Source organism: Chiloscyllium plagiosum, unplaced genomic scaffold (genome assembly GCF_037043375.1).
Source record: "Chiloscyllium plagiosum isolate Xiang-an unplaced genomic scaffold, Cpla_swu_hap1 HiC_scaffold_1, whole genome shotgun sequence".
Taxonomy (NCBI): Eukaryota; Metazoa; Chordata; class Chondrichthyes; order Orectolobiformes; family Hemiscylliidae; genus Chiloscyllium; species Chiloscyllium plagiosum.
Window position 1 is genome coordinate 95,894,601 of NW_028270139.1, and position 72,089 is coordinate 95,966,689.

At 41.7% G+C, this 72,089-nt stretch overlaps 1 protein-coding gene across 2 annotated transcripts; it reads right to left on the reverse strand.

Moving 5' to 3' along the window:
* Nucleotides 1–647: 647 nt before the first annotated feature.
* On the reverse strand, nt 648–56,423 carry LOC122549154 (sorting nexin-18). Of its 2 annotated transcripts, XM_043688520.2 has the most exons (3): nt 54,875–56,423; nt 46,229–46,262; nt 45,188–45,272 (listed from the first exon to the last, which is right to left on the reverse strand). In XM_043688520.2, the coding sequence occupies exons 1-3, from the start codon at nt 56,421–56,423 to the stop codon at nt 45,209–45,211; spliced, it is 1,647 nt and encodes a 548-aa protein (XP_043544455.2). In that variant the 3' UTR covers nt 45,188–45,208. The 2 variants fall into 2 exon arrangements, with proteins under 2 accessions (XP_043544436.2, XP_043544455.2); XM_043688501.2 differs by lacking the exons at nt 45,188–45,272; nt 46,229–46,262 and adding an exon at nt 648–2,813.
* Nucleotides 56,424–72,089: the final 15,666 nt, after the last annotated feature.

A 72,089-nucleotide genomic window follows, 5' to 3' on the forward strand; every position in this document is an offset into this window, starting at 1 on the left:
CTTGCACACTGAAATGCTCTCCCAATGAGAAACCTGTCAGTGTCCAAATAAGCAAAACAGGCAAAATTGCTGACAGGACTGAAGGGACTGCACATGTGCAATTTACATGTGTACTGAGCAAGTTTTGGGTGTCAAATATTTGCATAATCAGAGTACTATGTTGAGGTGGGTTGGAACTGCAGGTATACCATACCTCCATCTGTCCAAATCATTTACATAAATTATGAACAGTTGAGGTCCCAGCACTGATCACTGTGGCATACCATTTGTTAAATTGGAAAAGATCCATTCACACCTACTGAGCTTCCTATCAGCCAGCCAGTCTTCCATCCACGCCAGTATGCCACATCATGAGTTTTTATTTTCCATAACATGGCATCTTATCAAAGATGGCACGTTTTCTGCAAACTACAGTATATCCACATTCTGGATTCGTGGTGCTGGAAAGGCACAGTTTTGGCAGCATGCAAGGAGCTGTAAAATCAACGTTTCGGGCAAAAGTCCTTCATACAGTATATCCACATTTCACTTAATATCTAAAACTTAAGGCATAGAACACAAATTGCATTTGCCACTTTTTAGACAAAAAAAGTAGTCACACCCACACAATTACAAAAGGAATTAAAAAAAGACGAAACAACCAAACATTATGGTCTTTTCTTTTTAATCTAAATATCGCGTACAATAACATTCAAATGAAATAACTATTTACTCTGAGCTGATGCTTTCAATAAGGAGCACTTTCACAGAAAGTCTGACATTTTGGTACAAGTCTTGTGGATGTGCATTCATTTATGTTATTTTATATAGCTAACAAACTGCTACAGTGAGGAAACATAATTTCAGGTAAATAGAAAAGCTGTAAACATCTTTATATCATTGTGATCTACACAGTATCTCCCATAAAGACACTTTAAATGGCTAGTTAGGTGACTTTTACTGACAAGATTATTAGTGACATTTTAAACCACTGGCAAAATATCTTCAATTGCTTTGCCTTGAGTCAATAGCACTTCCATTATGGTATATTGATCAGTAATGCCAGACCAACTTCAGTGCAGCGAACTGCCAAATTAAGTTTACAATTTTAGTTGCATAATCAAACGCCTTTATGGGTTGTACAACTTAAAATGTACAATGTCAAGATGAAAAATCTCCACTTCCAGATGGAAGAAAATCTCAAAAAGCCACCATTTCTTTGGTTGGTTTGCTCAGAATAGCTCTTTTTAATCAGCTGCTGCATTCAAACAGTTCTCACACAAACTATACAACCCTCACCAAGCAACACTTTGCTCTCTAGCACATTTCAGTTAACGTCAGAATGCAGTAGCTAAGTACTCTTGAAGGACAAGGCCTTGTAGCACACCACAAGGTAGTAAAGAGCAGCAGGCAAGACAGGGTGACCTGACCAATGATTTGTCAAATGCACTCAATTTCAGCAGACAACTTTAAGTCCAAATTTAAACTTCTTTTTCCAATTATCTTATCTATTTTCTTAGAAATTAATTTCCATCATGAAAGATGGGAAACAATTCAGTCAAGTGATTGCCACATTTACCAGTCACTGATTGTAATTCATGGTTTAAAAAGTTTCCTCAAATAATAGTTCTAGGTCAGACGTCAGGTATTCTAGTAACCTAAAATCTGCACAAAATCAAGTTGCTGGGAACTTGAAAGAAAGTCGTCTTATTCCTTCATTAAGCTTTCAGAATTTTTAAAATAAATCTTCCCAGTCCTTACATTGGGAAGTCAGCCAGAGATTTGCACCTAGTGTCGATAAGTTACTCAAACTTATACATGGTTCCTGCCTGCATAACGGTTGTGTTCAGAAATAAATAGCATCTCCAACTTTCCTGAGAAGATCGTAAGTTTCATTAGAATTTTGTGCGATTGCTACCAGCACAGGGGCACAAAGGACATTTTTTTAAAAATATAATCCACCGGTCCAAATCATTTTCCCCCACTTGCTGCTGCAATTTCAACATGAGAAATGTATGAGATTCCCCCCCCCCCCCCCTCATTAATAAGATTCTATTATAAACTACAGAAGAAACAGTGACTCAAAAGGCACGAGTAACGTAGCTGCTCCAGCTGGAATCTGTAAACAGGTTTTAGTCTTTGCATTTCATTTATCACAGAAGAGATTAAAGTCTAATAGTTTCATCAGTTAGAATAGGCCGTATAGAGAACAGTCAACCCAACCATCCTGCTTTAGGATTTGGGGCCCCAATGGTATATCCTAGATAACTTTGTTAAATAAAGCAAAGTTAGATAGTACACACATACAAATTAGTATGGTAGTGTAAGCATATAGTACATAACATACTTAAATGACCTTCCTCCCAATCCCTCACCCACATAACTTGGAATAATTTGCCAAGTAACTGACTCCATTTTGAAGATTGTTCAACAGATTTTGATTCTGAAACCAGATCACCAAGTCTGGGTCCCAACATTATCTGTAAATGCCATGGGTGATTCCAGAGTGTTTTGACAGTCTGCTGACCATCTGTATCAGATGTGAAAAGGCAACAAAAACAAAAATGTCAAACTGACAAATTAAACAGCATCATATTTCTGCAATGCTTCTTCTAACTTCTGAGTCACCTTCTGGTAAAAATGGATCTGCTGCTGAAGAAAATGCTGCATTTGTGCCTTGAAGTCTGACACACGAATCGTGTGAAAGTGGTGAATCTCTGCCAGTGTAGCAAAAGAAATAGTGTCACAACGCTCACGGACTCCATCTGCCTGCTGCACCTCCATCTTCCCTTCTTCCACATGCCGTTTACTCTCCTTTACTTTGGTTAGAGCACCTGTTAGAAACAAACTGCAGTCAGTCACCTAGACAAGTACAAAGGACAGACTTCACAAATAAGATGCTGGAAATTCCAGAAATCCTGAACAAAACATCCATCAATACATTATGGAAGTAAGCCCAGTACAAGACATTTCATTTTGTTTCTTTTAAAAACAAAACTAGAAAGACAAACTTAGCAGATACAAAAATAGAAAAACAGATTTTCTAGAATCTTCAACTGACTAAAATGTGAAAAGACCAGCTGTTCTGAGAAAGTAGTTACTTTCAAGGAAACCAGTTTGATTAGACCCTATAACCCTGTGGGGACTTTAACTGCAAAAATATATTTACTGAGGAATCAACCAAGGCACTGAGCTGCTGAGAACAATTACATTAACAGATTTTTATGCAAACGCAAATGATTTGGTTTAAAAATCAAATTGTACATGATATCCAAGTGCTATTCACCAAATTCAGATCACTATAATTAAACATAACAGGAGATTATGGGTTTATTCAGCGAATATTGCTCATATAATCAAAGATATTCAGCAGACTATCAAACGTTACAACTAAAACCTCTCTGGATATCTAATTCATATAGAGCTTTAAATGATTTGGGTTACTCATCGATTAAAATGAAAACATGAAAAGAATGTTTTTGTAAGCTGGTTTCCATTTCAAAAAAAAAAAGCTGTTTGTCCAAAAAGAAAATCTGCTCCCAGACGGAGGCCCCACAGAGAAATGATGACATAATGCAGGAAACATTGGTCGCAAAATCCCCAAACTACAGCAAAACCTTAGAGATACAAGATGATAAGTCTACAAATGCAAGCATCTTTACAGTTAGGCTTAATGTTGCATTCTCCTGGGGTCATCCTTTACTGCAGTGGCAAAGCAATTTGCTGAATGCAAGTTGTTAAAAAATCATGATCAAATGTGAGCCCAATTACAAATGTATACAGCGTATAACTGAGCACAGTATGATCATGTCGAAGTGTGGTGCTGGGAAAGCAGTCGGTGAGGCAGCATCCGAGGAGCAGGAGAGTCGATGTTTAGATGAGCTCATCAGGAATGAGGGGGTGGCCCAAGGGGGCTGACAGATAAATGGGAGGGGGAGGGGATTGGTGGGCAAAGAGGTAGCCGGGGATGTGATTTGGGATGTTGGGGGGGGGGGGGGGGGGGGGGGGAGGGGGGGGGGGGGTTGATGGTGATAGGTCAGAAAAAAGGAGTGGAGCACAAAGGTGGGAAGGAAGATGGACAGGTAGGACAGTGCCAAGTTGAAAGGTTGGATCGGTCATAAGATTAGGTCCGGGGGGGGGGGGGGGGGGTGGAGAAAAGAAGATATTAGTAACATCTACATTGATCCCATGCCAAGTAGGTCAAACTGTTCATTGCCACGAGGATGGTCAGAGCCCCACCGGTGCTCCCCTTTCCACCCCACCTACCTCCATATATCACATCAATCTCTGCCAATTCCGCCACCTACAAAACAGACGCCACCACCAGGAGTTATATTTCCCTCCCCACACCCATCTGCATTCCACAGAGGCAATTCCCTCCACAACTGCCTTGTTAGGTCCATGCTCCCCTCCCAACCCACCCTCCACTGCCGGCACTGTCCCTTGCCACTGCAAGTAGTGCAAAACCTGTGCTGACACCTCCTCCCTCACTTCCATCCAAGGTCCCAAAGGATTCTTCCACATCCGACAGATTTTCTAGTACTGCTACACGTCATCTACTGTGTCCGTTGCTCTCGGTGTGGTCTTGGGGAGGCAAGCTGCCAACTTGCGGAACATTTCAGAGAACATCTGAGGCACACACCAAACAACCCCACTGTCATGTGGTTGACCACTTCAACTCTCCTCACTCTGCCATGGACATGCAAGTCCTGGGCCACCTCCACCACCAAACTCTAGCCACTTGATGACTGGAGGAAGAAGATCTCAGCTTCTGCCTTGGGACTCTCCAGCCACAGGGGAATCAATGTAGATTTCACCAGTTCTTTATTTCCTCCCCCACCCCCAACCTGATCTCAGCTCCAATCTTCCAACTTGGCACCACCTCTTGAACTGCCCTGCCTGTATATTTTCCTTCCAACCTATCCGCTCTACCCTATCTTCCACCCAGCCCCAACCCCGTCCAGGCCACCCCCTCATTCCTGATGAAGAGCTTCTGCTCAAAAATGTCGACTCTCCTGCTCCTCAGATGCTGCCTGACCGGCTGTGCTTTTCCAGCAACACTCCAACTCCAATATCCAGCATCTGCAGTCCTCACTCTCATATATACACACACGTGTATTTCACTTCCCTATAAAACACTTAGATGGATGCTGTTTCTAAGTGTGCCTTTTAGGCAGAGAGTCTTGTTATATTTTGGTAGGTTACATCAAAGTAAGAACATTCATAATAATGAAAATTTAGTGCAATGTTCACAAACAACAAGCTGATCTTCTACATTTCAAAAAAAGTATTGTTTGGGTTCTCCGTTGTTCATCTGACCATTCCTCAAAAGTAACTTGTGACCCTATTACTCTAGTGATTGAAATATTCGATATAGATCTGATGCACTGGGATGGAAACCTCACCATATTTCTCCCACTAATGGTGTTACCTTTCACTTTCACCTTCTCAAACTTGGCTTCATGTTTAAATGAGCTACTTGGAACCTGAGATAAAGTGCAGACTGGAAAACTTACCAAAGGAAACAAAACAAATTGGAGATTCAGTTGTCCCAGACTGTACTTTGCAGAAACAATTTAGAGAACAGCATCCATGGCCACAGTTGATAATCTCCACCCTAGCCACAGGAGGCATCCAAGATACTGTGGACTAGATTTTCATTATGACAAAAGTAGTCTGTGGCTTGGCCAACAGGATACTGGAAGCTCGAATCTGAAAATCCCAACATGGAACTTGACATACCTGCCATTTTCAGTTTCTGGTCAATGTTAACCTATCAATATCCTGGGGATTACCACGGATCACAAACTGAACTGAATTAGCCAAAATACAGCAGCGATTGACTCACTTCCTGACTCTCCAAGGCCTGTTCACCATCTACAAGACACAAGCCAGGAGTGTGATGAAATATTCCCCAGTTGTCTGGATGGGTCTAGCTCCAATAACACAAGTAACTTGACACCATCCAGGACGAAGCAGCCCGTTGGATTGGAACCACATCCACAAAAATATTCATTCCCTCTAACACCAGCACTCAGAGGAGATGTATGCCATCAACCAAGACGCAATGCAGAAACTCACCATGGTTCCTTGGATAGTACCTTCCAAACCTATGATCACTACCAAATAGAAGGACAAAGGACAGTAGATACACAGGAAAATCACCAAGTTTCCCTCCAAGACCATCACCATCTGATCTGGACATACACCACAGTTCCTTCAGTGTCACTGGGTTAAAATCCTGGAATTTACTCCCTAATTACATTGTGGGTATATCTGTATCAAATGGACTGCAGCAATTCAAACTCACCACCATTTTCTCAAGGGCAACTGGAAACAGGCAATAAAATGTTGACATGCTGGCCCAGCCATTCTCATGATTTAAATTTTTTTTAAAAATCACATCAAATGGATAGAGAAAATTGGACTTGGGGTTGGGGAAGGAAAACTGCTGAGCAAGAATTTAGAAAGGAGAAGTAGAAAATGAGAGAGAAACCAAAAAAGGGAAAAGTAGAAGTCTAAAACAAAGCAAATATAGATTTTATATGTATCAAAACCAGCTTTAAAACAGCAAGGAAACAAGTAATCAGATAATTTTCATGGTGTTAGTTGAGGATTAAATGGTGGCCACGTCATTGGGAAAGCTCCTCTGCTCTTCTTTACAAGTACCATGATATCTTTCACAACCAAGGGGACATATAAGGTACATCGTATGCATCGACAATGCCACACTCCATCTGGAGGAGGACAAGAATAGTTTTATCAAAATCTTCAGCCTTAAAAATAGCTTCTTTCATTCACTTCTGAATCATCAGATGACCGTTCAGGCTATAGCTTCCCTCCCTCTCACTGCTCTCAGTGATATACGCAGCTCAGCACAATCATGCTTTGAGAGTTTGGAAACACAATATTATCCAAGTTCAGAAAACCCTATGATAAAGCCTGGGATGCATAGCTCTATTCTACAAAGCCCTTATTTTCTCTTGCAAAGCCCTTATTTTCTCCTTTGCTTTGAATAAAAATCAAACTTTCTTGCCTTTAACCAGAAAATAAAGCTTGGGTAAACAGAATGAGGGAATTAAAGTGCTTCATAATTCAACAGTCTTGCTTATTAGGCTTGGCTCAATAGTAGAATTGGTGCTTCAGAATGTCATAGGTTCAAGCCCCCACTTCAGTATAGTGAATCAGATAGATTATTGGAGCATGCGGTCTCTCACATGAGACACTACACTGAAAGATAGATATTGAAGTTCCATGGCACTATCCAAAAACAGCAGTCCTGGTAACATAACCAACAACAATCTCTTAGCCACCACATCAAATTATCTGGTCACATGGCTATTTGTGGGACCATGTCACATGCAGGTGAACATTAATCTCCCCATATTTCAACATTACTACAGTTCAAGACACAGCACTGGCTGCGAGACACTCTATTGGAAACATAAATATCTACTTGGTCCCCAAATACTTTCTTTTTATTCATTCACAGGATGAGGGTGTCACAAGCTAGGCCAGCATTTATTGTCCATCCTTAATTGCCCAGAGGGCAGTTAAGAGTCAGTCAATCGCATTGCCATGGATCTGGAGTCACATGCAGGCCAAAGTGTAAAGTGTTATAAGTTAAAAGTGGAGTTGAGGCAGAGTATCAGTCACGATTATATGGAATGGTGGAGTAAGTGCAAGAGGCCGTAGGGTGTACCATTTTTATTTCTTCTGCTGTGGTCCAAACTATGTCTGTGACTTGTGTACCTGGATTGGGGGGGGGGGTGAAGGCATTAAAAAAAAAAAATCTCAACTGTGACACTTTCCATCTGATCACTTTAAAATTTTACTGGCACTGAAGAGGAGACAGTGGTATATTTTGCAAAACATACCAGTGCTCCCAGTTGTAGAATGTATTGCTGTTACAGCAATTGTGAACATCTGGCTTATTTTTGCAAGCTTACAATTGTCAATGGTTATAAAATGAATCATGTTGTGTGTCACTTGCAAAAATAGTTCTAGTAGAAATCCAGATTGAGGCTACAAAATGTGATCTATTACATACATTTCAACAACTGAACAGGAACAGCACTAATACAAGTCAATTAAACCAAATATGGTACTTTGTACAAAATTAAAGAATTTCTGGAAAAAAAAAAGATTTGTTTGAACGTTTGAATTCCACATCAGGAACTTCACAAGAATGAAAATTTAAGGGGAACAGCATCATCATTTATACTGCATGAGAATAGTACACCAAATGGGCTAACTGGTAAAAGCAGTCATGGAGAATGCACTAATTAATGATGATTGACAGTCAACTGATAATTGTTGCAAATCAACCTGATGAGAGCAAGACAAAACGCTTCAACGTGCCTTTTTCTCCCCAGCAAAACTAAAATGTGCCTGTGCTTCATAAGTTAAAACATTGCACAATATAGAAACACACTAGCATTACTGAATCTCAAGAAGCTATTAGTACATGGATAAGCTTGTTATTTGTCCGCACAAATTCCAAATTAAAAATAAAACCTCAAGAAAGGTTTTAGATATTATGCTTCCAGACTTGGATCGTCCAGACAGGGTTGAGTGTATCCTACTCTGTTTACATTCTGTGGTACAAATATAGAACATTGCAGCTCAGTACAGGCCCTTCGGCCCTTAATGTTGCGCTACCTGTGAAACCGATGCGAAGCCGATCTAACCTACACTATTCCATTCTCGCCATATGCCTATCCAATGACCATTTAAGTGCCCTTAAAGCTGGTGAGTCTACTACTGTTGCAGGCAGTGCATTTCACACCCCCAAGTAAAGAAGCTACCTCTGACATCAGTCTTATATCGATCATCCCTCAATTTAAAGCTATGTCCCCTCATACAAGCCTTCACATCAGAGGAAAAAGGCTCTCATTGTCCACCCTATCTAACCTTCTGATTATCTTCGATGTCTCAATTAAGTCACCCCTCAACCTCCTCTCTATTGAAAACAGCCTCAAGTCCCTCAGCCTTTCCTCATAAGACCTTCCCTCCACACCATGCAACATCCTAATAAATCCCCTCTGAACTATTTCCAAAGCTTTCACATCCTTCCTGTAATGCAGTGACCAGAACTGTACACAATACTCTAAGTGCAGCCGCACCAGAGAGTTTTGTACAACTGCAGGACGACCTTGTGGCTCCAACACTCAAACCCTCTATCAATAAAAGCGACATACCATATGCCTTCTTAACAACCCTATCAATCTAGGTGGCAACTTTCAGGGATGTACCTGGACACAGAGATCCCTCGCTCATCTACACTACCAAGAATCTTACCATTAGCTCAGTACTCTACATTCCTGTTACTCCTTCCAAAAGTGAATCACCTCACACTTTCCTGCATTAAACTCCATTTGCCACAGTTCAGCCCAGCTCTGCAGCTTATCCATGTCCCCCTATAACCTATTTCCTTTGTCACTATCCCCAACTCTACAGATCTTAGTGTCATCTGCAAATTTACCAACCCATCCTTCTATGCCCTCATCCAGGTCATCTATAAAAATGACAAACAGTGGGCCCAAAATAGATCCTTGTAGTATTCCACCAGGAACACCAGGATGAATATTTCCCAACCAACACCACCCTGGTCTTCTTTCAGAGAGCCAATTTCTGATCTAAACCACTAAATCACATGCCTCGTGCCTCTAAATTTTGTACAATAGCCTACCGTAGGGAACCTTATCAAATGCCTTACTGAAATCCATACACACCACATCCCCCTCATCCACCTGCTTGGTCACCTTCACAAAGAACTCAACAAGGTTTGTGAGGCACTACCCTTCACAAAACAGTGTTGACTATCCCCGATTATTCTTTTCCAGATGATTATAAATATCTTCTCTCAAAGCTTTCCAACATTTACCCACAACTGAAATAAGGCTCACTGGTCTATAAATTTCCAGGGTTGTCTCTACTCCCCTTGTTGAAAAAGGGAATATTTGCTATCTGGCACTATTCCTGAAAACAAAATTATGACAAAGATCAAAGGCAAAAGGCTCAGCAATCTCCTCCCTGGCTTCCCAAAGAATCCCAAGATAAATCCTATCCAGCCAAGGGGACCTAGCAGTTTTGGAAAGTGTGAAAATAGATAACACCTCATGAACTTCTATCCCATCCAGTCTAGTAGCCTATATCTCAGTATTCTCCTTGACAACATGGTCTTCTTCTATTGGGAATACTGACGAAAAGTAAAGTATTCATTTAGTGCCTTCCCTACCTCCTGACTCCACACACAACTTCCCATTACTATCTTTGACAATCTTGAAACCGATTGAGAAAGAAAATAAAGTGCATACACAACATACTTAGCCTAGTTGCTGGGTGGCCTCAAAAGGTTTAAAGAATCTGTCTTGTAATTTGAATTTAGGATCTCCAACTTACCAGCAGTGCCTCTCCATTTGCAGACTTGTGGCACAGTGGTAGCCATGGTCATATCCAACTGCACATCAGATCAAAACATGCCTTGTGAAAATGTGTCAAGTACTCTTTACACAAAAAATAAATTATCCAAAATTAAAACTTGGGTGACATGGTAGCTCAGTGGTTAACACTGCTGCCTCAGCACCAGGGTCCCTGGTTCAATTCCAGCCTTGGGCGACTGTGTAGTTTGCATATTCTCCCTGTGTCTGCCTGGGTTTCCTCTGGGTGCTCTGGCTTCCTCCCACAATCCAAAGAGGTGCAGGTTAGGTAAATCGGCCATGCTAAATTGTCCATAAAGTTAGGTGCATTAGTCAGACGCGGGGTGGGTTACTCTTCAGAGGGTCAGTATGGATATGTTAGGCTGAAGGGCCGATTTCCACACTGTAGGGAATCTAATCTTGTGGGCAGAATCTCAGCACCAAGAGGATGAAACAAACCAAAGCAGAGGCACTCAATCCTACAGGTAGCCAAAAGTTGGTTTCCCAGCAGGCCAAAATCATGGAATTGGGTTGGCTGTGTATTGGTAGCAGGACAATCTTTCCAATGCTAAGCATTGGAAACTCCTTCCAATACTTTAGCATGTCATGCATGCTCATTAAAAATGAATGAATCTTGCCAGATTTAGGTATATTGATCCAAACAGTAAATCGGCAAGGGCGATGATCAAGAATAGCCTGATGGAACAGTAATATTAGGATGGGATTTGTTATGCTTTTTCGATACAGGATAAACCTTGGCAGTTTTCCACATTGCCGGGTAGATGCAGATGTTGTAGTTGTATTGGGACAGTTTGGCTAGGAATGTAGCAAGTCCTGGAGTACTGCTTCCAGAATGTTATCATGGCTTATAGCTTTCTCAGTATCTCGTGTCTCCAACAATTTCCCGATATCACACAAAGTGAATCAAATTGACTGAAAACTTATGCCAGATGCTGGGGAGCTCCAGGGGAGGCCTTGGTGGATCATCCACTTGGTACTTCAGGCTGAAGATTGTAAATATTTCAGCCTTATCTTTTCCACTTAACATGCTGGGCACCCCCATCACGGATGATGGAGAAACAGGGGAACCTCGATTATCTGAACAAGGTGGGCGGGCACCATTTCATTCAGATAATGGATTATTCGGTTAAATCGATTAAATGCCTTTCCTCTGGGGCTCGGAGGTTTTAAAGTCTGCTCCCTGCTCAGGGGACTGCAGCAGCACGCGAGCCCCCATTGCCAACACTGCCCATAGCCAACACCTCCACCGCCCCTGCCCGCAAACCGTCCAACACTGGCCCCACCCTCCACACGCCCCTCCGGCCCCATCCCCAAAATCTCCCGGTCCCCAACATCACCCCCACCTGTCCAGCACTGACCCCACCCACTCACCCCCATCCAGCACGGACTCTGCCCTCTCTCTGGGGCAGCCGGACTGGACACCAACAATAAGACTGCTGATGCTGCTGCTGCTGCCTTTGTGGGGCAAGTCTCCAAATAGCATGTGCACGCACACACTTTTTATGTAACTTTGACAGGTTCCAACTCTGCCCTGTACACGACAACGTTGGAGAGATTATCTGGGGAGGAGGAGAAGAAGGCGGCAGTTAGGGTACACTCTGTAGAACTCCAGGGAAAGTGTGGGGAGAGACCGGGAGAGAAGACGGTGCCTGTCTAAAAATCACTGTAAACAAACGACACGATCGCTGTTGGAAACAAAGTCTTTGGTGTAACCTAGAGATCTCCTTCGGATAAAAATCGGCATTCAGATAATCAAGGTTCCACTGTATATGTAAAGCTTCCACCAGAGAGTTGCTTAATCACCCATTACCATTCAAAACAAAAATGTGGCAGGATTGCAGAACTTAAAACTTAGCTGTCAATTGCTTGCTGTTTTTATGTTGTTTGGCACACAAGTCATTTTCACTTAAGTTTTTCTCTAATTCTCAAAACAAATCAAATAATCTAATTGAATTTACCAGAAAAAAAAAAGATGAAATACGCAAGGAACTTTGATCGGGTAATGTCCTGTATAGGGATTTGACCCAAGAATGATTTGGAGGCAAACCGGATAGACAGATAAGATATTATCTTTAAAGTAAAACTAAGGTTAAGATAGTCCAACCACTGACTATCTCAAAAATTTGATTCAAATCAAAATCCTGGTAATTGTGCACAGAAATGAACAGTCATAAACACATCATAGCAGTTCAGAAGGAGTGCAAAATGTTTTTGAAGGAACATTGATTAATCTTTTGGTCATTCAAATTTAAATAAAACCTTTTAGTTACATCTGATTAATAAAATCCTCAAAGCTTCAAATTTTGAATTCCCACATCGTAAACTTTCCTCAAAATATAGAGTATGTTGTGGTCAGCCAGGCTGCCTCCAAAAGGGATTTGGATATCGGTTACATATGCTTTTGGCAACTACTGACAAAAACAAGGCTTCATTTACTATACAAAACTGATTCAATCCAAATCATTTATCACAAATTCTCTGTACAACAGCTTCTAAAAGGATTAAATGAGAATACAATGGTATTGTTAATTAGATCCCAGTCCAGATGGTGATGCGTGAAACTAGACAAATCCTTTTCTTGATAATTGGTTTATTTATTGAATATTGCATTACATATGTCTGCCTTCTGCCATTACCCCAGCCATCCTTCTTTATACTTGTTTAGGCAAGTCAACCGATCTAGTAAATTGGAATCAAACAAAGAGTACCAACACGGATGAAAATCAGCAGAGTCTTAAAAAAACATGCTGTAATTGTTAATGGATTTTTGTCAGACAGAGGGAAGTTTTGCAGTGAAGTTTCCCCGAGGGTCAGTATTGGAACTCTTGCTTTTTTTCCATACATAACAATCTAATCTTTGGTGTGCGGTGAGACAAGATGTGCCGTTAAGAGGGATTTCTTCTGTCCTGTTTCTCTTATGAGGCATGGTAGTTCAGTGATGAGCACTGCTACCTCAAAGCACCAAGGACCCATGTTCAATTCTATCCTCAGGCAACCATCTATGTGGATTACCAATTTCCTTCCAGTCCCAAGATGTGAAGGTTAGGTGGATTGGCCATGCCAAATTGCCCCTTAGTATCCACGGATTGCAGGCTAGGTGAATTAGCCATGGGACATGCGGGGTACGGTGTGGGTCTGGATGGGATGAACTTCAAAAGGATTAATGTGAACTTGAATGGACAACTTTCACAGTGTAGGGATGCTTGAAAACAAGGGCTTTAAAAACCTGATGGCAAGGCATCTACTCCATAAAAAAAGCAAATTTTTCTACTTTCTTTGGAAAAAAAAAGTAGACAGAAGAAGCATGACAGAGTGGAGCCTGGTTTATACAGACCTGGAGTTTTAGTTTTTGCTTTTTAATAGTTAAAGCGGTGTGTTTTGGATCAAGCTGTTGGATGTAGCTCTTTGCTACTACAAAAGCTTTAGTTCTCTTTGCTACTGGATTCATGCCTTTGGGGTTTTTCCTTTTGTCTGGTCTGTAGATATCTGTAGAGGGAGATCTGTTTTGCTGAACTTGCCTTTGCCAAGGGTGTTCATGAATATTGTGATGTTGGAACAGTTGAGGAGTAGTAGTTAAATAATATATTATGCTACACTTGTATTTTAAGTGAAGAAAATTGGTATAACTGTAGCACTGTCAAAATACTTGAAGTATAGCATAAGAATAACATGTGTTTTGCTTAAAGCCTAGTCATTTGACCAATTGAATCACATCTGGAATGCAGTGCCTTTAAACAAGGAAATCTTAGGATGGAGGCTGCCTTCATGGTGCATTTTGAAAGGGTTTAGTTTGGTCCATAACAGCAGGGTAAAACTTTAAAATTTATACATTATGCAAAAAACTTGACAGCATTATAAACGGAGGATAATATAAAACTTCACAACGACATAGACAAGTTGGACTTGACAAATGGTTGGCAGATTGTATCCCCTGGTACCCTCTGAACTAAACATTTTGGTCTGAAGAACATGGATAGACCACTCAAGACATAGGTAAATTCAGGAAGATGCATGAGTTGGGGATACTTGGTGCACATGTACACAAGTCATTAAAAAATTGCAGAACAAATTGAGAGCGCAGATAATAAAGCAAGCAGTATTCTTAGCTTTGTTAATAAGGGTGAAGAATACAACAGCAAGGAGCTTGGGTTGAACTTGAATGATCAGTAGATCAGCCTCAGCTGGAGACTATTATATCCCATCCTAGGTGCTACAATTCAGGAAGTGCATGGAGTATAGGAGTTGGTAGGTCACGTTGTGGCTGTACAGGACATGGTCAATAGCGGCTTAACTATACTGCATGCAGTTCTGGTCTCCCTGTTAATAGGAAGGATGTTGCGAAACTTGAAAAGGGTTCAGAGAAGATTCACAAAGATGTTGCCAGGGTTGGAGGATTTGAGCTATAGGGAGATGCTGAATAGGCTGGGGCTGTTTTCCCTGAAGCATCGGAGGCTGAGGGGTGACCTCAGAAGGTTTATATAATCATGAAAAGCATGGATAGGGTAAATAGACAAGGTCTTTTCCCTGGGGTGAGGGTGTCCAAAACTAGAGGGCATAGGTTTAGGGTGAGAGGGGAATGATTTATAAAACAGCCTAAGAGGCAACCTTTTCATGCTAAAGGTGGCAAGTGTATGAAAGGAGCTGCCAGAAGAAGTGGTGGATGCTGGTACAAATTACAACATTTAAAAGGCAGCTGGATAGGTACACGAATAGGAAGGGTTGAGGGGGATGTGGGCCAAGTCCTAGTATATAGGGACTTGATTAGGTTAGGATATCTGGTCGGCGTGGACGAAATCGGATGGCAGAGTCTGTTTTTCCATGCTGTACATCTCTAGGACTCTATGACTAAGTATAAGAGCACACTGGATTGTGTGCAAGAGGAGCTGGAGGAGAATGGCTCCATGTACGAGGAATTAATGTTCTGAGATAGATCTCCCCACCTTCTCACAGGAGAACAAATTGAAATATTCAAACTCACAAGAGGTCTGGGAAGAGTAAATTGTAATAATTATAGTCAAAGATCACAAACAAAAAAGAGCAGAGATTTATAACAACAGGTAAAGCGGTAAAATGCAACACGAAGAAGAAAACATTTTCCACATAAATCAGTGGCGAGGTTCTAGAATGCACTGCCTGAGAGAGTGTGGTAATTGCACTATCAATCGAGGTATTCAAAAGGGAATTAGATGGTTATTTGGAAAGGAACAATAGGATTACAGTAAGATAGCAAGAGTATGGCACAAAGTGAGATGTTCACTGGCTAGCCACCACAGACACAATAGGCCTAAAATGGTCTTTTTCTGTGCTGGGTGCAATTCACTAAAAAAAAAAATTCTTAAAAGGGCATTGTAACTAAAATAAAACCCTAAAAAAAACTACTAGGAATTAAACAATATTAAAAGCAAACCTATTCTTGGAGACTGATGTACACTTCACCTGCCCCTGCTATGCCCACCAGTTGTGGAACCCATCCCTCTTTAGAGGATCTTTAATAACCTGTTCAGTTAGTTTATGCCACCTCTGGAGTAGGTGGGAATTGAAACTGGGGCTTCTGGCTCAAAGGTCAGGGCACTGCTACTGCACAACACTGTCCTCCCGTCCCACACTCAGTTTTTGAGAGTCCATTACATCAAGTTAACCAATTAACTTAATAACTAGACCTTAAAAAGGGCCACTGCAACTAAGGTTAAATCAAAATAACATTTTAAATTAAAAGCATCATTCCTGGGGCTGATAATGCACTCCAGCCTCCGTGATGCCCTACTCTCTTGATGATCTTTTGTCAGAGTCCGCTTTTGTACTATTTTGATTAAACCAAATCAAATCAAAAACAATAATTAGGAGTCAATCCCTTAAAAAGAACTGTAACAAAAGAAAATCCCCAGAAGAAAAGTTACATATTTAAATTAAAATTTGGATGCAGAGACGGATTACGCAGTCCAGCCTGAAGCGCTCAATATCAGGTATATTTGAGTGGTAGGTGGTACTTGAACTGCACCTTCTGACCAAGATGTAGGGATATTATCTTTGAGGAACTTTTATAACACATCATTGATGCTCCAGGTCTACTTTCCAAGAATGGCAAAAAAAAGCAAATCTGTTTGGACCGGTTATGACATCTCCAGGTTAGATGGGACTTGAACCCAGGCCTTGGTGGCTGCAGAAACTGACACTACCACGGCGCACAAAAATCCCTGCCAAAAAACAAAATCCTCTCAGACTTTGCTACAAATCCATTCTTTAGTACAGACACTGGTTTCCACCTCTGTTCAAAGAGTTAGTCCCACCTCCCTGGTTCACAAAAACTGTTCTTCAGTGGGGTTTTCACCTACGCCTTCTAGGCCCGAGGCAGTGACATGTCCACAAGACCCACTTCTGCATCTGTGTTGCTGATTTATAATTAACACATTTTCCAGATTAGCAGTTACCTTTAGGAGTGGAGAAAGTCATAGATTCTCAAATTTACAATGTATACAAAGTGTAGTAATGATTATGCTCCCAAACCCTTGAACATCCACCACTCACGATATGCCCAGTTATGCAAAAGTTTGACCGTAAGATATTTTAAAGGCAAAGTAACACCCAGCCTAGATTTGTATATAAATTTGAATTTGTGTTGCATGTACAAGTATTTGTAGCAAAAAAGGTCATTATTAGCTGCAGTAAACACAAGACGTGACCACTACATGCTGTCATTGAGTCCCTTGATTCGCAGAACTGAACATCTAGTACTAAGAACAAACCAGACAAAAAAAAAAACAAGAATCATTCATAAGGTTGGCATTTTGAGTTGCTCAACGGAAACAAAACCAGTTTAATTTTAATCCAGCTCTGCAAAAAGCTTGTGATACCTAACTGAAGGAGAAGAAAGGTCCAAATATAGGTGGAGAGCTGCTGCTACCAGGAGGAGAAGAACATGGCAAATTTTTTAGTTCAAAATGATCCATGGATCAGCAAGTGTAAGATTAAATGCTACATTTTTAATATCACTATCAATGGTACAGAACAGTTTTATCTTGTGTTAAACTTCCAGATGTAAAATTAAATTTTTTAATCATGAATAAATTGACCAATATTTTTTAATTTCTGCAAAAAAGAATCTCAGATTGCATCTTATGGCTATTTGGAACATGGAAGGTTTATTTCTCTTTAAAATCATGTGTCAGGTACGAACAAGGTTTGCCAGCATACATATGAACCTTTGGATCTCCAGCAGTTTTAGTATGACGAATCCAGTACACTCACCATATAGGAGTGTGACTCACCACTAAATAAAAAGAGGAATCTTGGAGTGAGGAGACCAAGACTTAATACTACTTTGAGTGACTTTGTGCTGAGACTTTATAAAGCTCTGGTTAGGCCCCATTTGGAGTACTGTGACCAGTTTTGGTCCCCACACCTCAGGAAGGACATACTGGCACTGGAGCGTGTCCAGTGGAGATTCACACGGATGATTCCTGGAATGGTAGGTCTAACATACGAGGAACGGCTGAGGATCCTGGGATTGTATTCATTGGAGTTTAGAAGAATAAGGGGAGATCTAATAGAAACTTACAAGATAATACATGGCTTGGAAAGGGTGGACGCTAGGAAATTGTTTCCATTAGGAGAGGAGACTAGGACCCGTGGACACAGCCTTAGAATTAGAGGGGGTAAATTCGGAACAGAAACGCGGAGACAATTCTTCAGCCAGAGACTGATGGGCCTGTGGAATTCATTGCCGCAGAGTACAGTGGAGGCCAGGATGCTAAATGTCTTCAAGGCAGAGATTGATAAATTCTTGATGTCACAAGGAATTAAGGGCTACGGGGAGAATGCGGGTAAGTGGAGTTGAAATGCCCAGCCATGATTGAATGGCGGAGTGGACTCGATGGGCTGAATGGCCTTACTTCCACTCCTATGTCTTATGTTCATAAGATCATAAGATAATGTCATTTACCAACGTAATGCAAACTGTAATCTGATCTTTTAACGAAGGTGTATCAGTATATCAGCAGCTGAGGAAGATAGTGAACTCCCAAGGGGGCAAAAAACCCCAAAGTGCTGCAACCACAATGCAGAAGTACTTATAATATTTTCAGCTCAGTTACTGATAGTAAAAACAGTTTTTCTTTTTAGAAAAACTATAAGACTGCATCTCAAAAAAGGTCTTTGGCGATGTAAAAAGTGTACCAAAGCTTTACATCAACCCAAAATATGATAGCATCTCGGGTTCCTTGAATTGCTTGCAACTTAGAAATTAAAATTGCTCAATGCAAGTGTACTTTTCATTTTGGACCAACTTTATACATGACTGAAAATTTGCTTTCTAAGAATTTCCATTTGTTTGTTTAGACCAGTTAGGGTATGGCTGCCCATGTTAAGCCACCTCCAACCAAAGCACTTTTCCATTTTCACAATGGTGATATTATGAACAACTTTTCTCATTTCACTTGAAAATCCAAGATTGGTGAAGCAACCCACAGAAGGAAACCAGATGCATTGAAATTACCATTGTAAATCAAGGGGAACTGAAACTCATGTCAAAAAACTAAATTCTTATTTTAATTGCATGACAATGGAGAGTTAATATTACCCGTGAAGTATTTAGTTTGGTAAAGTCAATGGAGATAGACTTGGAACATTACATCACACGAACTTGACAATTTTTTTTGTAGTAACAGAGAGGATTGATGAGGGTAGGGTGGTGGATGTGATCTATGGATGCCAGTAAGGCATTCAACAAGGTTCCGCGGAGGATTGGTTAGCAAGGTTAGATCTCATGGAACACAGAGCACGCCATTTGGATACAAAACTGGCTCAAAAAAGATACAAGACAGGAGGTGGTGGCGGAGGGTTGCCTTCCAGATTGGAGGCCTGTGGTGTGCCACAAGGATTGGCGATGGGTCCACTGCTTTTCATCATTTATATAAATGATGTGGATGCGAGCACAAGAGGCATAAATAGTAAGTTTGCAGACTACACCAAAATTGGAGGTGAGTGGACAACAAAGATTACTTCAGATTACAATGGGATCTTGATCAGATCGGCCAATGGATCAAGGTGTGGCAGATGGAGTTTAATTTAGATAAATGCAAGGTGCTGCATTTTAGAAAGGCAAATCAGAGCTGGACTTGTACACTTAAATGGTAAGGTCCAGGGAAGTGTTGCTGAACAGAGACCTTGGAGTACAGGTTTATAGCTCCTTGAAAGTAGAGCTGCAGGTGGATAGGATAGTGAAGAAAGTATTTGGTATGCTTTCCTTTATTGGTCAGTACATTGAGTACAAGGGTTGGGAGGTCATATTGTGGCTGTACAGGACATTGGTTAGGCCACTATTGGAATATTCCATGCAATTCTGGTCTCCTGCCTATCGGAAGGATGTTGTGAAGCTTGAAAAGGGTTCAGAAAACATTTACAAGGATGTTGCCAGGATTGGAGGGTTGGAGGGTTTGAGCTATAGGGAGAGGTTGAATAGGCTGGGGCAGTTTGCAGTGGAGGGTCAGAGGCTGAGGGGTGACCTTAGAGGTTTATAAAATCATGAGGGGCACTGAAAAGGTAAATAGACAAGGTCTTTTCCCTAAGTGGGAGTGGGAGAGTCCAGAACTAGAGAGCATAAGTTTAGGGTGGGGGCGGGGAAACATTTAAAAAAAAGGGACAGCTTTTTCCACGCAGAGGGTGGTGCGTGTATGGAATGAGCTGCCAGAGGAAGCGGTGCAGGCTGGTACAATTACAACATTTAAGAGGCATCTAGACATGTATATGAATAAGAAGGGTTTGGAGAGATATGGGCCAAGTGCTGGAAAATGGGACTATAATAAGTTAGGATATCTGGGCCACATGGATGATTTAGACTGAAGGATCTGTTTCCATGCTGTACATCTCTGACACTATATCAATGAATGATGTTTCTGTAGCATGCTTTAGAGCAAAGAGAAAGCCTCATGTCTGATAAGAAAGAAAGAAAGAAAGAAAGAAATGACAAGCTCTTCTCCCTGTCCCCCTCAACCTCAAAACAGTAATTTGGAATAACAACTATTTACTGAGAACTCACGAGCTTTGTGACTGCTGAAGACACAAGAGAACACGTACACTGTTCTTGAGACTCAGGATTCAAATCCTAATTCAGCAAACCTAGCAGCATTGTACTTTTTGTAATCTGATGGCACCAGCTAATTGCAGTCAAAGTTCAATTCACTTGAGGAACACAATAGTAACAGATGTCCTCTTGTCAACTTGAAGTAGGTCAAAATTCTGGGAATAAAGGGTAAGCATTTTATTAGCTAAATTGTGCTAAACTATCAATAACTGCCACTAAATTTATATAAAGCAGGCTAACACCTTTTCTTTCCATCCTGTCCCTCCCTACGCTTTGCGCTCTTCCTCACTGCAACAATTATTTCAGATCCCAGGAAGTTCTCTACAAGCATCACCAGACCCCAGACTATATGAACAACTGTAAGTAGACCCAGTCTTCCTTCATAAAATGCAGAGTTTCAGTTCTCTTATCTCACTAGGGCCCACAATCTATTATGAGACAAAGAAAGCACAAGTTTCAGCATTACAAATGTAATATTAGATTGTTGAGTGTGGGGCTCAAGGGTATTCAGCAATAAACATGGACTGCTGATTGTAACAACATAAGCTGCAGAGGTAGTAATGAAAGTCAAAATGACAACAGATCTGAAATTTAAGGCACCTATCAGCACAATTTTTTTCAAAAAAACATCTCATTTTTTATTTCCTAGGTGTAGAAATCCCTCTCATGGCAACCAATTATTTGGTCATTTACGATCAAACGTCCTAAGCGCAGTCAGATACTTTTGTGTACATAGTTGAGAGTGAAGATCTAAAAGAAATTCATTAAGTCTGTCAGTCATCCTCCCCCATTGTCTCTGGAGAGAAAAGTATCTGACCTGCACCATGGTAGTGCAGTTGAGATCAGCAGAGTAACAGATCAGAAGATGCGACCCATCACAGCCACTGAGGTTAAAAGCAGAAGGTGTTGAAAATAATGCAGCGTGGTTAAAAGGTGTTAAAATGATATCACTGACATATTTGCTACCTAATGAACTGAAAGACACCATTATTACTTTCACAGAGAAGTTGCTTCATAACTTGTATTCCATCTTTAACATATTGTCAAGCTGGTTACGTCACAGTGCGCTTCTGAGGAACATTGCAAAACAAAACTCAGACAAGGAAACTTTACACCAGATGACCAAAAGCTTTGTCAAAGAGACAAGTATTTAGGAGTGTGCTAAAAGGAAGAAATAGACTTAATGCGCAAAGAGACATTGAGAGGGAATTCTAGGAATAGGCAGCCAAAAAGCATAGCAACTCGGTAAGCCTTTCCTTTAGCTTGATAGGGTCTCCTAAATTTCACTTGCCGGCCATCACTATTTAACTAGCAGATGGAATCTTTACCTTTTTAGGGACAAGAACTGATGAATACAAAATGCGGCTTGTTGATTTACCCATTGACAGTTCAGCCCACTTTCTTGCACTGAATCTCTCATCCAACTGAAGCTTGCCTAACTTAAAGTTGAAACTGGAGTTTGCAAATATCCACTCTCCTCAAAAGTTGCTTTCAAAATTCAACACTATTATAAAATATGTTCCCTCATCAGGACCATCTGCTCCCTTGTCAGTTCTAAGACAAACAATTTGGTCCCAAATGCACAAAAATCCAGTCCCATACTACTGGAGGTCATGGACCTCTATTCCTATTAAAATTGAAATCATGTTTTAATGCAAGAGCTTTTTTAAAAACAGAGTAGGGCACTCAAAGCCACAAGAATTTGCCTTTTTCTTTTCCATTTGGATGGTATAACTGCCCTCTTAAAAAGTTAAGAGGTATTACATTTTTTGTATCATTTTGAGCCCAACTGTGACATGTGGAATTCTCAAAGACTGCTCCAAAATTCTAGGAGTTTTATAACAAGAAAAACCAAAATATGAAGGTGCATTTTGCATAGTTGTTTTGCTAATCAAAATCCACCAACAACTCATTCTTCTCAATGGGCCAAATGTACAATTCCACTGCTACAATTTGTAAACTGAACTGGTGTCCAATTAGCATATCATGGGCAACAAGCTACATGGTAATTTTAATATTAAAGAACAGCTCACATCATATGGTATACCAATTATGCAACTATTAATAAAGATTACTGCCAGGGGTGTACACCCCACTTTCCTGTAGCTGTACAGCTACCAACACGCAAGCTTGAGTCAATGCAATACAAAACAATCCACACGCATCCATTCCCTCTACCACCAACCCCCAATACACACTGCTGCTGCTACTGTCTACTGCAGTAAATCACCAAGGATTCTTGGACAGCACCTTCCAAACCCACAACCACTACCATATGGAAGTGCAAGGACAGCAACGATATGGAAGCATCACCACCTGCAAGTTCCATTCCAAGCTACTCACCATCCAAGCTTGGAAATAAATAATCATTCCTTCGCTGTTGCTAGTTCAAAATCCAGAAATTCTTTCTCTAATGCCATTATGGGTCTACCCACAGCAAATGGACTGCTGCTCATTAATCACCCTCTCAAATGACAACTAGGGGCAGCCAATTAATGGTGGCCAACCAGCAACACCCACATTCCACAAGTTAACAAAAAGTTGGGCCAAAAATATATTTAATTGCTGTATCTCAATTTGAAAACCTGAAGATAACATGCCTTTTCCTAATTTTTATGAACAATCAAATGTTCATTTTATCCACTATTTTAAATATTTGAACAAAAAGGTTAAAAAGGACTCAAGCAGTGGAGATAGATGACATTTGTTTCTAACCACAGAATGTAAGTGTTGGCAGTTTTTTTTTAAAAATATAAAACATCCAGACATCAACTTCCTCACACAGTAAATTTCCAATTAGGGTGATATCATACAGGTATTGGTCAATTGGGTTTATTTTAAATTATGTAATTGGCAGAGTGAACAGAGATATTCACCACTAGCCAATGAAAGAATGTTACAAAATTACTTTTAAAAAGATAATGTACAATTGGAGCACCCTGAAACCACTGCAAACAGCTGTTTTATACCCCTGGATTTTAGCAGAGAAGGTTACAGCATTAAACAATTCTGGGTTTTTAAGTGATCAGCGAACACAGATGTCATTTGGTTATTTTGTATAGTAGGCAGACCAATGCAGTAACAAAAAGACAGATGAAATTTGGTATTGCCAGGAGACCTGCAGGAGCTCTACAAAAAAGATATCAGATCATAACCTGAAAGTCTGCAGGACTGTGTGTGGCAGTGGAAGAAAAGATGAAAAGCCATGCAATCTTTCAAATCAGAGACCGAAGTACCTTAGGTTTAATGAAAACCTTGCCTTCGCTCCTTCAGCAAGTTTTTTGTTACATTTTCTTCTCATATTTTCATTTGACAAACCTGAGGCCAAGAATCAGACAACTTCCAGCAGCTGCACATGTGCAGACAAAACAAGAAAAGCAACATGTTCCTGACTAAGATTCCTTCCCCTACAGGATTTATACAATATAAGTTTCCTTGCCGAGAGACACTGCATAGTTAAATAGCATGTCAGTAATAACCTTCCGTGACAGATATTCTCCAAACTGAATAGTTGAGACCTATAGCATATTGCATTTAAAAGGAGATAAGTATGCAAGATAGCAGGGAATCAAAGATTACACAGATGGAAATGAGGAAGAAGGCAAGCAGTATCAAGTGAATTGTAACTGCTGTCAGTACAGTGATTGGGCTGAAAGGCCTGTTGTTTCATGATATACACTACATATGACTGTAGATAAAAGTGTGCCAGAAAAATTAGGCCAGTGAACTCCAGCATAAGTTAACTTTTAAATAGTTGAAATATGAAATCCCTATGAAACTTAAGACACAAACAAACAAACCATTCTCAGTAAATCAAGACATTGTAAATCATTCTCTGTCTCTACCACACAGCCTACAAAAAAAGGAAATAAAATCACTCAATAGATGTAATTATCAAATCTCTCTGGTGAGATTTTATTTTTCATAACTTCATTTAATGATTGCATGTTTTACAAATGTCACCTGACTCAATCACCACCTTCTAATAACAGTATATTATGCAAAATATATTATTTATTTTTGCATAACAGCACAGACTTAAATGGCTTCTCATTCACATCTCAAATCATTACTACAGAAATTTAGTGCAAATAATTTTTTGGACTTATGATTTTCAAGATTTGGCAAATTGTTCTGAGTGCCTCACTTCAAAATGCCAGCTAGAGTGGAGTACAACTGGTTTATTCCACACTGCCATGTTAAACAAACAAAAAACAAGTAACGTGAAACCATAGTGGAGAAGAAAAGCTGCTATTAGAAAGTACGCATACAAACAGAAAATGCTGCAAAGACTCAGCAGATTTGGAAACCTCTGTCGAGGGGAGAAAAAAAAAGTTACAAAGGCCAGATGCTCTCTTCACAAGCAGCACCAGATTTGCTGAGCATTTCTATTATTTTCCATTTACATCGCAAAATGATGCTTGGAATTCTGAAAACATTTGAAAGCGAGATGTAGCTCTACCCAATGTACAGGCCATAAAGACAGAGGAACAGAAGTAGGCCATTCAGCCCATCAAGTTTGCTCCATCATTCATGGTTGATCTGATAGTCCTCAACTCCAATCTTCTGGCTTTTCCCTCTAACCCTCAAATCCCTTACCTGATTAAAAAAACAAAAACAGTCTCAGCATATATAATGACCCAGCCTCGACAGCTCAGTGGTAAAGAATTCCGCAACCCTCAGAAGAAATTGTTCCTCATCTGACTCAAATCTTAGAGAAAAGAGAGTTTGCAGTCCCTCAGTGCAAGACTCTTCCCACAGAGTTTATAACCTCTCCACATCTAGCCTGTCAAGTCACCGAAAAATCTGATCATTTCAATAAGGTTGCCTCTCTTTCTATATTCCAACCTGTACCACGTCTCCTCATAAGACAGTCTCTCCATTCCTGGGCTCAGCCTAACTAACCTTATCTGAAGAAACTGGTATTGGAGACAGTCAGGAGACCAAAACTGTTGACAGTATTCCAGCAGTGGCCAAACTGGGGCCATGTAGTTTCATACTCCATTCTCTTTGAAATGGAGGCCAATATCCCAATTACTTTTCTTATTACCCACTGAATGTTTTGTGATTAATGCACAAGAACTCCTAATTCACTGTTCAGTAGTTTTCTGCAGTCTTATTTATGACTTCCCATTTTCCCAGTTTAGAATTCTCCCCCAATTCCCACTGCTGACGGTTTTGATCAGATTCCTTGATGCTAAACTCAGTCAATTCAACCTTTACATCCAGAGCAGTCATTCTCAATTCTGAAATTCAGCTATTTTATTTAAAATTGAACCAAGGCTGTAATGAGGCCCAGAATAGCCTAGGCAGAACACAAATTGCATGACTGTAGCTGTTCATTGTTAAGCAAATGCTGCTTGATAGATGTCATTAATAGTGGTTCCATCATTTAATTGATGATTGAAAGTATCCAGGTGGAGTGGTAATTGACAGGGTGGATTTGTGCTCCTTTTTGTGCACAGGACATATCTGGGCAACTACAGTTGCCCTGGAAGAGCTTGGCTAGGAATGCACCACTTGCTAAATATTTCATTGAAGTACCAGCTAAGACCGTGTGTTTGATTCTTGGAGCAAGATTGGCACCCACAACCACCAGGCTTAACGAAAGAAAGGTTTACTGAACTGAACGGAAACTGCCTGCGTATAATTCAGCACTGATAGTTCAAAATGTGTACTTTCATGGCATTAACAGCTACTGGTGCAGAATGCAGAAAAAGGTGAAGAGGAGCATACAGAAGGTTGCTAAGCAGTGGGGTGAATTAGATTAGTGAAGCAGTCTGGAAAGAGAGTGTCCCACAGTCAGTCAGCAACAAATGCCCTGCAGTCACTTCTTGTGAAAAAGAACAAGAGTAACATCACAGGAAGTCAGAAGTTCATTCTCTATGTAGTGGCATCTGAGCTCACTCAAATCATTTCTACCCCAAGCTCACAAATATTCAAAACGACTGAAGAAAGTAACATCAGCCAAGGCAGAGAACAGACTTGGAGAAAATGATTCTTGCTCCACTACAGAGAATGGAGGCAGCAGCGTGAAGAGAATCTGTTGAATACATCTTGAATAAATTTTATGCTCAAACTTTAATATAGAATACACATTGGTGACAAAGCTAACATGTATAAAAAGCAACACAAGAGTGAACTAAAAAAAAGGTAACCTCAAAAGAATAGCAACACAGGTAGTGTGTCAAAGCAGTGTGTGGGAGTTCAAGAATACCACTGTGATCCAGGGTGAATGTATTAGCAATAAGCATTTGAAATTTGAGCTGCTGCAGCTGGAGACTTAACAACGGACACTGATACATCAGGGAGGGGCACGATCATGGATTCTTTGTACCAGGAGACAGTCACACCTCTTAGGATAGGATGTTCAGGTATAGTTTGTGATAAGAGGCAGGAGGATGCAGCTGCAAAGGACGCAGGTGCAGCAGCCAGACGACAGGCACACATGAGTACGAGCCTCTGCAATTGTCCACAGGTTTGATGCCCTTATGGCTTGTTTGGATGAGAGCATTAGGCTGGAGGATAGATGAGCTAATGACTAGGGGCACTGTGATACAGAAAGTCATTCAAAAAGGATGCAATGGTAGGAAGGACAGTGAAGAGAAGAAGGTCTCTGCAAAGAACGCAAGTCAAGGCAACTGTATCTGGTGCCAGGGTCATCTGCTCAGGGCTGGAGAGGAATCTGCAGTGGGAGGGGAGGATCCATTTGTCACAGCCCATGTGGACACCAAATGACTTAAGTAGAACAAGGAAAGGGGCTCTGCACAGCCAGCGAGGAGATCTGCACCAAATTAAGAACCTCAGAAGGTAATTTCTGGAAAGTAAACATTGGCTGCTTAGAACGAGTCTGTGAATTAATAATATGGCCGATGAACTGAACCTGTACTATGCATCATAGGGAAAAAAAAACAAAAGTAGGCCATTTAGCTTTCCAAATTTGCTTCACCATTTGATAAGTTGATCCAACTCAGTATCTTGTTCCCACTTTCTCCCTTATACCCTTTTATCCTGAAAATCTATATCTAACTCCTTCTTGAAAATATCCAGTATTTTGACCTCAAATCACTTTCGGCAGCAGAGAATTCCAAAGGCTCACCAGATTCTGGGTGAAGAAATTTCTCTCAGCTCAATCCTAAATGGCTAATCCTGATACGGACCTTTCATTCTGGACTTGCCAGATAGCAGGAGCATCCTTTCCATGTCTACCCTATCTAGATATTTAAGGATTTTCTCAAAAATCCACATCATTTTGTGGACTCTCGTAAATATAATCCTCCATAGCCATAATATCCTTCCTCAGATAAAGGAGACCAAAAGAATTGGACTTGTTACACTAGGTATGGTCTCAAAAGGCCCAATACAATTGCAGCAAGACATCCATGCTCCTCTTAAATTCTCTATGAAGGCCAAATCATTTTATTATCTTCAGTGCCTGTTGACTCAGTTTACTTTCAGTGACTGTTTTTCCAAGAACAAGAACGCACTGGTTTTGTTGCACCTCCCCATTCCCAATCCAAATAATAATCTGCCTTCCTGTTTTTGCTACTAAAAAGTGGGCTACCTCACATTTAACTTCACTTGTCACATCTGTCCACTCACTCAACTTGCCTAAATCACCCTGAAGCATCTTTGCATCCACTAATATGGTCACCCTCTAACTCAGCTTTGTGCCATTTGTAAACATAGATATATTACATTTAATTCCCTCATCTAAACCATTGTGAAATGCTAGGGTCCAAACGCTGATCCCTACAGTACCCCACAAGTCACTACAGGCTACTCCGAAAGAGATATTTATCCCTACTGTTTGCTACCAACAACCAGTCTCTGTGGCAGTACACTACCAAGAGAGTGCAGTGCTGGAAAAGCACAGCAGGCCAGGCAGCATCCGAGGAGCAGGAGAATCGACGGTTCGGGCATAAGCCCTTCTTCGGGAATGAGTCCTCATTCCTGATGAAGGGCTTGTGCCCGAAACGTCGATTCTCCTGCTCCTCGGATGCTGCCTGGCCTGCTGTGCTTTTCCAGCCACATGCTCTACTCTGACCTCCAGCATCTGCAGTCCACACTTTGTCCCAGTACACTAGCCCCAATCTCATGCACTTCAATTTTAGATGCTAATCTCTTATTGAAGTCCTTATTAATAGGTCTCAGTTTGCAGATACAGCAAGTAACCATGAAAACTAATAAAAATGTTACAATTTATTGGAGGGAATTGATTGCAAAAGTAGGGATGTCATGCTTCAGTTATATAGGGCACTGGTGAGACCGCATCAGGAATATTGTGTAGCACGGATCACTCTACTTTTGGAAAGATAGTAATATGCCGGAAGCAGTTCAGACAAAGTTTACTCATCAATACTTGGAATGAGCTGATTGTCTTCTGAAGACAGACTAGGCAGGCAAGTCCTGTATCCTCTGGAGTTTCAAAAGGGTCTGAGGTGACTTAGTTGAAACATAAATCTGAAGATGACTTGACCAGGTGGATGTGAAAAGGGACATTCTAGAATTAGAATTTAAAGACAGAGGAAAATAGTAAAAAAAAAAAAAACACTTCCTCAAAAGGCAGTGGATGTAGGATATTTAAACATTTTTAAAAGGGCAGAGGGGAAAGAAAAAGATTCTTGATTACCAAGGGGATGAAAGATTATTAAAGGGTTTGCAGGAATGTATTGAATGACAGAGCAGGCTTGAAGGGCTGAGTGGCCTACTATTCCTCCTTATTGACATGTTCGTATCCAGTAGCCCATCAAAAACAAAACTGGTTTAAGCCTTGAGCTGTTTAAGTGCCAAAAGGTTCAAAGATTATACGTATCTATGGTGTTTACATGCAGAGGAACATTACAGGATTTGTCTAGTTCAGCTGAGCTCATCTTAAACACAATATTGCAGGAAGGGAAAGGCCTTTCAACAGAAAGGAAATTTGTAATTGAGGTTTTCACAAGGGTACTGTTGTATAACTTCTGGCTGCTTACACAAAGCCTCATCAGGATTAACCTGTCGGAGGCAACTTTGTCATAGTACATGACCAAGAGTGTAGTGGGAAAAGATGATATATTTGGCACATTTACTAAAAAAAAACGTGGAAGCAACTGATTACATCATCTTAAAGCTCACACTGTTAGCGGTCACAAAGCTAGTTCCTTTTTTTCTCTAAAAGTTGTTCCTTGGCTCAAGGAGACTGTCCTTTACTTTTTTTTTTTAAAAAGAGGGGCAATAAACCAGGCCGGGTTCCGATCATCCTAGTTTGGTACAGACAAAAAAAGTATTTTGAGAGGCGTTTCGTTTATATGTAAATAGATGAGACTTCAGGCCAAAGCAGTCATGTTTTAGAAGTGACCTGTATAATGAAAGGGGAGTGGTCAGCTCTCTAGCTGGACAGTTTTTAGTTCAGTCTTGAACTGACAAGGAGTTCAACAGGGAGCTGTGTAGAAACTCTCTCTCTCTCTCTCTTTTCTGCCCTTAACTTCTACCTGTAAGCATGTGGTCCATTTACACTGGATTTTAAAGGGGAGTTTGCTTATTGGGAATGTTGTATATATTCTGAACAGCATAATTAAGTCTAGTTGGATAGACGGAGTTCTGTAAGGGTTCTTTCTGTTCTGTGTGTTTCAGTGTAATTTTGTGAATAAATATATCTGTTTTAAAATCTAGTCGGAGAAAGTGAGGACTGCAAATGCTAGAGATCAGAGCTGAAAAATGTGTTGCTGGAAAAGCGCAGGTCAGGCAGCATCCAAGGAGCAGGAGAATCTTCAGAAGGGCTTATGCCTGAAACGTCGATTCTCCTGCTCCTTGGATGCTGCCTGACCTGCTGCGCTTTAAAAATCTAGTCCTCAACGTAGCTAAATTAATCTGGGTAATTTTCACTGTACACTTACTGAAACAAATTGCAAAGTTAATGTTCGGAGCTGCCTGCTTAAGAATGGTTTGAGTGGTCTGGCTTAGTCCATAATACAGCAATAGATCTTTAAAAGATACAAAAGTATCTGTGTGGTATAGAAAATCAGGTATAAAAGTCTGAAGAGAGAAAAGCAAAAAAAAAAACTTTTGAGCAGGCACCGAACTGGTCTAAGTATGTCGTGCTGTTCTGATCAGCCACTTCCAACCTCAGATTACTAATGGTTTCACATTCAAGGCAGTTTTTTGATTCACAGGAAATATGTCAAGGCTGCTGTTGTGTTCAGATATCCAGTGTTACAAACTGTAAAGGATCCAGATTTAAGGAGCTGCACTCTAATCATTATGTCCAGTTTTCAAGAAAAGCAACAATCTTGCACTTTGCTCTTAATCTCCGATTACAGCAACACCCACTATTCTTTAAATGGCAGCACCACAATCTTGCAAATTAATGACAATGTAACTAGCAGGGAGGCAGTAGCCTAGTGGTAACACTGAACTAGTATGGCAAACCCCATGATAAAGGGTCTGTGCATGTGGGCTCAAATCCCACCATGGTAGATGCGAATTTTAAATTCAATAACAAATGTTGAAAACAAAAACTAGGGAAGGAGCCCAGCCACATGATTAAAGTTCCATGGGGACCATTTTGGAAAAGTGACCATAATTCCATAGGTTTTAAGTTAATTATGGATAAGGATAGAGTAGTCTTCAAGTGAAAGTACTAAATTGGGGAAGGCTAACTACCAAAATATTGGGGCATCACAGTGGCTCAGTGGTTAGCACTGCTGCCACAGCACCAAGAACCTGGGTTCAACTCCAGCCTCTGGCAACTCTGAGGAGTTTACACATTCTCCCAGTGTCTGCATGGGTTTCTTCCAGATGCTCCGGTTTCCTCCCACAATTGAAAAGATGGCAGACAGGTGAATTGGAAATGCTAAATTGCCCATAGTGTTCAGGGATATGTAGATTAGGTGCATTAGTCAGGGATAGATATACAATAATAGGGTTGGGGAATGGCTCTGGGTGGGTTGGTGTGGACTTGTTGGGCTGAAGGGCCTGTTTCCACACTGTAGGGATTCTATGAATAGGTTTTTCTTTTCCCGTAGAATCCCCACAGTGTGTAAAACAGGCCATTCAGCCCAACAAGTCCACACTGATCCTCCAAAGAGCATCCCACCCAAACCGGCCCCCTACTTTTCCCTGACATCTTACATTTCCCATAGCTCATGCACCTAACGCACACATCCCTGAACACTGAGTTCCACCTAACCTGCACATCTTGAGACGGTGGGAGGAAACTGGAGCACTGTCTGTCTGTGTGAGTTCCCACTATGTGCAAACTCCATATTCACACGAGGTCAAAATTGAACTCAGGACCCTGGTGCTGTGAGGCAGTGCTAACCACTGAGCCACCATGTAGTTAGCTGTTTGAGTGTAAATCCTCATCTGTTATGTGGGAATCTTTTGAAGGCCTGAACTGAAGAGTTCAGGACCAGCCTGTTCCTTTGAAAGTGAAGGATAATGAGGGCAAAATTCAGAAACCTTGCGTGACAACAGAAACTGTGAGCTTGGTCAGAAAGAAAAAGTGGTGGTTTAGGAAACTAAAGTCAGAGCGAGCCCTCCATAGAATATTTAAAAAAAAAGAAAAGAACTTAACAAGGAGTTAAAAACAGGGCCATGAAACTCCCTTCCAGATGGGATTCAGAAAAATCCCAAGGCACCTTGCATGTGTATAAAAGCAGCAAGAGGGTAGATAGGGAATGGGTAGGTCCACTCAAGGACAAAAGGAAGTAATTTGTGTGTAGAGACAGAGAAAGTGGAGGGAGGTCTTTAATAAATGCTTTGCATTCACCAAGTAGATGGACATGGTGGATGGCAAGTCTAAAGAAGGGGTTTAATTGATATGCTAGGGCACATCAACATTTAAAAAAAAGGTAGAAGTGTCTTGGAAAGGTGGACAAGTTCTCAGAAACCTGAGGGAATCTCAGAATACTGAGAGAGAAGGAAACTGATGGGGCCTTGTATGAAATCTTTGTATCTTCTTTAGTCAGAGCAGAGGTTCCAGAGGACTACAGAATAGCCAATATTGTTCCTTTAAAATGGGCAACTGTGGTGTAAAATTATGTCCCAATACATGTGTGAATCATTATGCAACACATGTATTGGGCCAAGCAGTGGAATGTGGTGAAAGGGTTAAAATTGTGTCCCAATACATGTGTGAATCTAACCGAAAATGGAAGGTGTCGCTTGGTCCCGTGTGAATCTTGTTATACACCTTCCCGTGTGAATAACCAGAATGGAATGTGTTTTTTAGCCTTGCTCTGCTCTAACCGAAAATGGAAGGTGTCGCTTAGTCCCGTGTGAATCTTGTTATACACCTTCCCGTGTGAATCTTCTTATCTGTATGTAACCAGAATGGAATGTGTTTTTTAGCCTTGCTCTGCTGTTCACATGAATGTTTATATCTGGAAAAGGGTATATCAGCTGGAGAAGTCTCCAGTTCGGTAGAGTCTGCTCCGGGGTTACGTTTAACCGCCGAGCGTGGGTTGTTGGCAACCGCTCTACGAGAACTGACGGCTCCCAGTTTTGGTAACATGTAGAGTGAGTATAAGCCAGACCCGTTGTAAGTACGAGACTGGTTGTGGGGACACTGCGGGGAATAAAACACTTATATTCTAGCAGACTCGCCTCTTGGCTGTTTGTTCTGTGTCAGACTACTTTCCTGCGAGCCTGGTCCTTGACCTTGAGAATTTTTTAAAACAGCAACAAGGATAATCCAGGAATTTATAGGATGGGAAAGCTGATCTGTATTGGTAGGGAAATTATTGGAGAAGATCCTTCATCAATAAACATCTAGAAGACTGTCAAAGAAGTTAATCAGAGTGCTCCTCAACCAGAAATCATGGATGGACCAGGAGATCTACTCCCAAATGAAGTCCATGTCTGAGATGTTCAAGTCGTGTGACCCTGACCTATACAGGAAATCCAGGAATAGCCTTCACAAAGCTGTCTGGAATGCCAGAGACGCCAGACTAACCACATGAACATCTGTCATTTGTAGCAAAGCTTACATGAATTACAGGCTACAAAAGGCAAAGTCAGGTAGAATCCTGGGCAACAATACACTTCTCCCCAATGTGTTCAATGCATTCTACATTCATTTCAAAGTCAACGAAAGGATGTCACAAGCTCTGACAGCCTCAGGTGCACCTTTACCCACAGTCACCGCTGCAGACAACAGATCAGCCTTCCGGAGAGGGAACTCGTGGACAGCTACTCACCCCGTTGGAGTCCTGGCCATGTACCCAGATCCTACATGGACCAGCTGATGGGAGTAAATGGCAGATACCTTTAACCTCTCCTCACTACAATCTGAAGTTCCTAACTCCTTCAAGACTACCATCATCCCAGTGTCAATGAAAAATCAAGTAGCATCCCTCTATGGCTCAAGGATTAGTCAAGTTACACATCAACTCCAGCCTCCCAGATTGCCTTGATACTTTATAATTCACTGACTGTCCCAACAGGTCCACAGCAGCTACCATCTCCCTGGCCCTACACTCATTCTGCAGCATCTGGACTACAAGGATACCGACATCAGACTGTGACTTATTGACTTTAGCTCTATCCATAATTACAACCAAACTAATCTCCAGAATCAGAGACCTAGGAATTTTCTCCCCTTGCTGCAAGGAGATCCTCAACTTTCTGACCTGCAGATCACAAAATCAGCAAGGTTAAGTGACAACATCTGCCTCACAATAATCCTCAACAAGGGCAGAGGGGTGGAATGTGACCTATATGGACTTCAACCAAGCATCCTCATGGCAGACTGGTTAGTAAGGTTAGACCTCAGAATATAGGGAGAACGAGTCATTTGATACAGAACTGGCTCAAAAGGTAGAAGACAGTGGGTGATGGTGGAGGGTTGCCTTTCAGACTGGAGGCCTATGACCAGTGGTGTGCCACAAGGATCAGTGCTGGGTCCACTGCTTTTTGTCAGTTATATAAAATGATTTTGATGCGAACGTAGGTGTTTAGTTAGTAAATTTGTAGATGACACCAAAATTGGAGGTGTCGAGTACAGCATAGGTGGTTACCTCAGGAGGACAACAGGATCTTGATCAAGTGGGCCAATGGGCTGAAGAGTGGCAGATGGAGTTGAATTCAGATAAATGCGAGGTGCTGCATTTTGGGAAAGCAAATCTTAGCAGGACTTCTATACTTAAATGGTAAGGCCCTAGAGAGTGTTGCTGAACAAAGAGACCTTGGAGTGCAGGTTCACAGCTCCTTGAAAGTAGAGTTATAGGCAGATAGGATAGTGAAGACAGCATTTGGTATGCTTTCTTTTTTTGGTCAGAGCATAGAGTACAGGAATTGGGAGCTGCACAGGACATTGGTTAGGCCACTTTTGGAATAGTGTACACAATTCTGGTCTCCCTCCTATTAGGAAGGAGGTTGTGAAACTTGAAAGGGTTCAGAAAAGATTTGCAAGCATGTTGCTAAGCTAACACTCAGCTAAGTGGCTACCACTTCCACCCCACAGTACCCGACATGGCATATATGTTTGAGATGGGGATAGCTACAAGAGACCCCTGCACGATCTGTCTACTTCTCCAACCATTCCAACTGGTGAACTATTTTCTTGAATGCATGTGAAATGCTTCCACCTTCTTGCAACTGCCATCCATTACACCCCCTTGCTATTGCCTCAGGCAAACCATGATCAAACCAGCACACTTCTCAAATTAGATAAATTGGGACACCAAGTCTGTTTTCTTTCATTTTAGTTCGACAAAGTTGACCACTAGTGGTCATAAAATGTTTCCATTGGTGAACTTTGTTTTACATAACTTTGCTCTCTTAACAAAAGAAATGTAACCGAAACATATACAAAAAGATAATTGTTGCACCACAATGCATTTTCCCATGCATACTTGGACTGGGGTTATAGTTTAAATTCAGTCTGATAAAACTGATAACATCTTTACTTCAACAAACAGGTAATACAGCAAAAATTACTAAATACAGCTTCATCTCCTAAACTGCGATGTAGGCCAGACCAGAGAAGGATACCAGGTTTCCTCCTCAGAAAAGGTATCAGTTCAAGTTGAGTACTTGAACTGAATGACTTTCAAAAAAAAAAAAACACAAAAAGCACCAAATTTATTAAAATTTGCCTTGATGGAATCTGAACGCATAACCTCTAGGTTTCTAGTCGAACACCATAATCATCGCACTCAATAAATTTGCATCTTCTCTTGGTCAAATCCTTGCCTCAATACTATCACCAGTCTTATGTTTTTTTTTAAAACAAAAAGAATTCTAGATAAAGTATGACCTAAGAAAATAAAACGTGATACAGATGCAACTGAAATGCAGTATTCTCAAATTTGCTAATTGTTGATCATTTAGGAGTACAATCAAGGTGTAAGAGGAAGGCACCCCAATTAGATGACAACAAATTGGGTATCTTCTTTCAGTTACCATAAAAATACAATGTACATGCAGATGCAAAGACACTTGTCAGTGGAAAAATTAAAAAAGGATAAAATGGCAAAAAGTACAGGAAAAGAGCAAAGCTTTGAGGAAATGATTTAAAACTCCTGTTGCTGTTCAAGATCAGAAAACAGCAGAGTGAGAGAGACATTGAGGCTTGTGCATTTTGTATATGATGGCATATACGTGGATGCAAGGCTACACAAGAGGTCACTAATTCAGGAGGGAGAGGGATTACAGAAGGAAACATTTTTAATAATAAAACAAAAAAGGAGTCCACTCATGGGGGTTGAGAGAGTCAACTAGTTGTTCTTGCAGGATGTAAACATTAAGAGTCAGGGCAACTCTGGATTATTCAGAGCTATTACCCTGAGTAGGTGCCAGTTTGAAGTAACTGAAGTTTTACTAGGTCACTTCTAAGGATAGTTTTCTGCTTGACTCTTCACCAGGTTTGTGATTCTAGTCCAAGTAAAGGGCTGCAAACTTCCTTCCTTCATGACATTAAAAACTTGTAACAACAATTGGACAGCTTCACAATTGTTTTGCATATTAATTTTTAAAAACTGAATTAAAGTACTCAAAAAGGGGTCAAGCACAAATTTACATTTTTTTGAAGGATCAGTCTAGGGAATTAGAATTTTAGTTCAGTGGAAGACTGTTACAGTATGTTAGATTCAGGTAAGGAAGAATGTATCAGATGCTAGCTTTTAAACTTCCTCAGTTGTTTAACAGGTTAATTTTTTTTTTTTAAAATGCCAGTAGCTATATGCCTCACTCCAATTAGAATGTGGCTAACAAGTTCACCAGAAACAGAAAAAGGAGCAAATAAGGTTTTCAGGAGTGAAAGAAAGAGCAATTTTATTTTTTCCTCTGGTTTCGCCATTAATAAGTCCGATGCAACAAACACTAACACAAAGTGCGCAGGTACAAAGTTAACACAGGATAGTATCCATTACAAAAAAGCTAAAAGAACATGCAACTAAAATCATGAGAATTTGGAAGTAAGTTTTTAAACCTGGGGCTATGGTTGGTTTGTGGTTGAATCAAGAATAGCTGTGATTACTGCAAAGATCTTGGGAGGCCTTTGTTATTGGATAATTTGCTGATTTGCTTTGTGACTGGTCTTTGGCCTTCCTTAGAAGGCAGAGGCACTTCTCCAGTTTCATTTCTTAGAAACCCCTCTCCTATCCTCTTCCAAAAGCGATTCAATGAAATGCAACAGATTTGAGTATTCCCAAGTCATACATCCTCAATTTTAAGTCAGGCTGTCTTTCACGTCCAACATATGAAATATATCATGTAAGTGTAAATCAAAACAGGAGATAAAGGTTTCACTGCATCACACTGGTTTCAGTATTCCCCCCATATCAATTGCAGTTCAGACTGATTCTTATTTAATTGAAGGTTCATGAAGCTTTAATCACAACCTAAGTTAGATGATTACTATGACAATTTTGAAGTAGGTTTCCAAATGTAAAGAAAGTTTTCAGTCCATGGATAGCTCTTAAGGGTAAAAGGCAACCTTATTGAAACATAAGATTCAAGAGGACGACAGATAGATGCCGAAAGTTTATTGCCCCTGGTGATGGAGTCAAGGTTTCCCTCATGAAGGAAGGTATAATCTCAGACTAAGGGTCGACCATTTAAGACTCTGGAGGAGTAACTTCTCTCAGAAGATAGTGAATCTATAATATTATTCACTACAGAGCTGTTATGGTTTGGTTATTAAATATGTTCAAGGCTGAGACAGAGCATTTTAATCAGGAAAGAAATAAAGGGTTAAGAGGAAAGTGGAGTTGAGGATGATCAGATCAGCCAGAATCTCATTGAATAGTGATGCAGATGGGCTGAATGCCCTACTTTTGCTCCCAAATGGTATTGTTTATTGTTAAAACTAGGTAATGAAACTTGAAAATTTATGGTCTACATTTTATTACTGTGGTGACATCAATACTATCATATTCTAAACTGATAAAATGAGCTCCATGCTTTAAGTAAATAATAATGCAGAGAGATTGGGGAATTCCAGCAAAATACTACTGAGGGGTTATAATCTTTGGCAACAAAGACGAGATAAAGGCAAAAGTGACAATTGACAGAACTCATATCAAAGAGTGGTAAAGGCAGATTTGGGGAAGGAACAGAGCTCTGGTTGAACTGTATCAAATGCTCACACATTAAAAGCAGTAGGTACTGGTAGGAGTCAAAAAGAATCTGGAGGACATTTCAGTTTTTCATGTCAAAAAAGGTACTGGTTCATAATTCTAAAATAAAAGGGGAAGGAATAAAAAAAGTGACTTCAGCCGGATCCACTACAAAGTATGATCATAGCTGATCTTCTGCTTCAACTCTATTTTCCTGCCCGTTCCACAAATCTTTTGGTTTTCCAAAGAAGTAAAAATGTCTCAGTCTGAGAGGGAATTCCCAAAATCTCCAGATGAAAATGTTTCTCTTTATCTCAGTCCTAAATGATTAGCTTCTTACCTTGAGAAAGTACTCATGTTCCAGTTTCCCCAGCTTGGGAAAAAAAAACACCTCAATGTCTACCCTGACAATCCCTTTCACAAATCACTTCTCATTCAGCCTAACTGCAGAGAATAGGTCCAACTTGCTCAGTCTCATCACAGACAAGGAGTGAAGTGCTATCCCATCTACAAGGATGTCCTTCCTGGGATATGGATACAAAAACTCCAGGTGTGATTCACCAAAGCCCTCTCAATTAAACAAGACTTAATTAATCATGTTCCAAATCACTTTTCACTGAAGGCCAATAGTATCATTTGCTTTCCTAACTTCAATGTTCTTTATACAAATACAGCAAAGTCTCCAAAACTTGTAAAAAAAAAACTTAAAATGAAAGCTCTCTTTTCAATTCTCATGATCAAAGTGCTTTGCTACATACTCCACCGTCACAGTATTGCCCATTCAGCTAATTCATGCATTGCCTTGCAAACGCCTGGTGCATTCCTCACTCACCCTTAAATGGAGGTGGTAGAGGACATACAGGAACTCCTCAGCCGATCAGCCTGACGTTGGTAGTGGGGAAAATGCTAGAGTCCATTATAAAAGGCCTAATAGCAGAGCACTTGGAAAACACTGAGGATTGGACAGAGGCAGCATGGATTTAGGAACAGAAAAATCGTACTTGATAAAGTTATTGGAAGTTTGAGGATGTAACTAGTAGAGTTGACAAGGGGGAGCCAATGGATGTGGTTTAATTAATTTTCATAAGGCTTTCAGAGGTCCCACGTGAGATTAGCATATAAAATTAAAGCACACAGGATTGGGAGTCATGTCCTGACAAAGAGAACTGGTTGGCAGGTAGGAAACAAAGAGCATGAATAAACCTGCCTGCTTCCGAATGGTAACCCATTTGTCATAGGCTGCCATAGGGACCAGTGCTTCAACCCCAGCTATTCACATTTCCCAATAACGATTTTGATAAGGGAACTAAATGTTATGCCTCCAAGTTTGCAGATCACAAAGAATTAAATGGTGAGCAGTGAACAAGATGCAGACATGCTCCAGTATGATTTGGAGCAGTTGAATGAATGGACAAATGAATAGCAGATGATCTATAAAAGGTGGATAAATGTGAGGCTGTCCAATTTGGTTACAAAAATCAGGAAAGCAGATTATCTTAATAGTGATAGATTGGGAAAGATGAGGTGCAATGAGACCGGATGTCCTTGTACACCAGTCCCTGAAAGCAAGCCTGCACATACAGCTGGTAGTGAAGCAAGCAAACGGTAAGCTGTACTCAAATCCACTTTCTATGAAGGCCAAGTCAGGGATGTCTTGTTCCAATTGTACAGGGCCTTGGTGTGACCACATCTGGAGTGGTGTACACAATTTTGGTCTCCTTTGTCAAAAGGGTATTCAGGCTATGGGGGCAAGTGCAAAGATTTACTGACCGATTCCTGGGATGGCAGCACTGATGTATGAATTGACCAAGAATTGGTTAGGACACTATTCACTGGGGTTTAGAAAAATGAAGGGATCTTATAGAAGCCTGTAAAATTCCAACAGGACTATTCAAGACAAATGAAGGAAGAATGTTCTTGATATCAGTGTGGCCAGAACCAGGGGTCACAGGCTAATGCTATTGGGTAGATATTTCAGACCAAGAGGAGGAGAAATTTCTTCACCCAGCGAGGTGAACCTATGGAGGTATCTGCCACAGAAAGCGGTTGAGATCAAAACACTTAGTGGGGAGTTAGACAGCAATAGTTCTTAGGGCTAAAGGAATCAAAGAGTATGTGGAGAAAACGTGGGACAGAATATGGAGTTGGATTATCAGCCATGATCATATTGATGAGTGGATCAGTCTCAAAATGCCAAATGGCCTATGGCTGGTCCCACTTTGGGTCTCATGGCTCACAATCCCATCTAACTTTATATCAGCAGCAAAATTGAAGATAAGGTTGAGATTATTGCACTATCATCCAAGCCAGTAATACAGATTGTAAATACCCAAGGATCCAGTGTTAATTCTTGCAACCCTCCTATAGGATGGACATTGTGAAACTGGAAAGGGTTCAGAAAAGATTTACAAAAGGATGTTGCCAGGATTGGAGGGTTTGAGCTATAGGGAGAGGCTAAATAGGCCAAGGCTGAGAGGTGAAAATGTGTTGCTGGAAAAGCGCAGGCGGTCAGGCAGCATCCAAGGAGCAGGAGAATCGACATTTCAGGCATAAGCCCTTCTTCAGGAAGGAGGCTGAGAGGTGACCATATAGAGGTTCATAAAATCATGAGGGGCATGGATAGGGTAAATAAACAAGGTCTTTTGCCTTGGGTGGGGGAGTCCAGAACTAGGGGCCATAGATTTAGGGTGAGAGGGAGAAAAAAAAAGTTGAAAAGCAATCTAAGGGGCAATTTTTCCACACAGAGTGATGCATGTATGGAATGAACTACAAGAAGTGGTGGAGGCTGATATAATTACAACATTTAAAAAGGCATCTGGATGGGTACATAAATAGAAAGTGTTTAAGAGGGATATGGGCCAAGTGCTGCAAATGGGGACTAGATTAGGTTAGTAAATCTGGTCATCATGGATGAGTTAGACCGAAGAGTCGGTTTCCATACTGGAGCGTCAGAGTCAAAGATGCACAAAGTTAAGCCAGAAAATGCCAAGGTCATTCATACTCTCCAGTACCTACTCTAACTAATCTTCCATCCAAACTAAATTTTTATTCCCCCAAATCTTCAATTTCACGAGCCTTTATATCATAGGGTCTGTTTCCATGCTGTACATCTCTTCGGTCCAACCCGTCCATGCCGACCAGATATCTGAACTCAATCTAGTCCCACCTGCCAGCACCCAGCCCATATCCCTCCAAACCCTTCCTATTCATATACTCATCCAAATGCCTCTCAAAATGTTGCAATTGTACCAGCCTCCACCACTTCCTCTGGCAGCTCATTCCATACACGTACCACCCTCTGCATGATGTATTAATCTTGTGGATTCAGATTATCAGATTCCTTATCAAAATCCAAGTACATTACATCTATTGGTTCCCCTTTATTTACTCTACAAATTACATCCTCAAAAGTCTTAAATAAAAATCAGTCAACTATGATTTCAGAAATGGATCAGTAGTGCTGGAAGAGCACAGTAGTTCAGGCAGGATCATAGGAGCTTCAAAATCGACATTTTGGGCAAAAGCCCTTCATCAGGATAAGCCATACTAATTGTGCCTGACCATACAAAGACCCTTGAATTGAGCGGTTAGTACTCCCTTAACAATAGATTGCATCATTTTTCCAATGAATGATGTCAAGCCAAGATTCAGTCCTATTTCCTCTCCATCCCTCCTTTTTTGAACAGGTGTCACATCTGTTCATTCCCAATCCTCTTGCATCATTCTGGAATCCTAAGCATGTGGCAAACAAGCACAGTGTATTCACTAAATCTGCAGCTACCTCTTTTAGCATGCTTCCATATAGGCAGTCAAATCCTTGGGATCCACCTACTAGCTTGTAACAACGTTCAGTTTCTCCAATATTATTCTCAGTTTATATAGGAATTGGAATTCTTACTGCTCTTAGAAATTGAGGGTAATCCATGTTATTTGCATCTGCTGTAAAGATAGACAATGCATTTGCCCAATATTTGTCATTTCTTTATTCCCTGGAATTTCTCCTGTCTACAATCGCCAAGGGACATTTTAGCTCAAATTTTCTTTTTATGTATTAGATAACTAACTGTACCTTACCAGTCTTTTTCTAACTACAAATCAATTCTAAAGAATGGTTACTGGGCTCAAAACTTGAACTCTGCTTTCTCTCCACAGATGATGCCAGGCTTGAGATTTTCTAGTAATTTCTGTTTCTGTTGTTTTGGATTGCCAGCATCAGCAGTGCTTTGGTCTTTTCTCTTTAGTACTTAAAAAGATGGGAGTGAACCACCCAAGAGTATAAAACAGTTAAGTCCTCAAAAACAATGTTTGGAAGAGTTTTAGATATTAGCCATCTTCAGGCATTGAACCATTCTTAACATTACAAGCCTCTTTATCAAAGGATCATCCTTGCCAAGTCTGTCTTTTCAGTTAAAGATTTTAGAAAACATTTAAATTAGTCAGTCTAGATTGTTCAGCAAAAGGGAAGAATGGAGAGAGGAGAAACACTGAGCAATTAGGTGGTAACACACTCACTCGGCTATAAAGCCCTAATTGTTGATAGCAGGAGAAAAACTGTAGACAATAGATAAAAGGGTCCAGTAGGTAGTTCAACCTGTGTTTCTGTAATCCTGATTCAGTTGATCATCTCTATATATAAAGCAAACTAAGCCTCATTTTTGTTCTCTATTCATTGATTTTGGACAGTAAATGATCAGTCTCATTTTCTGACTTGATGTAACTGGGATAGGAAAAGCATCATGTTTTAACAATGTTGCTCTGCAAAACTTGAAAGACAACTTTTTGAAATCATTTCAAATTTAAAACCCAAGCACATAACAGGCAACAATACTTTCTCTTTATCTCAAAAAAAGTTAGACCTAAAATACAGGAGACAAGGTTGACAGCTTAGTTTTCTTGATAATGCGAGTGCTCGCCAATTCCCTAGGTATTTTCTGGCATGAACACCGAACACAAGTTACGAGTGAGTTATTTAAATGCAGATGCATTAAACACTTCAACAACAACTGGGATGTGGATATGGAGCACTCTTAAAAAAAACTGGTAGAGTGCATTGCTCTGCAGATAATCAACTTTTCCCTCATACACTACAGTAAACATGGTTTGGAAAAAAAAACAAACCAAAAAAAAATCCATCTTCTGGACAGATCCATTTCAAAACAAAAAAAAGCTTTGTAGTCTATTGCCAACATATAGTTAAAAAGAGAAATCCAGAACTACGAGCAAGATGATTTCTATAACCATTAGGGCTTAATTTCAACTGTCATCTAGTACTGGGAACAGGTGTGTTCATATTTGCACCTGGCCTTTATAAATGATTATCGTAAACAGTCCACAAAAGCACAAGTTCAAGCCTCATCTATAAAATAGTTTAAAAAAATCACAATATAAAGCAATACAACAATTAATTTGAGCTGTTCAGTGTGTTGTATGAAAAATCTCTTTTCCTGACTTAGTGCTTGGAGATGAAGCAGCAATAGTTCAAATAAATCAAAATCTAGCACTAGGTGTTCATTTAAAATAGCATTTCTTTAAAAAGGTCCTCCAGTAGCCAACCGGATAATCCACAGTCAAATATCATTTTTCCTCTCCCATTAGAAAACACCACTATGTGGCAGACAGGAAGAAAAGTCCATTTCCTGGAATATGTGTTTTCTATGAAAAACATACCAGGAAATCACATGAAATAGCAAGATATTCCATTACTGTGGCTGGTCAGTATTCTGCAATGCTCTGCCTAAATCAACCACTTAGTTAAGGATTCTAAATTGCATGCAAAACAGGCAAATTAAATCTACTAGTTTTTTAAAAAAAATATAGTGAAATAGATGCAGAGAATAGATTACAGATTTTGCTCTCTATTCCACAAGTGGGTCAAATCTGAAAAACTACTCCAGTCAAGTCAGTAAGATGCAATAGTGGGATGTAAATTAGTGCTAGTCATTGACGGTTTGCATTTTTTCCAGAGTATACAAGATTTTAAGTTCACAATGAAATAATTCACTGATGCACATTCAACTCATGGTGAGACTCCCCTCCCCCTCATCATGCTACCATCTGTTCTCAATTGTGAAGTCATTTTCATCCCATGGCAATGTCATCCCATCTGGTGTACTGACTTATTTCCAAAGTAAAGCTCTTAAGACAGTGAACAGAATGGAGTTTACATTTCCCAAAAGCTGTGCAAACACTTCCTTGGCCATAACAAAAGACCAACACAGATTACATATTTCTTCAACTGTGCTTACACCACCACTCTCCCCATCATAAACAATTTATTATTGACAAGTTTATTAGAGAACTATAATATGCTTCACTTACAAAATACGTTTTGGCTTTGTTTAAAAAGAGCTTCCTTCTGCACGCTAACGATTAAAAAGAAAAACACCATTCATGCAAGATTTATGAGATAATTGGAGGCACACCATGTTGTACATCACTTAACACTTACACTATTTTAGTACAGCAATTCAGTTAGTTATCACAAATGGAAAAAACAGCATGAGCATTTAGAAGACATTATACCAACAGCTCGACTCAGTAACCCGCAGACATTGAAGCAGCTGATTTCAACTTAGGTTTGTACAATTAATTTGTAAAAAGTGGACATTATGAAATAAACCCTTGTACTTGAAAGCCCTGAATGTTGAGAAATATAAAAAGCAATTTCCCACTTTGATCATTTTGTTACAGCATTAAATATTCCTAATGGGTTATAATATTCAGAGTAATGATATATTGACTGCCCCTGCGTGTTGCCTTTTCTCCACAGATTGCTACGCGGACACAGGAGAGATTTGTCTACTCCAACAATCTCAAGCAAACCCTAATGGAAGCTCCTAATAGGGCTTTCTGCGCCAGCAATGTTTAGTATCTCCCCAACAACTAATTGCAGTTCAGTATTCAAAGTCCTCAAAAAGCAAAGAGGAAGCCAGTGTGTCTCTCCAGCAAAAAGGTGGCTGCAGCTGCAGGTGGTTCCAGTCACTGTGATTTGACAGATTATCAAGTCTGATAACCAATCTGTCAAGATTGTGGGGACAATACTGCTTAGATGGAAAACTCTATGGCTTCAATTGCATCCATGCCAAAACTAAATTGACTACACGGTTAAACGATCTACATTTCCAGATTACTGCAGAGTCACTGCTCACCATATTCACAAGTAACTCTCATTCTTCGAGGTTAATAAAATCATGAGGGGCATGGATAGGGTGAATAGCCACGGTCTTCTTCCTAGGGTAAGAGGGCAGAGGTTTCAGGTCAGAGGGGAAAAATATTAAAAAAGAACCGAGGGACAATTTTTCATGCAGATGGTCATGAGTTTATGGAATAAGCTGCCAGGGGAAGTGGTGGAGACATTGAAAGGGCATCTGGACAGGAGTTGGAAGACTTGAGGGGAATATGGGCCAATTCCTCGTAAATGGAACTAGGCCAGATAAGGATGTCTGGTCAGCACTGAAGAGTTAAAAGGGTTCATTTCCCTGCTTAATGACTCTCTACATGAGAGAGACTCGGGCTCTCCTTGAATGTTGTCAAAAAATTCATATCTATCTACAACAGGTTAAACAAAAAAAATTTCATAAAGCTCAAACTTCCTGAGTCCTTCCCGTAATTTGACAACTGCCTTTCCAGCAAAGGCTGCCATCGAGAGCCATCACTGGAGCAGATGCGCTAACTCAGCTTTTTACAAAAAAAAGCGCTATTTTTGACAAGATTACTGCAAGCCAAAAGTTGTACTGTACAGTGCAGTTACTACCAGCACACTCCTAGACTGCAATGAGACTTAATGTGTGTACCACATAAAACAGTGTGAAAGGAGTCCCATCAGCCATCCTCTGTCACATCATCCTGATTCAATGAGAGGAGCGAGCAAATGCTAATGACCCTCTCCACAGGCAAACACCCTGCAAATGAACTTCAATAAACTGGACACTATGTCAAGGTAACCAGAAAGCGTCTTTCTAACCAGGTCCAGTTTACTCAAGTCTTAAGAATGTTTCAAGGAAGAGAAAGGAAAACATTCTTAAGACAATCTGAAGCTCTCCAGAAAGCAAGCTGGATATTAAAAATGAGCTTACTGACCAATTCTTCAAAGCAGTGAAAACTTGCCCATCAAGCACAATGATTTAATGAGGAGAAAGAGTGGCATCAAAGACTAAAGAAATTGAAATCAATCCTGCATTCAATACTTCAAGTAACGTCCTGTCCAATGTGCCCAAAGATCTGTGGGTTGAAAGTTAGCACAATTAGAAAGTTGCATGTCTCACTCAAATCACCTGGTAAATCAATGAAAACAAATTGTCATAATCGTTGACCGTTTCTCAAAACAGCTGTTCTTACAGTTTAAGTGAAATGACAGATGCACAGTGTGCAGAGTATTGTGATTTCAGATCAAAGAAGACAGATAAACTATCCAAAATTAAATTTTACTGACTTTAAAAAATACAGTAACATGTAAATTGTAAAACACAATTTTCACAAAAATTGTCAGTTGCTCGGGAGGAGCAGAAGAACCTAGGTGTTTATGTGCGCAGATTAAAAAAAGGTGACACGGCAACTGGTGAGAGCAGTAAATAAAGCTTTATTAGTGGGGCATAGACTACAAGAACAAGGTGATGTTGTTGAACTCAGCTAGAGCTCAGCTAGAACAGTGTACGGTGGTGGGTGCCACATTATACAAAGATGACTGCAAAGTTGATGCAGAAGTGATATACAAGAATAGTTCCAGGAATAAAGGAATTTCAGCTGATGATAGATTGGAGATTGGATTTGATTTCTTTGGGAAAAAGAAAAAGGCTGACAGAAGATCGGATAGAGGTTTTCAAAATCATGAAAGGCCTGGACAAAGTAGACAGGGAGAAGCTGTTCCCACTTGCAAAAAGTACAAGGGGGGCATAGATTTAAAAGACTCAAAAAAAGAAAGGGTGGTGTGAGAAAAGATTTTCTCATGTGAATAATTAGGATATAGAATGTACTGACTGGAAAAGTGGTGGAGGCAGGTTCAACTGAGGCTTTCAAAAGATTGTAGTAAAGGTATGGGGAAAGAGCAAGAGACTGGCACTAGATATTGATGCTCATTTGAAGAGCCAATGGTACGATGGGCCAAATGGCCTCTTTCTGCATCTTAACTGTAATTACATAAAGTTAGAATAGCAAAAACAAACAAAGAAAGAAAGCAGGTTAAAAACCAGTGTACAGTAAAGACAGTTAAAACATGCTACTTATAATATACTACATTCACAAAAAACAAAAACATGCTAGTGCAAGTCACAACACCAGGGATCTAAATGCTTTTATCACCAAGTTTGATATTTACCAGCAGTAAAACGATGGTTTGCCAAAAGGAGCCAGAAATTCCTGCATATCCTTGAAACTAAGACTGGCCCCACTGAGTGGAAGTGTGCCCAAAAGAAAGGAGCATCTACAAACTTCAAAACTCAAAATTACCTCCAATGTTTAGTTGCTGAGCATTTGATGTCAGGACATACCAGCCTTTTGATGAAAGTACATTAACAACCCTATTTTCTAATCTGCCTATACAGAAGTGTTGTTAATGCACCTCTGGAGCAGGTAAGACTTGAACCCTGACCTCCTGGCTCAGAGATAGGGACATATCACTGCACCACATGATTTCAACAACCTAATTATATTGGTTCATTCACTAATGAGCAGTAATCTCACTCCAATATGGTTATCTTCAAAATTGCCTTATACAAACTTAAAAAAAAGGAGGTAATTCAAAATATAAAATGTATTTTGAGCAGGCAAGAACAGGCATAATACTTAAACTCTAATGAATAACAAGTTAAAAAGAATTGGTAGAATGGGAAAAGGTGACAACTTTTATGAAAATGTCTCTGGAAATACATGTTTAAATCTTGCATTAGTATTAATTTTAACAATGCTCCAATGCCAACAAAAGCTAAAATGATATTACTGAAGAGGAGGAAGGTGGTGGAGGCTGGTACAATTGCAACATTTAAGAGGCATTTGGATGGGTATATGAATAGGAAGGGTTTGGAGGGATATGGGCCGGGTGCTGGCAGGTGGGACTAGATTGGGTTGGGATATCTGGTCGGCATGGACGGGTTTCCATGCTGTATATCTCTATGACTATGACTCTATAAATAATAATCCTTTCAAAACCAGCTGGTTAGTACTGAATATTACTTACACCAAAATATTTTAGTGTGTTGTAAGATAGAGTTTTAATGAGGTGGTAGTGTCACAATCTGAGCCAGGAGACCAGAATTCAAATCTCACCTGCTCCACAGGTGTGCAATAGTAACTATCTATAAGCAACAAGGTCAAAGTAGTATATACTTCAAAAAAAAAGTCAGACAACATGAAGTATGAATACTCAGTACAAAATCTACTTTATTCCTCCAAACAAAATCAAAAGTTTGGTTTGTCTGGTGTGCATTTAATTACTTACTCCACAAAAAAATAAGCCACACCAGAACACTTGAGTAAAGTGAGTAGTTTCTCTGAATTGCACCTCGGGAACCACATAGCCACCAAGATGACTAACACTACCATTTGGTAAATATGACTGATCAAAACTTCTACTCCATCAAAAAGGTATATATGAAAACAACAAAAGAATAACCTTCACAATGCTTAACACTCCAAGGTGATTATGGCTTTCACCCAGTCCACAATATTAACACTACCCCAAGCATCAGAAAGACAAAGGGTTCGGCTTCTGGGGAACAAGACCAACATCAAAACATTTGCAGTGAACATCAGTCAGGAACTTCAAATTAAACATGTCGGGTTGAATTCTGCTCCACAGTTCTGAGAAAGTCTTCAATCACCCACATTACATAATTTCACAGTAAGGACTGCCAGCTATGGGACCAAGATGTTAGCATTTGAGTAGGGCTCTCTCATTCGACAGACATCTGCACGTCAGGCTGTAGCGCTATAGAGAGGGAGGGATAGAATAACCTTGCTCAAAAAAATTAGAACAACCATCAACTCCTGTCACTTTTACTCCAGTTGTTTAAATTAATGATTGTAATCTTCTCAATACTGCACAACTTTGATCATAAACATTATGCATCTAATCCCCACTATCCTGTCCATTTCTGTTACCTTCAAAATTCACATCCCATCCAATTATGGAGGGGATGAATCATCACCCAAGAGGTACAAACCTATTTGTGTTACTTCAGTCCATAGCTGCCAGCTCACCTGAGATGCACACGAGAGGGGGTTATATAGCTGATTAGGAAGAATGAACTGTCCAATTGTATTAGGCAGAAGTGGGTACTGCAGATGCTGGAAATCAGAGTGGTGCTGGAAAAGCACAGCCAGTCAGGCAGCATCCAAGGAGCAGAAAAAAAAAAACAATGTTGTTTCGGCAAGAGCCCTTCAGAGCTCATACCTCCACTAATTACTCATTTGTCAGTACGTGATCAATTGCATTGGGAAGATTTCTACGAAACTGGATTCCACCAGACTTTCAGATAGCACATTACGTATCTTAACGGTCCCGATTGAAGGTTTTTCTTATTTCATCCATCTACCATTTTAAATACATGATCTCAGATTATCAACCAGAAGAAGCAGTTTATCTCTATACATTTTGTCATTATTTTGAATACCCTCCATGCTCGAAAGGAGAGCAATCCTAGTTTAGCCAATCTTTCCAGTCAAGTGAACTCTCATCTGTGGTGTTGTCCTAAGCTCTACATTCTCTCTCCAGGAATTGCACATCCTTCCCGTAAAAGCAGAATAGATTGTCACAGTTAGAATGTTAAAATGCAACCCAATGACCAGTACACATTTTAATCTGTTGTTATAAGAATGAACACAAAAGTATGCAATTAATTTCAGGACTTATTGGTCTAAGTTCATAAAACTTGTTAGACAAGATAATTTTTTTCCCAAACATGTGATTGGTACTGCAGCTTTAATGACACAATAGTTGGAAAAGGGAAATCAAGACAGGGCCAATACTTTGCAGACAGCCCCCTTACTAAAGTGGCAATGTGCTATGGTCTGTTGGGAATAGACATAAAATACAGTTGAATTAAAATTGCTGTTGTTACAATTGTCCAATCTTGGCATTCTTCCTCATTCCAAAGTGCTGCCTAATATAAGAACTGTCTTTTTGTTGTCGGTTTAAAAAAAAATCTATGGACTGAAAAAAAAAGGGAAAAAAAAAAGATTCTTTTTAAAAAGGAAAAAAAAGGAGGATTTCTTTTTTTATTCCTCTTTTGTATCCAAGATTTGTACTCAGATACTTGTACCCAAGATGGCACCATAGAGGCAGACATTGTAGGAGAGTGAAAAGCTTTTACATTGGAGTACGTGACAATAAAAAAACAGGTTATTCTATTCTAAGGTGGTTGCATAATTTCACAGCAAGGAATTCAAAGCCTTGTAAAAGCTGTTTTTTTGTGGCTGAGTTTCTTCAATGTGCAGACACGGCAAAGCCCATCAGCAGGTTACAAGTGATGTTGGTTCTTCCAAGCTTAATGAGCAGGTTGGAACTGGAAGCACTTTACAGAAAAGCAAAGCACGCACAACAGATCCAGAATCAGTCGCTCTGTATTTCATACAAACTAGTTGAAGCTTCCAGAAAGACAGCTGAACATCAAGGCTTTGCCAGGTCAAATAAGAGTTCAAAATTAGCAAAGACCAGTGAATTCTCTTTCCTAGCTTCAACAATAATCTACTTTCTCAGTTTCGCTATGTGCACGTGTGCGATGGAGAGTTTAAACAGGGATTAAAATTTTAATTAGTAGTATATGCCAATCATTTACAACTGTGTGTAGCTATAGTCTAATTACTATAGTGAATATCGTTTTTATTCATTACTAAAACCTGGGCTGTTCTTTCTATAAATTTTGATCTGAAAGTCAGGTAAATTGGAGGGACTATGTGCATCTTAAGGAAAAAGACTATTTAGTATGACCCAGGGAATAGCTGAGCTGAATTATAGCATACTACCTCAGTGGGTTGTAACTGTTATTTGTAATCATTGTCGCGTATGTAGGATATTATTTTTGACCACGCTAAGAGTCTTCAAAGCTTCTGTGAATCTTGTCTCAAAATAGCTTTCATTCCCCAGTTAAACAATATTTTCTCCTATGAAGTTGCTGTGTTCCTCGTTTTCCATTTATCAGCCGAGGAACACTCAAGTAATATTGTTCCACCAAATATGCCGAGTCTAACAAACAATTTAAAATTGCACTAAATCCTGGCAGTTTTTGTCCTAAATTCAAAATTTAAATTCCAATAGTATTCAAAATACATTTAAAACAATGATTTGGATAGGTTTAATATTACTTCTATTTTCACTTGTGTCTTTAAATCATGACCCTCGGGATTCTGTTTTCTTTATCATTATAGTAAAGCCATTGCCAAAAACTTAACATCTGACAATTTCTCCACTCAATTTTAACACTTTCCTCTCCTGCTTCTTCCTCCTAAACAAAAAAAAAAAAGGAGCTCCTCACATGCATTAAAGTTTATCAATTTGCTCAACCTACTAACTTTTTGAAGTTTCATACAGGCCTCTTATTAATCACACATCAATTTTGTTGACAAATTCTACTTGATTAGATATCTTAACGATAGATGAATCTTATACATTATTGACCCATTGGCAACAGCATTACTTACATTCTTCCAAACAAGTTAGGAAAAAATCTGATAAATTACAATATATATTCATTCCCTGCCCTAAAAATCTTATATCAGGCATCATTAGAATTTCCATAAGATGTTTATATTTTAAAAATGCCCTTACGTACAAATTAGACAAGCCAGGTGCTGGAAGCACCAGGAGGTGGAGATGTCAACATTTTGGGTGTAACCCTTCTTCAGGGTGGGAGGAGTGTTACAACCAAAACATTGACTTCTCCACCTCCTAATGCTGCCTGGCTTGCTGTGGTTTTTCCAGCCTCCTGCTTGTCCACTTTGGATTCCAGTATCTGCAGTTTTTTTTTAGCCTCTAAGTTATGTACAAATTGACTGAATTTCAATTATGCACCAATTTTCTTAAAAGAATTCACATGTATCAGTCAGGATTTAATTTAACTTATCCAAATTAACTAACCATCAAAAACCTCAAGTACTTTTTGATTTCATCTAGTATGTTATAGCTTCAAGAAGCTAATCCACAACACAAAGTGACTGCTCTGTAGTTAATCAGTTCTTTCTCAATTTTTAAAATACAGGTGTTGCACTGGGAATCTTTGATTTTTCTTAACATATTTTGAAGGTTTTTTAAAAAAAAAAGTAGATTGTGGATATAGCATTATTAGTTAGTTCAGATTTACTGCACAAATCAGTGCCTTGTGCCTAGTTCAATCAGTTTCTTTCAATATTACCTCCTTATAAATACGTTATTCTATCTAATTGAGCCACTGCTTCCTCCTGTTCCCTTCCATTCCTGTTATCACAATTCTGTAAACCAGTATAAATTACTCATTTTAGTACCGCTGACATTTCTTTATCCATGAGATTTTCCTTTTCCTCTCATAACCCTTGGTCTAGCACTGTTCTTTTACTTATCAGTTTATGAAATACTTCACCATTTCCTTCAGTGTTGGCAGCCTTTTTCCCCCAAAACATCCTGTTGCATTAATTGATTTCCTTACCAATTCATTATTTGGCCTCACTAAATTTTTTTTAATTTGAAAATTAAAAAAAAGTAAAAATCTGAAATGCTTTTCCCCAAAGTCAAAAGGAACTGAATAGCTTATTCCTTCAAATGTATTTCTATGAAAACAATAAGTCAACCAATTTAGAATATTCCCTTCCCAATTTGCATATTCTTATATCCATCTACTGCTTCTCAAATGTTTCTGTACTTGGGTTATCTTTTTGGCCCTGTTTTATTGCCATATGATATGATGGAGTTTGGACTTGTGGTCCACCATGATTAACTACAGAAGCATGGTTATTCCAGATCATAGTACAAAAGAGAAACAAAACAGACCTTTTTTTTAAAAAAAGGTAATAAACAAGGCATTTACACTTTTAATACAGCTCGGGGAGTAGTGGGGATTGATTATTACTGCACATTATTAGATTTAAAATAGCTCTGGAAAAAGGATAGGCCTGATCTAAAAGTTAAACTTTAAATTGCAGAAAGGCCAACTTTGAAGCTATTAGGCAGGAACTTCCAAAACATTGTTGGGGAAGGCTGTGCGCAGGTAAAGGGATCGTTGGAAAGTAAGAAACCTTCCAAAAAAAAAATTTTAAAAAAATTAGGTAACAAGAGATGAGATAAAGTGTGTTAATAGGAAGGGCAAGGTTGGTAGGTATGGAGAATGCTGGACAACTACAAGAATTGAGGCTCTGGTCAAGAAAAAGGAATCTTATGTCAGGTACACACAGCTAGGATTGAGTGATTCTAACAGGGAGTATAAAAGGCAGTGGGAGTATGCTCAAAAGGGAAATCAGGAAGACAAAAAGAGGACATGAGGTAACTTGGGCAAATAGAGATTTAAGGAAAATCCAAAGAGATGCTATGTTTACATTAGGGACAAAAACAAAAAAAAAGTTACTAGGGAGAGAATAGGATCCCTTAAAGCTCAATGAAGCTGTGTGGAACCACAGGAATGGGTGAGATACTAAAGAAATATTTTACATCAGTATTCACTGTGGAGAAGGGCATGGAATCTAGAGAACTTGGGGAAATAAACGGTAATGTCTTGAAAAGTATCCATATTATAGAAGAGGTGGTATTTGGATTAGATTAGATTCTCTACAGTGAGAAAATAGGTCCTTCGGCCCAACAAGTCCACACCGATCCTCTGAAGAGTAACCCACCCAGACCCATTTCCCTCTGACTAATGCACCCAACACTATGGGCAATTTAGCATGGCCAATTCACCTGACCTATACATCTTTGGACTGTGGGAGGAAACCCACACAGATACGGGGAGAACGTGCAAACTCCACACAGACAATTGCCAGTGGCTGGAATCGAACCTGGGACCCTGGTGCTGTGAGGCAGCAGTGCTAACCACTGAACCACTGTGTCACCCATTGAGATCTTAAAACACAAAAAAGGTAGAATAAATGCCTGGGGCCTGATCAGGTGCATCCTAGAATTTTGTGGAAAGATAGGCAAGTGAATGCGGAGCCCCTAGCAATGATATTTATGTCATCAATAGACACAGGTGAGGTGCCAGAAGACTGGAGAGTGGTTAATGTGGTGCCATTACTTAAGAAAGATGGTAAGGAAAAGCTAGGGAATTGTCGACCATTGAGCCGGACGTCAGTGGTGGGTAAGTTGTTGGAGGGGATTCTGACAGACAGGATTTGCATGCATTTGAAAAGACCAATTAGTGATAGTTAACATGACTGAGCGTGGAAAATTGTGTTCACTAACTTGGATAAGTTATTTGAGGTGACAAAAAAAAAAAAGACATGATGGCAGAGGGATAGATATGGTCTACATGGACTTCAGCAAAGCATTGAACAGGATTCTGCACAGGAGGCTTGTTCACAAGGTTAAATTGTATGGAACTCAGAGTAAGCCAATTGGATGCAAAGTTTTGGCTTGAAGATAGAAGACATAAGGTTGTGGTGAGGTTTGTTTTTGGACTGGTGGCCTGTGACTAGAGATGTTCCACAAGGACCGGTGCTGGGTCCACTGCTTTTTCATTTATATAAAAGTGATTTGGTATGGTTTGTAAGTTTGCAGTGGACAGTGAAGAAAGTTAAGTCAGAGCACATGGAGACCTTGATCAGATGGGTTGAGGAATGGAAGACAAGTTCAAATTTGAAGGCGATAAAGTACAACACATGAAGTGGCTTGCATGCAACGTTTTCTACAGAGAACATGGCGGGAAGAGATGGACATGTACCTTTCTGGACGTGGATGATATCGGGGAAGTTGGTCAAGTGCCCCTGGTAAAGTGCTAATAAGTCCACGATCGGGTCTATGTCTTGTTTGGGCTGTTCTGCGAAAAGTTCTCCGATAGCATCGTAGGCGTCGCCGGTGAAGGCGATGGCGCGGTTGAGCCCCGCCGAGAAGGGCTGCTGGTCCATCTCGAAGGCCTGGCTCAGCAGGCGGAACGAGGTGCCCACCTTCTGGTACTCCTTCTTGAAGCCCACCGCCTGCTTGCGGGCGAACTCGTTGGCGGTGTGGCTCAGCTGGAAGACGCTCTCGTCCATGCGCTTAGTGAAGCTCTTGAAGCCGTCGACGCGGCTCTCGACCTCCTGCAGGTCCAGCGGGCTGGCCGGGGTGCTGAGGGTCAGGAAGAAGTTGCCGCCCACCATGTCGTCCTTCTCGGCCTTGCGCTTGCCCTGCTTCCAGGCCTTCTCGTCGCTGCAGGTGAGGAAGTGCTGGAAGACGTCGCAGCGGGCCAGCACCGGGTGGCTCGTCATGTGGTTCATCCACAGGATCAGGCCCTTCTTGCGCTTGGAGATGAAGTCCTCCTCGAAGCGGCCGGTGGCCTGTTTCTCCGGGATGTGGGGCACCGAGATCACCGGGAACTTCTCGACCAGGCGGCCGTACAGCCAGTCGAAGTGTTTGTAGCGGCGGTTGACCGGGCTCTGGGTGTGGCTGGGCACCACGCGGTACGAGATGTAGCTCTTGATGCCCTTGAACTTGGTCTGCTTGGTCGGCTCGTCGATGGAGCAGCTGAACGGGTAAGGGTCCTCCTGCCACTCGGGGCCGTGCGGCCCGCTCACCACACAGATCCGGTCGCCGTCCTTGACGAAGCCCGCCGCCTCCCCGAGGATGAACGCCTCGCCGCCGGACTTGACGAAGGTCGAGAAGCGGTTCAGGTTGCGGCTGACGGTCGCCGTGCTCTTGGAGGAGCCGGACGATCCGCCTCCGCCGCCGCCTCCTCCTCCGGCCCGGGCCCCCGTGCTCACTTTATACCGGCCTGGGCCGTCCAGCTCCGGGGAGAAACCCAGGCCGCCGCCGCCGCCGCCTCCTCCGGAGCCTGACAGCGGCTCGTCCGCCACCGTCGAGTTGTCGTCCCAGTCATCGTCCCAATCGTCTTCGTCGCCGCTCCCCGACGTCTGGTGTTGGAGGCCGGCCAGCTGCACCAGGCCAGGCCCGGACCCCGGCCCGGGGCCTCCGCCTCCCCCTCCTGCCGGCGGCACTTGGAGGAGGGGCGGGGGGCAGAAGGTGCTGCCCGTCCCCGCTCCCAGGCCGGGGCCCCCCGGGACATTGGCGTAACGGGAGGCGGGGGCTTCTCCGGGCGCTGTCCCGCCGCTCGCCGCCCGCAGGATCTGCACATAGGAGGCCGGGAAGAGTCCCCTCTCCCCCCGGCTGTTGACCCCCTCCAGCCAGCCATCAATGTCCTGCTCGCTGTAAACGGTCAGCACCTCGTCCTCCTGCACCGAGATCTCACCCACGTTCTCGCTCTGGAAATCATAGAGAGCCCGAGCCTGCAGCGCCATCTCCCCCTATACACCCCCCTCCCCTCCCCAGGCCCGGCCCGGGGTCGGCGCTCCCTCCCTCCGGATTCCCCCCTCCCCACTCCTGCCCTCACTACCCTCCCTCCGGACTCCTCCACCCCACTCCTGCCTTTACTACACAGCCTCTAGACCCTCACTGCCCTTCCTCCAGACCCCCCCCCCCCCCCCCAGCCCTCACTACCCTCCCTCTGGATCCAGTCCTCTCGCCTCTCCTCTCTAACCTTCCTCAGTTCACCCTTCCTACCCCCAGATCCCAATCCCCTTCACTACCCTCCCCTCTGGGTTCCTCTCTCTGGATTCTGTTGCTCACAGTCTTACCCCCTCCTTTTACTCCAGTAGCCCTCACCAGACACCTCTCCTTCTGGGTCGTGATTCCCCTCAGGCTCCCGAGCCCCACACTTGTTTTCAGCTCCGCAATTGCCCTCACTCCGGTCCTTCCCTCAGTGAAGTTGTGACGGACGGGCTCTCTGATTTTTCTCTTTTCGCTATTTTGCTCTTTCTGTCCAACAAGTTGCTTCGATTCACAGTAATCCTGCGCGTTGAACAGACAGTTGAGTCCCGTTTGATTTCTGCAAAAATCTTAACGGGGGAAATAAGAAGAAATACTTTTTTTTGTCTCCTTCCAAGAGTAACTTCCAGCTGCCTTCCTTCAATCTGTCGGCTCGGGAGCGGCTCTGACTGAGTGACTGGCTGTCCCAATCAAAAAAAACACACGTAACCAAACTGAGCAAGCGAACTCCGACAGCAGGGGCAGGGTAGAAGGCTAATACTCATAGGCACAATGTAATGACGACCAACCCACTCATCATCAGCAACTTAACTCCACGCTTCACGCCACAGGAATTAATACCTCTTTAGCCCCCCAATTGTGAGTTAATCTGTTTGCATATTTCACAAGCTTCTTCCTACTCAATTATGATTCATTTTATCTGTGACCACAAGTTTCCTCGCGGCATCATCGCAAAGGCGTTTGAACTGTTGTCACTAATAGAAAAGGAATAAAGATATAATTGAATATTTCACTATATTTTATTGTTAATGTCTCCATAATTTTACTGGTTTTTTTGTAAAGGTACTTCACCATCACTGCTGTGCAAGCCGCGTGTAATCTGAAAAACAACCCTGTCAGAATGTGAAACTGTTTTTATTAAAGTACAACTGTTATCTTATTTTGCCGATGGCAAAGATTTATTGCCCGGGCTCCTAATGAAGTGCTCGCAGCGGCTCAGTTTCTGGCTGGAGTACAACACCGAATGGAAACAGAAAACAGACAAGGTTAATGTCAACACAAAGCTGATAACACAATCGAAACTGGAGCTGCATTGTATTAACGCCTGTTACTGGATTTCTTATCAACGGCTCTCTGTGAAATCAATTACCAATGTTGTTTACTGTACGAGTGAAAGAAAGATCAGGCATACTTTAGTCTTTCTTTTCGGAAACTCCCCGCACACTATGCTGTGAAGATTTGGCATCAAGGCGTTTTTTTATTAGGAAAAGTAATGTGTGAAGTGATCATGTGATGCATTCAGAGATTGGAATTCGTATCCACCCATCTTCCAAAGCCGGCATCCGGTGTTATTAAGAGACCAAATGAGCCCTCCAGACATTGGTGCAAATATGAACTTTTTGCGACCTTGCATTTCAACCACTGCTGGAAAGCAACGAGGAGAAACTGAGGTCTGCAGATGCTGAAGATCAGAGTCGAGAGTGGGGTGCTGGAAAAGCACAGGAAGTCAGACAGCATCGGAGGAGCAGGAGAATCGACATTTCTGGCAAGAGCCCTTCATCAGGAATGAAGCTGTGAGCGAGGGGGTGGAGAGATAAATGGGAGGGGGTGGGGCTGGGGAGAAGGTAGCTCAGAGTGAGATAGGTAGAGGTGGGGGTAATGGTGATAGGTTGGAGAGGAGGGTGGAGCAGATGGGTGGGAAGGAAGATGGACAGATAGGACAAGTTATGAGGATGGTGCCAAGTTGGAACTGGGATAAGGTGGGAGGAGGGGAAATGAGGAAATTGGTGAAATCCACATTAATGCGTGTGGTTGGAGTGTCCCAAGGTGGAAGATGAGGCGTTTTTCCTCCAAGTGCCGCGTGGTGAGGATGTGGCGATGGAGGAGGCTCAGGACCTGCAAGTCCTTGATGGAATGAGAGGGGCAGTTAAGGTGTTCGGCCACGGGGCGGCAATGTTGGTTGGTGCAGGTGTTCCAGAGATGTTCTCTGAAGTGCTCTGCAAGTAGGCGTCCTGTCTCTCCAATGTAGAGGAGAGCACATTGGGAGCAATGGACACAGTAAATGATATGTGTGAAAGTGCAGGTAAAATGCTGATGTTTATGGAAGGCTACTTTGAGGCCTTGGATGGAGATGAGGGGGGAGGTATGGTCGCAGGATTTGCAATTCCCGTGGTGGATGGGGAAGATGCCAGGAGGGAAGGTTAGTTTGGTGGGGGGTCGTGGATCTGACAAGAGAGTCGCGGAAGGAATTATCTTTACAGATGATGTGCTGGAGGGCATCATTGACCACATGGGAGGAGAAATTGTGGTCTTTGAAGGAGGCCATCTGGTGTGTTCTGTGGTGGAATTGATCCTTCTGGGAGCAGTTGCGGAGGAGGCAGAGGAATTAGGAATAAGGGATAGCATTTTTATAGGATGCAGTGTGGGAGGAGGTGTAGTCCAGGTAGCTGTAGGAGTTGGTGGGTTTGTAGAAGATGTCCGTGTTGAGTGCATCTCATCCAAGAAGGACAGAACCCCCTGGTCCTCACCTTCCACCCCTCCAACTTCCGCATACATTGCATCATCCTCTGTCATTTCTGCCACCTATAAACAGACCCAACCACCAGAGATGCATTTCTTTCCCTCCCCCCCCACCTGCTTTCCATAAAGACCATTCCCTCTGTGACTCTCTTGTCAGATCCACGCCCCCTCCCCCCGCCAATCCACCCTCCCCTCCTGGCACCTTTCCCTGCCAGTGCAGGAATTGCAAAATCTGCATCCACACCTCCCCCTTCACCTACATCCAAGGTCTCACAGTAGTCTTTCACATCCATCAGCATTCTACCTGCACTTCCAAGCATATCATTTACTGTATCCGTTGCTCCCGATGAGGTCTCCTCTACAATGGGAAGACGGGACACCTACTTACAGAATGTTTCAGAGAACATCTCTGGGACACCCGCTCCAAACAACCCCACTGCCGAACACTTCAACTCTCACTCTGCCAAGGACATGCAGGTCCTAGGCTTCCTCCATCGCCACACCCTCTCCAACCAACACCTGGAGGAAGAATGCCTCATCTTCCACCTTGGGAGGTTCCAAACATATGGCATCAATGTGGATTTCACCAGTTTCCTCATTTCCCCTCCTCATCCCATTCCAACCATCCATAATGGCACCGCCCTCATGACTGTCCCACCTGTCCATTTTCCTTCCCACCTATCTGCTCCAACTCCTCTCTGACCTATCTCCGTCTACCTATTGCACTGTCAGCTATCCTCTTCCCTAGCCGCACCTCCCTCTTATTTATCTCTTCACCCCCTCGGCCCACAAGCTTCATTCCTGATGAAGGGCACTTGCCTGTTACGTCGATTCTCCTGCTCCTCGGATGCTGCCTGACCTGCTGTGCTTTTCCAGTACCCCACTCTCGACACTGCTGGAAAGCAGCCTGATACTTGTCTTCACAAAGTGCCCAAGATCTCTGCTGACTGCTTGCACACAGTTAATGCTGACCTGAACTTTGTATTTTTTTTAATTTAACCTATTTTTCTAATTAACCTGTTCAGAGATGTTATTACACACCCCTGGAGCAAGTGGGACTTGAACCCGGGAAGGTACACAACCACTGAGTCACAAGAGGTCTCTGGCCTGAGCTTTAAAATGGGTCACAACCAATTCTCACCCTCTTTCTAAGAGTTGGTCTACAATCATTTTGAATGAATTTATTGCAGGAATGAGAACAACCGGCCCAGATGGGATGCACATTATCTAAAGCAAGATTCCTGGCAGTGATGACTCATGAGGATGTGAATAGTTTTACTTTGATTTCATGCTTCTCGCTGTACTATAGTGCACTAAAGTTAATAAGGATTCCATCACAGGTTAATAGGCAATATTTCATATCTCTGATTTCAAATCTCTGCTGCCTTGCAGTTAGACCACACGTGGGAAGGGCTTCTGAAGTAAACCTCGAGGAAAAATCCAGAGCCGAGACCCCGAAGGCAGTTTGTCGTTATCTACAACCTTGTTCTGGCAGCTCCTCCAACAGCGCAGGTACCAAACTGTAACGACCTTGCTGTTCCTTTGGATTAGCCAGTGGCATGGAGAGAAGGGAATGTGCTTCATGGGCAACAGCTTGTTCCCCATGCCACACCGCCTAGGCTTGCATCCTACCACCACCACACCTGGAGAGGGCACTACAGCTTCACCTGCAGCGCCCGGGCACAACATGGCGGGGGGCAGCGTATACTGGTTTTAAGTCATCAATAGATTGGCATAGAATGCGATGCCAGGAGTTGCTCCCAGCAGTCGGAGGGATTTTCGGATACCCCTGGACAGCTATTGCCTGCCTCAAGTTGGACAGCCCCCAGTGGGTAAAGTGCTGTCCTGCCACAATCTGCTATTCTCATTGGGTGCATGGCGATTAAGAATTATCCAAACAGCAGATTGTAATCACTGCACCAAGTATCAAAACAAAACAACAAAAGATACCAGCTCTAAAACTGGGAAGTTGGAACATCCAGGCAATGATGATGGTCTGTCAGAAAATCTCCAGGACATCAGTGACTCTCTTGGGAATAAGACAGGGCAGGTGACTAAGGTGTCAGTGGGGAGCTGATATTATTAGGGTTAAAATAGTGATGGAAAAAGCGAGACCAGATCTAAAAGTGAAGTTCTAAATTGGAGAAAGGCGAATGTTGTGCTGGAGCCTACCAGGGAGAAAGAAATTCTGGATCTGGTGTTGTGCAACGAACCGGATTTGATCAGGGACTGCGAAGTAAAGGAGCCATTAGGAGGTAGTGACCACAATACAATAAGCTTTAATCTGCAGTTTGAAAGGGAGAGAGTAGAATCGGAAGTGACAATATTTCGGTTGAATAAGGGGAACTATGGAGCTATGAGGGAGGAGCTGGCCAAAATTCAATGGTGCAATACCCTAGCAGGGATGGCAGTGCAACAACAATGGCAGGTATTTCTGGGTATAATGCAGATGATGCAGGATCAGTTCATTCCAAAAAGGAAGAAAGATCCTAAGGGGAGGCAGGGGTGGCCGTGGCTGACGAGGGAAGTTAAGGACCATATAAAGACAAAAGGTAAAAAGTATAACATAGCAAAGATATGTGGGAAAACGGAGGACTGGGATGCTTTTAAAGAACAACAGAGGATAACTAAAAAGGAAATACGCAAATAAAAAATAAGGTACGAAGGTAAACTGGCCAAAAATATAAAGGAGGATAGTAAAGGCTTTTTTAGGTATGTGAAAAGAAAAAAAATGGTTAATACTAAAATTGAACCCTTGAAGACCGAAACGGGGGAATTTATTACGGGGAACAAAGAAATGGCAGAAGAGTGGAATTGATATTACCTAAATGGAGTCAAGTTAGGTAAAGGGGAAGTACAACGGGATCTAGGTGTTCTTGTACATCAGTCAATGAAAGCAAGCATGCAGGTACAGCACACAGTGAAGAAAACTAATAGCTTGCTGATGTTCATAACAAGAGGAATTGAGAATAGAAGCAAAAAGGTCCTTCTGCAGCTGTACAGGGCCCTGGTGAGACCGCACCCGGAATATTGTGCGCAGTTTTGGTCTCCAAATTTGAGGAAAGACATTCTAGCTATGGAGGGAGTGCAGTGTAGGTTCATGAGGTCAATTCCCAGAATGGCGGGACTATCTTATGCTGAAAGATTGGAGCGACTGGGCTTGTATACGCTTGAGTTTAGAAGGCTGAGAGGGGATCTGATTGAGACATATAAGATTATTAAAGGATTGGACACTCTGGAGGCAGGAAGCATGTTTCCGCTGATGGGTGAGTGCTGAACCAGAGGACACAGTTTAAAATTAAGGGGTAGGCCACTTAGAACAGAGTTGAGGAGAAACTTCTTCACCCAGAGAGTGGTGGCTGTGTGGAATGCTCTGCCCCAGAAGGCTGTGGAGGCCAAGTCTCTGGATACTTTCAAGAAAGAGTTGGATAGGTCTATCTTAAGCTCTTAAGATGGCCTCCTTCTTCAAAGACCGCAATTACCCCTCAGACGTGTTGACGATGCTCTCCACTGCACCTCCTCCACTTCCTGCTCCTCTGCCTTTGAACACCGCCCCTCCAATCACCACCCGGACAGAACCCCACTGGTCCTCACCTACCACCCCACTAACCTCCAGATACATCGTATCATCCTTCGTCACTTCCACCACCTCCAAACAGACCCCACCACCAAGGGTATATTTCCCTACCCTCCCCTGTGAGTGTTCCAGAAAGACCACTCCCTCCGTGACTCCCTCGTCAGGTCCACACCCCCCCCACCAACCCAACCTCCACTCCTGGGACCTTCCCCTGCAACCGCAAGAAATGCAAAACTTGCGCCCACACCTTTCCCCTCACTTCCCTCCAAGGCCACAAGGGATCCTTCCATATCCATCACAAATTCACCTGCACCTCTACACACATCATTTACTGCACCCGATGTGCCCTCCTCTATATTGGGGAGACAGGCCGCCTACTTGCGGAACGTTTCAGAGAACACCTCTGGGATACCCGCACCAACCAACCCAACCGCCCCATGGCGGAACACTTTAACTCCCCTCCCACTCCGCCAAGGACATGCAGGTCCTTGGCCTCCTCCATCGCCAGACCATGGCAACATAACGCCTGGAGGAAGAGCACCTCATCATCCGCCTAGGAACCCTCCAACCACAAGGGATGAATGCAGATTTCTCCAGCTTCCTCATTTCCCCTCCACTCCCCGCCCCCCCCCCCCCCCCACCTTATCTCAGTCCCAACCCTTGGACTCAGCACCGCCTTCTTGACCTGCAATCTTCTTCCCGACCTCTCTGCCCCCAGCCCCACTCCGGCCTATCACCCTCACCTTAACCTCCTTCCACCTATCGCATTCCCAACGCCTCTCCCCCAAGTCCCTCCTGCCTACCTTTTATCTTAACCTGCTTGGCACACCTTCCTCATTCCTGAAGAAGGGCTTATGCCTGAAACGTCAATTCTCCTGCTCCTTGGATGCTGCCTGACCTGCTGCACTTTTCCAGCAACACATTTTTCAGCTTTATACACTTGATGGTAAGGTCCTCTGGAGTGTTGTTGAACACAGAGACCCTGGAGTGCAGGTTCAGAGCTCCTTGAAAGTAGAGTTGCAGGTAGATAGGATAGTGAAGGAGATGTTTGGTATGCTTTCCTTTATTGGTCAGAGTATTGAGTACAGAAATTGGGAGGTCATGTTGTGGCTGTACAGGACATTGGTTAGGCCACTGTTGGAATCTTGCGTGCAATTCTGGCCTCCTTCCTATCAGAAAGATGTTGTGAAACTTGAAAGGAATCAGAAAAGATTTACAAGGATGTTGCCAGGGTTGGAGGATTTGAGCTATAGAGAAACGTTGAATAGGCTAAGGCTGCTTTCACTGGAGCGTCGGAGGTGAGGGATGACCTTATAGAGGTTTACAAAATTATGAGGGGCATGGATAGGATAAATAGATTAAGTCTGTTCCCTGGGGTCGGGGAGTACAGAACTAGAGGGCATAGGTTTAGGGTGAGAGGGGAAAGATATATAAGAGACCTAAGGGGCAATGTTCTCATGCAGATGGTGGTGTGTGTATGTGTGGAATGGGCTGCCAGAGGAAGTGGTGGAGACTAGTACAATTGCTACATTTAAAAAGCATTTGGATGGGTTTATGAATCTGAAAGGTTTGGAGGGATATGGGCTAGGTGCTGTCAGGTGGGACTAGATTGGGTTGGGATATCTGGTTGGCATGGACAGGTTGGACCGAAGGGTCTCTCTCCGTGCTGTACATCTCTATGACTCTAGGAAATCAGCTGTTATAAATAACAAGCTCAAGAGACTCAATGTGGACGTAACTACCCTTTAGGAAACAAGGCTGGCAGAGGCAGGCTTACTGAAAGAGAAGGGTTACACGTTTTCCTGGCTGGGGAAAGGCTCTGTTGAGTAAAAAGAACATGGAGTCAGCTTCACAGTAAAGAACAGCCTAATGAACACAGTAGAACCAGGCAGCATTTGCTCAGAACGTCTCACAACTCTTTGCCTCAACACCACTGCAGGCTCAGTCACCCTTGTCAGCGTGTATGCCCCAACATTGTCCTCCACGCCAGACACAAAGGACGAGTTCTATGACAAGCGTGCACCCCTCATTGGCAGCATCCCTAGGAAGGAGCAACTTGTTCCTCTGGACGACTTCAACGCCATAGTGGGTGCAGACCACGACTTGTGGCCCTCTGCCTTGGGCATTTTTGTGTGGGCAAAATGAATGAAAATGGACAGCGACCGCTCGAGCTGTGCATGTACCATGATTTGTGCATCACCAACTCCTAATTCCAGACAGAGCCTCAGTACAATGTTTCCTGGAGGAACACACGCTCAAAGTATTGGTACCAACTCGATCTGATACTAGTTAGGCGTGCCGCTATCAAACATGTCCTCCACGCATGCTCTTACCATAGTGTGGACTGTGACACAGACCACTCCATAGTGTGTTGCAAGATCAGGCTGCTGCAACCTAAGGGATTTCATTGCACTAAGCAACAGGGGAACCCTCGCATCAACATCAGCAAGATGTCCCAGCCAAACCTTATGCAACAGTTCACAGAGGCTTTTGAGAGAGAACTCGGCACCTCGCTACACGGAGACTCTGCCACAGAGAAATAGGAAACCTAGCAGGATACCATGCACCGCACATCCCTGGCTATCTTTGGGAACTCAACCTGGTTTGAGACTAAGGCAACCGAGATGACCCACATCATTGAAGCCACCATGTTGCCCTAGCTGAGTACAAGCAGTCAGCTAGCGGGAAGACCCTGCAGATTCTCAGGGCTGCCAGGAGCAAGTTTCAGCAGACTGCCAGGCATTGCATTAACGAGCACTGGACACAGGGTAAAAACAAGGACTGCAGATGCTAGATTAGAGTGGTGCTGGAAAAACACAGCAGGTCAGGCAGCATCCGAGGAGCAAGAAAGTTGACGTTTCGGGCAAAAGCCCTTCATCGGGAATAGAGGCAGGGTGCCTGCAGAGTGGAGAGATAAATGAGAGGGGGGTGGGAGTGGGGAGAAAGTAGCATAGAGTACAATAGGTGAATGGGGGTGGGGCTGGAGGTGATAGGTCAGAGAGGAGGGTGGTGAGAAAGTAGCAAAGAGTACAATGGGTGAATGGGGGTGGGGATGAAGGTGATAGGTCAGAGATTTACCTACACACTAGATCAGACAGCAGCTCTTCAACCTGACCTGCCTCAGAACCAAGACAAAATTATATGCAGCACTCATCAGGGACATGCTGTTTGCCGATGATGCTGCAGTTGCAACACACACCCAGCAGGAACTCCAGTTACTGATAGATCACATCTCCCACGCTTGCAAGGATTTCAGGCTGACTATCAGTCTGAAGAAGACGTGCATGCTGGGACAGGACACAGAGGCCGGTCATGACCATCAACGACTACGAACTTAATGTTGTCCATCAGTTTACGTACCTTGGCTCTTCTATCACTGACAATCTCTCCTTGGACATACACAAATCAACAAGAGGATCAGGAAAACAGCCTCAATTCTTGCCGGCCTCATGACTCGAGTATGGAGAAATCCCAAGCTGACAGTGAAGACAAAAATGTCAGTCTATGACGCCTGCGCCATAAGTGCACTGCTGCATGGCAGTGAAACATGGATTACATATACCAGACAAGAGAGAAGACTGAACACCTTCCACTTGAGGAGTATCCACCATATCCTGGGCATATCCTGGCAAGACAGAATATCCAGCACAGCGGTCCAATCTCGCACTGACTTTCCCAGCATGTACACTCTGTTCAGGCAGCGGAAACTGTGCTGGCTAGGCCATATCCACCGCATGGAGGATGGCTGCATCCCAAAGGATCTCCTCTTTGGACAGTTCCATTCGGGAAGAGACCCACTGGGCGACCCTAGCTGCGCTGCAAGGACGTCTGCATGAGGGACATGAAGTTGCTTGATATCATTACGGAGTCCTGGGAAAGGCTTGCATCTGACTGCATGAGATGGAGAAGCACCCTGAACCAACACTCAAAACAGGGGAAAAGAAGCTGATGAGCACTGCAGCAGACAAGTAGGCACAAAGGAAGGAGTGCAGCAGTTCTAGCAGATCAACGACCACATGCAGAAGTGACCTCTGCGACCGGGACAGTCACTCCAGCATTGGTCTCTTCAGTCACAAGTGACGTTGCTTCAGGAAAGCAGAAAGTTAGAACAATAAGGATGCAACCCATGGTCAGCTGACCGAACGGGGCCTCACTTAGCTCAAACCACAAGAGCAAGTTATTTCTCCAGTTTGTTTCACCATTCAATGCCTGACCTTGCTTAACTCCATATTCTCACTTTGCCTATATCCCTTGACACCATTAGCTAATACATACATACCAATTTCCTTTTTTAAAATTGACAATTGGGAGAAAAAATTGCTGTTTGAAATTAAGGTTTTGAACTTCTGCCACCCTTTTCCTGTAAATTTCTGCTGTTTGTATGTTACAACAGGGCACTTAAAAATTATTATATGATTCAACACATATCATAGTTTTATGAAAGTGGAATTCTGTTTGGTGAACTTTTTTTTGAGACTGTAACTGTAGAATGAATAAGGAAAAACCAGGGGAAGCAATATAATTGGGTTTTATTAAAGCAGAAGATAAGGTGCTACAATTGCATAAAATTAAGACTGGGGAATAAGAATTGATGATTAATTAAAAAAAAGAATAAACAGCACATTTTCAGGATGTTCTGTTGCAAATGGTAGAACCTAGACCAAAAGATTCAGGTTCAAATCCCATCTGCTCAGGTATATATCATACATGTCTGAAGAGGATGATTAAAATTTTCTGAATAGGACATTTACAAGTTAACAGCCTGTGCTAGTATGGTCTGCAAGGATCAATACTTGGATAAAGGTACTGACAGTAGTATAACTGAACTTGCTGGTGCTGCAAGGTTTGATGGCAAAGTGAGTGATGACACATACAGGTTGCACTTCAAATATCAGCAAATGTGGAATGGACAACAGTAACAACGTTTTAAGAGTGGCTCAAAAAATTCCAATCACAAATCTGTTAGATATTAGGAAAACACTAGCTAAAATATTAAAACATTTTTATTGGCCAGGATTGTCTAACAATGTGGTCTGATTTTGTCAGACGTGCCATAGGCTTCAAGTAGTGAGGAAACCCCAAACAATTAAATTTGTTCCTTCAATTCCAAAAAACCAGCTTCTGAAGAACTTTTTAGCAGGCTTTTAACAGATTGTGCCTGACCTCGACCAAAAAAGCAAGAATGGAAATCATTATTTTTTATTATTTATCAATATTCCTACACACTTTCCTGAGTCAATGCCTTTAGGAAGAAAAACTGTAAAAATAATAGTGAAAATGCTGTTTCAGTACTTTACAGGGTATGAACACCCAAATAAATATAATCAGAACATGGATCAAATCTGATGGTGCAAATATTCAAATAAATTATGATTAGTTTGCGAATAAAATAACATATCTTTTGCTTATCACCCACAATTTCAAAGTGCATTGGAACGATGGCATTAAATTGTAAAGGCCATGAACACACCCTATTGTCAAGAGTGTCCGAATGTTCAGGATAACCAAATTATTTTTGTTACTGTTTATCATTAGGAATGCTTCTAAAATATGTACACCCACTGGTTTTGTCTTTTTGAACTAATATATGGACATGAGGCGAGAGGATCACTTATCAATTAAAGAAAAACTAATAATCCAAAGCTCAGTGACTATACTGCCAGCCTATGTTTTAATTTTAGAGGGAAACTGACCAAAACATTTGAATTTGTCAAAAGGCATTTGGAGGGTGCTCACAAAGCAATGAAAACTAAAGCAGATAAAAAGACCAAAGTTCAGAATTTTGTTGCTGGAGACAAGTTGTTACTTGTCTCTGGGAAAGCATTTAAAGCAAGGTTGGCTGGACCTTATCAAGTCAAAAACAAACTCAATCCGTACAGGAGAAAGAATCTGTAAGTATACAATGTTAACATTTCAAAGAGATTGTAACATATAGTTTCACTTTTCAAGAAGGGTGGTAGAGATAAACTAGGGAATTACCAACGAGTGAATCTCACATTAGTGATAGGGAAACTAATGGAGAAAATTCTGAAGGAGTGAATTAATCTCCATTTGGAGAGGCAAGGTTTGATCGGGATAGTCTGCAAGACTTTGTCAGGGGGAGGTCATGTCTAACAAATTTGTTGGATGTTTTTTAAGGTGACCAGTTGCGTAGGTGAGGGTGGTACAGTTAGTATGGTTTATATGGAGTTCAATAAAGCCACCTAGGAGACTGATAAAGAAAGTAACAACACATGGGTAACTTGTTAAATTGGACCTAAAATTCACTTAGCATTCCTAATGATAAACAGTAACAAAACAATTTGGTTATCCTGAACAGTAGGACATTCTTGACAATAGGGTGTGTTCATGGCCTTTACAATTTGATGCCATCGTTCCAATGCACTTTGAAATTGTGGGTCATAGTGGAAACCTGTTTTTTGATGGAGGCCAGTAACAAACCAGAGGGATCCCTTATTGGCTGAGTTGCTTATTGTTCATGATATATATAAATGATATCAAAGAGAATTTGGGAAGGATGGTAAGAAAGTTTCATATGACAGAAAGAAGGTCTTAAGTTACAGGAGAATTGATCAGGTGGGCAAATCAGTAGCAGGTGGAATTCAACCCTGATAAAGTGCAGGGTGATGAACTTTGAAAGAAGTATCAAGACCTTCGTTATCAATGAATGGCCGGACACTAGCAAGCGCAGAGGAAAAGAAGGACCTTCGGTTGCTTGTCCACAAATCCCCGAAGGCAGAAAGACTTGTTAACAGAGTAGTTAAGAAGGCATACAGGGCACTTGCTTTTATCAGTCATGGCATAGATTTTAAGATTTTTATGTTGGGGCTGTTGGTATGGCTACAGCTGGAGTACTGTGCAGTTCTGGTCACTATACCATAGAAAGGATGTGATTGCACTGGAGTGTGTACAGAAGAGGATTACCAGGATGTTGCCTGGGATGGAGCACTTTATCTAATCTGTGGGTTTTCTTTAAAGCAGAGAAGGCTGAGAGGAGACCTGATTGAGGTGTTTATGATTCTGAGAGGTATGGACCAGGTGGATAGAAATCAGCTGTTCCCCTTAGTTGGAGGGTCAATAATAAGGAGCATAATTTTATGATGAAAGGAAGTAAGTTTAGAGTTAATTTGAGGAAAATAATTTTCACCCAGAGCGAAGTATGAACAGGGAATGCACTTCCTGGGCAGGTAGTTGACGCAGGAAACCTTGCAACCTTTAAAAAGTACTTGGATGAGCACGTGAAATGTCCTAACATTCAAGTCTATAGGCCAAGTACTGGAAAGTGAGATGAGTGTAGAATATTTTACTTTTTGTTTGTGGAGACTCATTAGGCTGAAGGGCCTCTTTTGCACTGTATGATACTATGATTTGAACAATAACATCGATATGTGGGCTGTTTTACTGCAACATGACAAATTGGGAATCTATGGCCTATCAGCGTTTTTCCAGAGAATCTGAACACATCAAGAAAAGTATTCAACATTAAAAAGGTGACATTGAGTCTCACATTGGCTTTATATCATTTTGAAATATACATTAGCAACATGTTTACATAAATCGCAAAATTGAAAAAATTTTGGGAGAAAAACCTCCAGTTACTTCTGTGGAGCTTAATTTACCAACCTTATAATTTGAAAGTTGTTGCCTGAAAAAGAACATGTTGCACCAGATTCTTCAGCAAGAAGACATATGAAGGTTTCCAAGTGCTATAATAATAAGCTGTGTAAGTCCTTTTATGAGTTTAATGTCAATTCATTACTACTTATCAGGAGGCATAAATAGTATTAGGATAACGATGGGTAATTAAAATTGCTCAAAGATGCATTTTCGTTTTGAGCAGATGAGTAGATGTGATGTATGGTGTGTGATTTATATAAGTATCACTTATCTTAGAGTATTGAATTTTGAAGTAGTGGCATGTTTGTTTTTCTCCATGTGGATAAGGGGGTTAGTAATTTAACTTATCAATCTTTCTGAATTAATGATTGTCAAACCAGTATGTGTGACTGAGCATTTCCTGGAGTGATCATGAGAATCTGTTTGGATTCTGAAAGTGTTACAGTTGAAGAGAATAAGCATGGGAAGAGGATGGCCTAGTGGTATTATCACAAGACTATTAATCCAGAAACTCAGCTAATGTCCTGGGAAGCTGGGTTCCCAGTGTTTTGGAAATGTAGATAAATTCCCCTCTTTCTGGTATTCCAAGTAATGCAACCCTCTTTTGTGTAATTTTGCCTCATAATTTTAACCTTGGAGTCTATATACAAATTGGATAAATTACATTGTACTTGCAACAAGGTGCTTCCAAAAACGTGTGCAGTAATCTAAATGTAGTCTAACCAGAGCTTTGGATTGCTGAAGCATGAATTCCATTTCATTTTATTCTCATTCTCCAGCGGTGTAAGCCAGAATTCAATTCTTGAATCTTTTCTGTCACTAATCATAATATTTTGTATCCTGTCTTATCATTTTACGTCCACAGTGAATAATCTGTCATTTGCCTTTCATTGAACTACATTGGTCTCGGTTTTGCCTGTTTACTTAATCTATCAATATGTCTTCGGAATGTGACGCAAACATTTATATGGATTTCAATTCCACCTATCGTTGTGTCATTAGCAAATTCAGATATGTAACTTTTTATCCCATCATCTTACTCCTTAATAAATACCATTAATAGTTAAGAATTTATCGCAGATCCTTTCAGGCTATAACTCACCATATTCTGCCAATGAGCAGTACGGGTCTATTAATCTTAATCTCTGTCTCCTGCCACTCAACCAATTTCCTAATCAAGTCCATAATTTTTCCTTCAATACTATAAGCTTCAACTTTAATGAGCAGTCTCTTATGAAAAATCTTCTAAGTTCTCATGAAATAATGTAAAAACTTTGTCCACTACTGTAGTCACCTCTTTTAATGATATAATCAGACAATAGGAGCGTTCTATCTAATTACAACAGGATTTGAAATCATTTTAAGGATAGAGTTCTGGGTTTAGTCATACAGTCCTACAGTACGGAGACAGGCCATTCGGCCCAAACTGCTCCATGCCGACCAAAATTCCATCCACGCTAACCCCATTTCCCTGTCCTTGGCCCTTATCCTTCTAAACCTTTCCTATCTATGCGTTTGTCCAAATTCTTTTTAAATGTTGTGAATGTACCTGCCTGAATCACTTCTGCTGGCAGCTCATCCCATATACACTCTCTGTGTAAAAACGTTGCCCCTCAGGTTCCCTTTTATTCGTTCTCCTCTAACCTTATACTGATGCATTCTAATCCACAATTCCCCAACCCTGGGAAAAAGACTGAGTGCATTC

Bases quoted from the DNA above. Each gene is read 5' to 3' on its own strand.
- LOC122549154 (XM_043688501.2), bottom strand. From the start codon at position 56,423: ATGGCGCTGCAGGCTCGGGCTCTCTATGATTTCCAGAGCGAGAACGTG. The intron at 2,814-54,874 runs GTACATGTCCAT...TGTTTCTAACAG, and splicing joins TATCATCCACGTCCAGAAAG to GTGCTCTAACCAAAGTAAAG.